The 70,293-nt window shown below is 49.5% G+C and overlaps 1 protein-coding gene across 1 annotated transcript; it reads right to left on the bottom strand.

Annotated features, from left to right (window-relative positions):
* Positions 1–42,230: 42,230 nt before the first annotated feature.
* On the bottom strand, positions 42,231–46,748 carry LOC142027158 (uncharacterized). The gene is made up of 4 exons (XM_075020844.1): positions 45,248–46,748; positions 44,412–44,639; positions 43,573–43,772; positions 42,231–42,290 (listed from the first exon to the last, which is right to left on the bottom strand). Exons 1-4 carry the CDS (start codon positions 46,746–46,748, stop codon positions 42,231–42,233), a joined length of 1,989 nt encoding a protein of 662 aa, XP_074876945.1.
* Positions 46,749–70,293: the final 23,545 nt, after the last annotated feature.

Below are 70,293 nucleotides of genomic sequence, written 5' to 3'. Positions count from 1 at the left end.
AGAGCATGGCTACCATGTCAGGTTGCTAACAGACGTTCATAAATCCTTTCATTTTCACCTTTTGATGGCTTGGGCATGTCTCTACAAATGAGAACGGGGAGCAAGGGGCAGAGCTCCTTGGACAGCAGGTCAGCAGGTGTGTTTTTTACTAGCAGGTTACGCAAAGTTCCCATGGACAGAGCTCTTGGAAATTATCCCGTCACTGAAAGCTAATGAGAGGCCTTTGGTCCTGTGGTGGACTCTCTGTCGCGTAAGCAATGGGGCGAGGCGGCCTGTCCCCGAGTGCAGTGTGGTGATTTCTCACAAGTTCTCAATGTGCTGATGCAGCCCGTTCTGAAGAGCGAGAAGGTGTGCTGTGGGGTGGTGCTGTGCATATGTAGCGTGCGTATGCAGATCCTATGTGGTATCGCCATGGCCAAAGGGGGCAGGAGATTGCATACGCTTCATTTAGAAGCTTCCTGACATCCCGTTCAGCACCTGCACTGAACTCTTGACTTGATGAACTGGGTCTAATGGCCTATGATGTAATTCTACTGCAGATTAACTATTGGCAGCCTAGAACTGTTACTCTCTGCTGACACCTTGATGAATGTTTATGGCTTGATGTGTAGAACGTGAGATGGGCTATCTTCATTAACATTACTTTGAAAGCAGAAAATAAACTCTTGCGAAGAAGATTATGGTGAACAGGATATCACTGTGAATGTTGCCACACTGTGCTAATTAGACGTGGAAACTGCGATGGTTTCTGTGACACATGTAATTAATTTGTATGCCTTTCAAAGCTTTTGTGGAACAGATATCCCGCTGAGCACAAAATACGGAACAAAATATCTTGCTCTGTTTTTCTTTTCACAGTATTGAAAGGTCATCAGGCACCTTTGCGTAGCATTGAAAAAAAGATCTCAGATGCGTTTTGCTGGATCAACCAGCAAATCCGACCCTTGGCATGAACATGTGGACTCACGGCATGAATTAGCGTTCTGTTAACTGCAGTGGTGTTAGGTAGCTGGTTATATCAATGTCAAACGCAGCCAAGGGTTCAGGGATCAACTTCCCGTAGGAGGAATGACGACGAGGAAACAAAACCACCGTGAAGTCAAGTATCTTGTCTTGAGAGCTGTTCTCCAGCTGGCAGAAAGGGGAGAAAGAAACTTTTACCTGGCTGCTCAGTTTTTCACATGTTCCTGGGAGTGTTGGAAAAGGTGTGTGATTGCTGCTTTGAAGAGAACCGCTAATGAAGTTACAGAAGGAGGGGAACATCCATGCTCTGCTCAAAGGCAGCTACCTTGATCTGGCACGAGCTGTTACCTGTGTGACCGGATCTCGTGGTTCTGGGTCAGGTGTAATAAAGAAGTCGCGCTGGAAAGCGTGAACATTTTAAAATAAGAACCACACTTTAAAATTTGTTCGGGTAACATAAGGAATACTTCACAAGTATTTTGCTCTGTGTGTGTGTGTGTGCGTGTGCGTGTGTTTTTACCAGCTTTGTGTTAGGGCCTTCCTCTGCTTTTTCCTTTTCCCTGAAATCAAGCACTTCTGTCCTCTGATTTGCAGCTTTGGCTTAGTTCATGGTGCTAGAACGCTCTGTCAAGAAGATCCAGACCATTAAGCATTAGGCTGCGTGGAGTTCTTCACAGGTGTCTACGTTTGCTCCGTAAGATAGTACCATTTTCGCATGACATCTTTTGCATTGACAAGTCTTAGTCAGATGCAATTTAAACATCTCCAAGGAAAGTAAATCTCTTTCCACAGTTGCATACAGATGCTCAGCAGCATCCATGCTTGTTTTTAACCATGCATGGATCATGTCATTGATTCACACCATATGTTCAGTTATGTAGCTTTTGGTGGTTTATTTCTTTTTTCTAAGCTGTTTCACAGAGAGAATAATTTTCTGAGATGTCAGTTAGGCAGCAGTTGCCGTGCGTCCAAAAGGGAGCCGTGCAAACCTTCGATCTGCCAGCAAGTGGCAAACACCTGCCTGTAGTTCACTGGGATGTGGTGGCCATCCAGATTTTGAGAAGTTACTTCTTGTTTCTCAGAGCTGGTGCTTTTTTAATTCCTGCAGCCCTACCTAATTTGTCACGTGCATGATTACAAACAGTTGAAAGCGGTAACAGAACTTAAGTCAATTTATGACGACGCTGCCAAATAGAAATGGTTAGCTTCATTACACCTGCCATTTACAGGAGATACTGCAATGGACAGTGACCCTAACAATCGCTTTTTGGAACGAGGGAGGCAGCTGCGCTGTCCACTCTGCTTGACATGCGGCCTCCAGGTAGGTCTTGCTGCAGCAGCTGGAGGCACGGGCTCCCACGCCAGGGCAGAGTGCATTAGAAAGTGCGTTAGAAACAGCCCACGTTTGGAAGGAGGCTGCTCTTTTCCCAGCAACCGGTATTTCTTCATTGCAACAGCATGTTGATGTTTTTCCAGGTCGGATGACACCGATATGCACTAATCTTAATCATCGCAAGCTGTCCTAGCTCCCTGAGGACAGTTCTGTGGCCGTGGGTTTGCCCTTCAGTAATGACATGCGTGACCTTTACATATTCTGTGCAACCCACAGGGTATTGCTGGAAAGTACAGTCTGCACGTGGAGACAATTTCAGTCGGTGGTTGCAACGTGCTGGTAGCTAAAAGCTTTCTAGTTCGAGGGCTGTGCATTTTTAAGTCAGTAGGCAGTGGGCTGTGCGTGTGACAGCTTTTTCTCAAGTAGAGGCCATGTAGGATGAGGATTGGTAAAACTTCGTACGTTTGCTCCATTTGAGGTGTTCCATCAGTGGCCACCATCGTTTCTTATAGTTCTATTGATGAGTCATGTCTGCCCTTGCTTCGCCCCTGCCTGCTGGCCTGAACACTTTGGGGGTGTCCCAGCAGCGGGGCCAGGCTGGCAGCCCTGGAAAAGAGCAGGAGAAAGAAGGTTTATGTGCTGCGCGGCTGGGTTTGACCAAAAGGAACAAGATCTCTTTGTGCCTGACTCTGAAATCCCAGAGGAGAGTCCCCTTGCTCTGCACGCTGCTTGAGGTGCAGCAAAGAGGAGGAATACGATCGAGCCCTGAAGGGTTTTCTGCCTGTGGGAGGCAGGGAGTGTCTTGAGAGAGTGGTGTCAATCCCATCTAATCTTTACCAAAGCTGCTGGTTTGGAGAAAGGACCATTTCTACTTCTTGCAAGTGAGGCTGGTGTTCAGGGCTGTTCATAATTGTACACCAGTTATTCCAGTGAGGCTCCACCTCAGGAAGGAGAAGTCGCCTTCACTGTGCCTGCGAGGAGCGGAGATGCAGCAGAGAGTGCGGGGGCAGAAGCTGGGAGAGCTGCATTTCGGCTCCAACTTTGGCACTGGCCTGCGGTGCCGAATCTCACTTCCACCAGTGCCTCCTTTTCCCCATCGGAAAACCTCCGAGAGTCATGTGTCCCTGAGGACTTTGGGATTTACAGAGAAAAGTGCTATGGAGGAGGTGGTTATTTCAATGCTGGTGACATTAAATGCCAACGGCCCAAAATACGCCGCTGGAAAACCCACAGAGCCAAAAAGCTGTATTTCTAAGCGTTACATTTTTAACGCTGTGTAGGTGGGGAGAGTGAGAAGGCCAAGGATAACGGGAAGCAAGTGAGGAGTAATAGCAGTTTGGGCTTGCAAGAACTAGCTAACGTTAGTGTTATTTGGTGCACATCATCATGGGCTATGAGTACTGACCCGCTCCTGCTTGTCCATCCATGCATAGTGAGCAGGAGGAGTGGACCATACTAAGTGTAATTCCCTCATGAAATATTGATGTTGAGACAAACTAGAGCATTTAATCCATTGAGATTTTCCATTTGCTGCTTTGTTAAGGAGCGCGTAAAGTAACAGAGCTGAGACAGCTTTAGGAGGCAAAGCTTGTGGGAAAAATATTCTCCTTCAAAAGATTCCCTGCCGATAGCTAGAATAAAGCATACAAGGTTACAGGTCGAGTAAGCCTGCTCTTTGCCTTTTGTGTTTGACAGAAAAAAAAGTGTAGTGTTTTATTTCTTTATTTCTTTATCTTTACGGTCATTTGGTTTAATAAAAATTATTACTTCTTGCTCCTCAGTGGCATTTTTCAACGACAAAAACGTGTACAGCTGTCACCGAAATCGGGAAATGAACTCCTTAACACCAGTGTAGTATTAAGAAGCAGGCATTCTTTATTGCAGCGCTGGATGCACAGGGGATCGTTCCGCCTATCATGCATACTGTATGGTGCATCAGTCAAAGCTTCTATTACCCTGTTCCATGCACATGCATTAAATTTCCTGGAACGCTTAGACGTGTTCAATCTATTACCTGGAACTAATTATCATGTTTACATAGTCATTATGCAGGCGGCCTGGGTCCCCGAGGGGCTTCCCCGGGGGTCTTTTAGTGGTCTCTGGTGGTCCCTGGTGGCTGTAAAAAGGGCACCTCTTGGTGCCGTGCCCGTGAGCTCTGGGTTCCTCCTTTCCATGCGTGGTCACGAGTTGGCCCATCAACCATTTGGTCTCAGATTGTTACAAAAGTTGTTAGCTTCAGCTGATTTTCCGGTGCTTATCTAGACAAAAGCATTCTTTAGTTCTTGCTATCTCTAGTTAACACAGGAGGCCTATTCAGAAGCATCCTTGAGCTATCGATGTTACTTACAGTCGTCCTTTGAATTGTGAGAGTTATTTCACAAGGCAGCCAGAACTTTTGGATCAGCTCCACATGAATCTATCTTTTTACTATTATTGGACGTTTGAATTTACAGTGTAATTTTTGATCTCTTATTTCAGAATTCTCAGCTGAAAATAGCTTTTGCTGAACTGATTTCCTGGCATGAGGGGTTACGAAGGAATTACTTCTAACGGGTGCTCTAAGCAACAAAATGCACTCTTTACTGAAACGTCGTCGTCTTATTTATGTTTTGAGAACAGTTACCTTTTTTTGAACTGCCAGTTTCATTTTATTTCTAGTTTGTGCTCATTTCAAAACATTTGGAGAAAAAAAGAAGAAAGGCATATATGCGCTAAGGAGCAGGTCTGATGAGATTGCACAGGAGACTGCTACTTCAAACTAGTGTTTTTATAGCATGACAAGTGTCTTGGGCATACGGTGAGGGGCACAAATGGACACGTTACTCATCATTTCTGAACTGAAGAAAGTAAATAACCCAGCTGAAGTCAGTGACAATGATTGGTGGATCGGCTCGAGACTTTCACAAGTTCATTGCAACCTTGTCATCCTTGTCTCTTAAAAGGGGCTTCAATCATTAAATAAACAGCAGTACCAATGCACTAGAGTCAGGAGCATGAGCAGCTAACAGAAATTGGTGCTCTTTGTGTTGGGCCAGAAAATTAACTGTGCAGATAAATTTCTCTTTTCATTCCCTCCTGTCAACATGTTGATAACACACACTCTCCGTCAGTGATCTCTGTATCATGTTTTTTTGGGGTGCACGGTAAAGGCCACACAATGAGGGCGGTGCTGTGGCTTTTGAAGAAGAGCTTTCCCTGTAGTGACTCGCCCCGGACAAACATGCCACTCATGGAGAGTAAATGACGCTGTCTCCCCCCGAGTGGGTACCGGGAGGAATATGGTTATAAAATAAACAGAGAACCTATCTACCAGAAGTTGCTTAGGTTTCAGGGTATTTAAACTCATTTGCCTTGAAATGAATTTGTAATTTAGCTCTCGGCTGAACACTGTCATGGCTGTACCATAGGATGCTGGGGCTTTTCCTGCGTCAGGGTGCATCCTCTGACATGTAAGAGCACCTGAACCAGGGAAGAGCTGGGCTTTTATCAGCTTCTTCCTGACTTCCGTCTCTGTGCAAAAGAAACCCAGGCACAAAGCCCAGACTGGCATCTTGGCGGGCGTACACTGTTAGCTAGGTTTAGAAATAGGGTATAGATTTAGGCTTACAGGCTTACCAGACTTGCATTTTCTTTGGGCTTTGTCTTTTCTTTCCAGTAGGTCTAGTTTCGAGGTGAGGCCCTAAATTTTCATGGTTTCCAGAGACCTTGTTCTGAGTAGAAGGCGGCCATGTTGACACAGGGCTGGCCTCTCACAAGAGATCAGTGCTTCATGCAGATATCTAAGCTGCTCTGGAGTTTAGAGAATGAGAAAGGAATCGTGTTACTCTGTCAGGCTCTCCCAGGAGATGATGTTCTGCTCCCTTTGCTAGAAATAGGATGCAGACATTCCAAATATGTCTGGCGTGGTCAGCTGTTCCTCACTTTCCCTGTCCCCCATCCTGGATGTATTTCCATCTGCATGGGAAGTGAGGAGGAACAGGACCCAAAGGCCAGGTAGCTGACCTGGTTGGCAGCATGCTCCAGTTAATGACCTCTCCTGAGCAGTGTATACGATACGTATGATCTCCAGCAAGCTCTCCGTGGAGTCCTGCACCTGTGGGCTCCCAGCTAGCTTGGTGTAATGCCAGAACAGTGAGCTCACACAGCCCTGTGGTCTACTAACACCTCATCAGCTTATTGCATCCTCTTCTCAGTGGGGTTAGATGAACAGGTTTTTTTATGCGGAAAGATTGAGGTCTTTGTGTTTGGTTTTATGCCTGTAGAGCCTGGGTCTCCTAGTGGATTTATAGAACGGGTTTGTTTTACTGCTTCAAACCATTGGTCCATTTAGCTGGCCTTTGGGGCCTTTAGGGTGTGAAATAGATGAAGAAGGAGGTGCATCTTCTCCAAATGGGTTGACTTGCAGAGCCAAATGAGATGCCAAGTGCTATAGAATGGAAGATCTATAGGCTTGTCTGTTTCTTTATTAACTCTTTTTGGCCTGCAGTGAAACAGTGAGATGGGACAGAAGTTTTTGTTGACCACTTTTTGTTGGTAAGGGGAACTCCCAAGTTTCTGCAGCAAAAAGCCCCAGGCTGCTTCTTACTGAGCCTTATGGAAGGCGCTTGTAACTAGCTGTGATTCTGATTCTAGAGAGAAGGATAGCACCTTCACAAACTGCAGCTGTGAAAAAGAAGGCTGGAGGACGTTTTGAGACGTCATCCAGTGAGACTCCTCACTTTCCTCCGGAAAGAGCAATCCAAGCAGACTCTCTAGGTAATTTCAGCTTATGTTTCTCCTTTATTTCTTTCCTAGACCTCCCCCTTATTCCAGTTTGAGTTCCTAATTTCTTTTCCAGTAAGCTATCCTCCTCAAGGAAGTTTGTTTCTTTCTCATCAGAAGCTGTCTTCTGCATATTGGAAGACTTGTATCTCTGGCTGTTCTCCCTCTAGACAAAACTACTACTGCTTCTTCAGCCATTCATCAAAGGCTACCTTTTGCAGGGCAGTCCTTATTCTGGATTTCTGTCCGTTGGTTTACCATCACTAGTTTGAAGTGTGTTGAACTGAATTTACCAGTATTGGATCGGAGAGAAGTTTTAGGTCTATCTCACAAGATCTCAGCCCACCCTATCCAGTTAGGTGATATGTATCAGTGACCTCAGGATCCTGCCTTGCTGACTGTAGTTATGTTTTATTCTGCTATATGCCATCTCACAGGAAAAAAAAAAATCCTTGGAACACGTAGAGTGATGAGAAGAATAAAGGACCCTCGTAGCCAGATAAGCAAAAGTATCCGATGTATCACTTGTAAGAGCTCTGCGATCTGTTTAACGGGACAATCAGTAGGCCGCAAAATGTTCATGGTAATATTCTGACTGGCAGTATAACCTTGGACTAGACTCAGGAATTCTTCTCCTCCAGCTTTTTTAAGCATGGTGGCCTCCACCTCCAAAAAGGCATATATGACAAAACCAAATTCTGCATCCAGTCACAGAAGTGTAGGTCTGGAGGGTTTCCTCTGAATAAAAAGAAATGCATTAGGATTTGCACCACCATCAGGATCGGGAGGGATCAGGATCTGTCCATCAGGGAGGTAATAGAGCAGAAAGAAAGGTACAGTGGCATAGATAAGTGGAAAATATAGATAGCGGAAAGATCTCATGGTATACGTGCAGCACTCTGTGCTGATCAGTTTGCAGTACATTCAGAACACGAGCTAAGCCATGTCCCCGTGAAACTTACAGGTAATTTTAGCCAAATTTCCCTGAAGAGCCATAGCTCTGCTAATTTCAGAATTGATTTTGATTCTATTATCTTGTAAAAGATACAAAGATTTTCCCTTCGCTTTCCCCTTTTCCTCCCTTTCCTACTCCTTACTGTTTTTCTTTCTTTTTCAGAGAAAAAAAGATGAGGAGCTTTTCTTCCAAGAGGTCAGACTAGAGAAACATATAGCTCACACTAAAATAAGAACACCAAGGGCCTACAAGAATGGATAATGCATGGCGGACTAAGAGGTATGGTCTAATAAAAAGTACTACTTCTTGCTCCTGGAGCTGTGCTGAGGGTCCCCAGGGGACAGTGGGGTCCCTGGGGGCGGGGCGGAGCGTTTAGCGAAGCCTTCCAGGACGGCGAGCGTGCGCGAGAGGATGCGTTTGCCGGGCACATCGTGTCTTTGCAGCAGGCCACGCGCCATGTGCTGTTGCGGTCCTCCTTTGCGGATCCTGGTGTGGTGAGAGGGGTCCCTCCCAGTGGCCCCTGGCGGATAAGAGGGGCTGCGTGTTGTCCTGTGAACCACAGCTTCGGGTGGCTTGCCCCTGGGGCCTGGGGTGGACCTCTTGTTAAGGGAGAAGCTGCCGCCCCAGCGTTGACACAGCAATCAAGGAGTCGCACGCGCACCACCCGAGACTTTACCGGCTAGGACCGGAGTCCCTTTGCAGCGGGCCCCTCCAGCGCGCCGATGGGTGCCCCTTTCGACTCCTCGCACACACACGCTCACCCTCGGGTGCTGCTTCTTCCCTCAGGCTCGACCCTAGGTTCCCCAAAGCAGAATCCCTTCTCCTTGTCTCCAGGCAGGTTCTTTCTCTTCCCTGGTTTTTAGGCTAGTTGTTACCTCGTCTCCTTTTCCCGGCCCAAACTGGCTCCGGGGCGTTCCGAATCGTCTTACGTCTCCGATCAGAGAATAGGTCAAAGTTAAGCGAGAGCATTGAGAAAGCTAGGAGTTCTGCTTTACCACGAACGACTCCTTCGAAGCAGCTAAACCACGCCCTCAAAGCCCTCCAGAATATAACAACAGCCTCTGTAATTTACATCCACTCCTGTGCTACCATAGCCTCAGAACCTGACCCCAGGACTGCCAGATGCTGTTTAGGTCTCATTCAGGGGCGGCCCGCGTGCTCCCGTAGCTCAGCTTTGGCGCCTTCCACAGCACTCTCCAGCCCTGTTCTGAGGGCGCAAAGCCCCTTCGGCATTGACGCCCATTCCTTCCCGGCTTCCGAGAGTTTCTGCGTGGCCAGCCGAGCGGGGCTGAGTTGAGATACGCAGGCGGGAGTGTCAGCGCAGCAGCCTGAGGTGCCCAGTGGGGCTGCCCTGCCCACGCTGGGGCCAAAGGTGGGTGGGTCCACCTCTGCGTGACACGGAGGTGGCTGCTGCGGCGGGTCCCCGCAGCCCGTTGTGACACGGCACGGTGTCACAGTGGGACACCCGCCTCAGAGCGGCAGCTCCCGCTCCCCACGGTGCCTCTGTCCACACTCCCCGGCGAGGCCTGGGCAGCGCCAGGGCTGCTCTCGCCAGGGCTGTGCTCCGCAGGAGCTGCCCTGCTGCCAGGAGGAGGCGAGGGGAGGCCGTGGGAGAGCGTTGGAGACGCCGCTTGGCGAAGTGTCGAGGAGGAAGGAGAGGAAGAGGAGGAGGAGAGGAGCAGAGGGGTTTTGGAGCAGGACAAACGCCTCTTGCCCAGCTGCCGCAGTGCAGGGGGGCAAAGATGGTGAAGTACCTGCTCTTCAAGCCCTTGGGGCCCGAGGATCTGCCAACCCTCAAGGAGCTCACCACCAGCGGTGAGGCCCCCTTGCAGGAGCGCCGTGGGAGCCAAGATGAAGTGGAGATGAGCTGTGGAAACCCTGAGGCTGGGGCTGGGGCTGGGGCTGTAGCGGGGGTCTTCTGGAGGGGACCGGCGGCTGCAAGGAGAGCCCTGCCTGATGGTGCCTTGGGGCTCGAGGGTGGCTTTGGTAGCCCAGGCCTCTAGCCGCTGCCGATGTCGGAGGGCGGGATCCCCTTCCCCAAAACACTACTGATGCCTGGGTTTTGCCCCCAGGCCTCTGCGGGGCACAGGGCGGGCTTCTCGGAGGCCGGGGGTGGTCAAGAACGCAGCTGGGCAGCCCCGGCGCTGCGAGTGTTTGCTCAGGGCGAGGGGCAGCTTGAGCGCACTCCGCTGTCGCCTCCGGGGGCGGGGGAGTGCTGGATGGTTGTCCGTTGCTGACTCAGAGCACGGCGTCCTTTCCTTTGCTTTCCAGAAATCTGCAAAGTCTGGGCTGGCGCATCTAGGTTCATCCGGAGACAGCTCTTGCAGAAGAGGGTGAGCCTTGCCTCCTGGCCGTGGCCCATCCTGCCCCTCCGGGCCTCCGGAGCAGGGCACGACGTACCATCCCCAGGGCCGCCCGCGTGAGTCGTCTGGCAGCCTTGCCGCCTCTGCGCAACCCTGCCAATGCTCCTCCTCCTTGCTTGCGTTTTCAGGCGGTGGACATCGGCATTGGGACATTTGCACTTGTCCCAGCGCGTGCCACGGTGGGAGAAGACAAGGCTTTGCCCGTTGAGAGACCCGTGTTCCGGCCGTGCAGGTTCCTGAAGACATTCTACGGGCTCAAGTGTGCAAAGACCAAAATTCCTGGTAAGAAGACGGGTGCTTCCCCTGCACAGCCCTTGCGTTCGGCTTGCTGCCGACACCTCTGTGACATGGCCGAGCAAAGGCTCTTCCGACCTGGAGAGCGCTGAGCGCGGGCACGCGTACGGCAACCCAGCAGCCTGCCCCTCCCCGGGGAGCCAGCCTCATCTCCCCAGCTCACCCTCCGCTCCAGCTGGTTGCTCGCAGCAGGAGGCAGAGCTGCTCTTTGCCTTCTCCTGTCCACCAGGTCCACTCTGGAGACGTGGCCGAAGGTGCAGGGGGAGCGCTCTCCAGCAGAGCGTTGCCCGAGGGCTGGGCGCCGATGGCACCTAGTCTCGGGGTCGGCCGAACTGCAGTGGGAGCGACTTGGTTGCTTTGCGCTTGTTTCCTAGACGAGACGCCGCTCGTTCAGCTGGACTTTGAGCAGATTGCCGCCGAGATCCACTTCCGCCGGGAAATCGTGGAGCGGTGCATACACGAGACCCTGCTCTTCTTCGCTGGCGCCCTCCGAGACGAGAAGGAGGTGGAGTTCTCCTTCAAGGGCATTGGCATCCTTGCCGTGCGAAGAAAAGTGGTCAGCATGACCTTCGTGGATGACTGCCTGCTGGAGCTGGATGGCACGGGCAACATGGCGGCAGCTCTTCTTGGGGTGAGCTTGTCGTTTCTGCGGGGCTCCTCCTCGGGGCTGTGTGGCAATGCTGTCAAGGCTCTCTCCAGCTGCTTTCTGTTGGCTGCCGTCACCTGCCTCGCCACCCGGCCTAGACATGCTCTCGATGAGCTAGGCCAAGTCTCGGTAGCGCCTCGGCCCCTTCGAGGGAGGGGCTGATGACATCAAGGGAGAAGGTGGTGCGAGGCTTCCTGAGAGGCAGCCGTTGTGTCTCTGAGCAGCGAGGCGGCTGGCCACCTTTGTGAGCAACCAGCACGTGTCCTGGGCGTCTGCTGATATGTCCCTGTCCCCTCGCAGGACTCCAAGATGATGCGTACCGTGGCCTTCGCGGGCAAAAACGATTTTAGCCGGCTCAGTCGAGACGAGGTCATCACGCTGCCAAGGTGAGCTGCTCGCTCCTCCCCGGCTTGGAGAGTGCAGACGAAGCGGCCAGTGCGCTCTCGATGTGCCCGGAGAGAGTGAGAGGCGGGAGGGTCTGCGGGGGCAGCAAGGAGGGCGCGTGCGGCGATCACCAGCTTTCTGGCGGGAAGGCAAGGGAAGCACCGGCAGAGGCTGCTGGAGACGGTGGGGCCCCTCCGGTGCCACAGAGAGCCGCGTCCTCCAGGGACTTGGCGGTGGCTCCCACAGGTGCCTGCCAGCAGCTGATGAGCGCCAGCCCCCAAGGGAGCGTGGTACCCTTTTGCCCAGCTGGTGCCTTCCTGTTTTCCAGGCTTGCGCTTGAGACCCCCCACCAACCGTCGGCCCCTGCGATTTCTCTGAAGCCCAGGAGAGAGCCGGCGCCGTGGGGCGGGGGTGCCCGCAGAGGTAAAGTCCCAGCCGAGTGCTGGCCGGGGGCTGTGGGCGCTCCTGTGGGGCCCGCAGGGTCCCAAAGACGCTGTTGTGCTGTCCTCTTGCCTCCCACTTGCAGTGAGCGTGCTGGACCCGGTGTTCCTGGCTCAGCGGAGGGTTTCTCTAGCCAGGCAGCGGGCGAAGGAATGCGAGCAGGCGAAAGCCAAGGAAGGCGAGCGGGCGAAAGCCAAGGAAGCTGGCCAGGCCAGGTGAGCCTCGCGGAGGAGCGGTGTGGCTGGGGGCGCGGGGGCACGCCGTGCCCTCGTCGTAGCGCGAGGGAGGTGTTTCCCTCGGCCGGGGGGCTGCCTGCACCGATGCCGAAAGGCCCCGGAGGCGTCGTCCTGCCGGACACGCGGTCCTCCTGCGGAACCGCCTGGCGGTGCCGGAGCCGGGCGGCAGGCTGCGAGCCCGTCCCGGAGCAAGCGGCTCAGACTGGGCTCCCACAAGCTCAGCCTGCCGTGCCTCTTCAGAGTCCTGCCAGTAATCCAGGAGAAGTCCCAGGAGGAGCTGAAGCAGCCCAGACCTCCAGCTCAGCCGCGGTTGCAGCTCCCTGCGTGCGTTCCGCAGCCCTCGGGAACGGTATGCCCTAGGGATTTGCCAGCCCTGCGTCACGTCTCGGGCTCTGGGCCAGGGCAGAAGAGGCGGCAAGAGCTGCCCACCGTCCCAGCCCTCCCGCCCTGCCCAAGCCCGAGGAGACTAACGCCGCCTGTGTGGTGTGTGCCTGGCCTCCAGGGAACGGGCTCGCTGCGCACCGAGAGGGCAGAGAAACGGCTCCGGCTGCTGATGGCATCCAAGCGCCAAGAGGTGGAAGCGGACGTGTGGCGCCAATACCATGCCAGCAGAGCGGGGCGGAACACGGAGCGAGGCCAGGTATGGCATGCACTTCCCAGCCCCCAGGAAAAGGGCATTTCCCCTCCCCGCTCCCCGGGAGGGGAGCAGGGAAGGTCTCCCGGCACGGGCACGGCAGCAGTGCTGTGGCCAGCTGGCCAGGCAGGGGCCTTCTGTCTGCCCGCTGCCCTGCACGTTGCCCTGCAAGAGGAGCTGTCCCTACGGCCCCAGGCCGAAGCGTGCGGTCGGCTGTGGCACGGGCGCTCTGTTGCGTGCCCATACCTCCCCGCGAGGGCTCAGCACCACCGCCCGGAAGACTAAGCCAAGGCTGTGCAAGTCACGCGCCTGGGCTGAAGCCTTGGGAGCAGCCCCAGCGGGTGGTGGCGGGGCTTTAGGAGAGTCTCTTCTGCCTTCGCAGAGCCCCTGCCGCCACGTCTTTGAGGATCCCTACCGCCCTCCCCACCTCCTGAGAAAGGCCTATGCCGAGAAGCTGAAGGAGGGGCTGCAGGAGAAGGAGAGATGCCAAAGCGCCGCGAGGCAGAGAGCGTCAGAGGGGCCGGCAGAGCTGCACCTCCCGGGGAGAGCGTGGGCAGTGTAAGTGTGTGCCGGCTCCTGCAGAGGCCGGGGAAAGCCTCGGGCGGCTCCCACCGCTGGAGGCGTCCGGGCTGAAGACGGAAGGCTGGCTCAGCTGGCTGGGCTCTGCCTTCCCAAAGCAGGCAGCCTGTGCTCGCCCTCCCCGCGCGGTGACTCCCGGGCACCCGGCCCTCAGCTGCGATGCCCGCTCGGTCCCGGCTCTCGGCCCTGCCCGGCTTCAGCCCCGGCCGATCTGCGCTCTCCTCGCCGCAGATGGGTTGGGGCACGAGGGCCCACGAGACGCCACGCAGAGCCGCGGGCTGGCCTCGGCAGCACCTCCCAGAACCGCTGGCCTGAGGCAGGCTTTGGGGCGTTGCGGGCCCTTCTGCCCGGCCGCAGAGCTGAGGCCCTTTCTTCTGTGTCCTTTAGCAAGGGGGAGAAGACGAGGCTGTTGGAGCGCCGTGGGAAGGCCCAGGGACTGCCAGCCACGCCACGAAGCTGAGAGCGGCCCCGCAGAGTCCAGCGGCAGGGGCCTTGGCCCTCACGGCGGCCACCCGTGTCAGCGGGAGAGCCGTCAGCGGCGGGTGGCAGGGCCTCTGCAAAGGGGAACGTGCCAAATAAAGGCTGCTGGCGCCTGTGCCCAGCCGGAGTGACCGTGCTGCTCCCTGCGCTGCCTTTCTCTGCGTCCAAGGGGACGGGAGGGGCCCTGCAGCCCCCTGGTCGGAGGGGTTTTTGGGGAGGGGGGCGGGCGGGACTGGTCCTGCCAGCCAGTGGCGACAGGCCACGCGACTGGAAGAGCGGCGTCCTTGCCAGGGCGTGGGGCACGGGGGCTGCAGAGCACAGCTTCTCTGCATCCCGACACCGCTTTGTAAGGGATAAGCAGAGCGCCAGGTCCACGCTGGCCAAAGAAAACGCCATCGGCTGTGCAACTTGCTGGAGTACCACGACAGTCGTGGTACTGCACTGATGTACTCTCAGTCTATTTTTTCAGGGCATCAGCTTTACTCTTGGGTGACTTCACTGCAAGGCTGCCTTTGTCTCCAAAGGCCGTAATCAAAATACTCTTTTGCTCGATACGGATGGACTGTCTCCAGCTCCGTTATTCATTATCCATTCAAAACTTCTATGCAGATGAATCTCTGTTTTACTTTGCGTATATGTCTGTGTTGCAGATGTAAACCTGGACCGAATTTCATTGTTTCCCAGACATCAGACTAAGGATGTACCTGTCCAAAGTTCAAGTTTAGACAAGACGGAATTTTTGCTTGCCGGAGTCTCTCTTCACTGTGGAAGTGCTGATTCTTAACACACTTCCCCCCCTCCGCCCCTGCCCCCTTGAAACGTTTGGAAAGGAAGCTTATTTTGCAAATACAAAGCGACTGGGTGATTATCTGCATGTATTCTGCACTCACACCCGTGATGGAGGCCTTTCTTTACTAGAGAGGGGGGTCAAACACTGCAACAGCCTTCCTAGAGAGGTGGTCGATGCTTCCTGCCTGTCACTGTTGAAGAGGCATTTGGACAATGCCCCTCAGAACATGCTTTAACCTGGTCAGCCCTGAAGTGGTCAGGCAGCCGGACTAGATGATTGTTCTAGGTCCCATTCCAACTGGAATGGTTCCGTTCTGGTCTGGTGTGTTCCGTTCTGTTCTGTTCTACTCTATCCTACTCTGTTCTGTTCTGTTCTGCTCTAGTCCGTTGCAACGTGTACATTGTGGAGCTCTCTCCAAGCACAGTACCTTCAGTGAACAACAGGGAAATTGAGAAATTTAAATATATTCTTTTGTTTCTGAGTTAAAAATACAACAGAGGAAACACTTTTTAAGATCACTTACATCTCGGTTTGAATTCCACCGTCTTTATCCTTACTGGCTGCTTTTAGGATGAAGAGTTAAGGCATCACTTTGTATTGCAGGCAAAATATTAATCCCACCCCTGCTTTTGTGAAATTTGTAGTATCAAATGCGTTAGTGTTTGGAAGTGGCTTCTGTTTTTTTCATCTAACAAATGAAACCTATAGGGAATCCTAATAGAGATTATTGGTTCTCTATTGGCTGATTGACTGATTGGGCAATATGACCTGTTTCCTCACGGCTTCCTCACAAGAGAAGGCCTTGTTTCCGTTCACTGAACAAATGCAAGGTGGAAAGGATTGGGGCCTTAAACATTTTCCGTGGACTTGATGAATCTTGGTAATTTACTTCCAAAGAAACACCTAGCAGAATTGCCACTCTTCATTCTAGTTAGTTGGGACACAACTACACAGCTTGGAAAGAAAGGGTACTGACGTAGCCGTCGTGTAGTCGTATGCCGTTTACGTAGAAAACTGATTTTGCATTTAACAGTGCTGCTGCTGAAAGGCAGCTTCAGACAAATTTTGTCACATGTGACAGCTAACCACATGTTTTGTAGGGAGGCTGTAGTAAACAGTATGAAATAGCAAACTATTGCCTTCCACGTGAGACAGAGAGACACTTCCTAACTACTTCACACAGCAAAGGATTTTGTTCATCAAACCACTCCTTGTGTTTCTGGAAAGAGTGAAGGAGAAACTATTTAAATGCCTCATATTTTGACATTCTAGTTGGCATATATTTAGCTTTTTCTTTTCTTTTTTTCCTTTTCTTTTGTTTTTCTTTTCTTTTCTTTTTTTGTTTTGTTTTCTTTTCTTGTCTTTTCTTTATTCTTTTCTTTTCTTCTCTTTTCTTCTCTTTTCTTTTCTTTTCTTGTCTTTCTTTTCTTTTCTTTTCTTTTCTTTTCTTCTCTTTCTTATCTTTTCTTTTCTTCTCTTTCTTTTCTTTTCTTTCTTTTCTTGTCTTGTCTTTTCTTTTCTTTCTTTTCTTTTCTTTTCTTTTCTTTTCTTTTCTTTTCTTTTCTTTTCTTTTCTTTTCTTTTCTTTTCTTTTCTTTTCTTTTCTTTTCTTCTCTTTTCTTTTCTTTTCTTTTCTTTTCTTTCTTTTCTTTTCTTTTCTTTTCTTTTCTTCTCTTTTCTTTTCTTGTCTTTCTTTTCTTTTCTTTTCTTTTCTTTTCTTCTCTTTTCTTTTCTTTTCTTTTCTTTCTTTTCTTTTCTTTTCTTTTCTTTTCTTTTCTTTTCTTTTCTTTTCTTTTCTTTTCTTCTCTTTTCTTTTCTTGTCTTTCTTTTCTTTTCTTTTCTTTTCTTTTCTTTTCTTTTCTTTTCTTTTCTTTTCTTTTCTTTTCTTTTCTTCTCTTTCTTTTCTTTTCTTTTCTTTTCTTTTCTTTTCTTTTCTTTTCTTTTCTTTTCTTTTCTTTTCTTTTCTTTTCTTTTCTTTTCTTTTCTTTTCTTTTCTTTTTCTTGTCTTGTCTTGTCTTTTCTTTTCTTTTCTTTTCTTTTCTTCTCTTTTCTTTTCTTGTCTTTCTTTTCTTTTCTTTTCTTTTCTTTTCTTCTCTTTTCTTTTCTTTTCTTTTCTTTTCTTTTCTTTTCTTTTCTTTTCTTTTCTTTTCTTTTCTTCTCTTTTCTTTTCTTTTCCTTTCTTTTCCTTTCTTTTCCTTTCTTTCATTTTCTTGGTTTTTTGACACGATAAAGTCCCATTACAAAAGGAAAACAAATCCATGTGGAAAAATCCTTGGACTTCTGAAAAGAAACTCTGAATAGGGTACCAAACTATTTTGACTCTCAAAGTCTGATTTGTTAATTGCTGGTTTTTTTCCTAAGATACAAACAGTTTTTTCACAGTAGGCATTATATTGATGTCTCGGAGACGTTTTGTAATTGATCACTTTGTTCTGTCCTCTGCTGCCATTTCTAAGTTTAGATTCCTCAACTTAGAGCAGAAATTTTTCTATGAATTATTCTACAGGTTGGTCTACTCAGTGCATTTTCTACTCCCCTGGCCCTCAAAGCCATGCAATTCTTCCTGTACTTTATTCCAAAACTGTCTTTGAGAGGGTGGACGGTCCATTGTGACATCACCGTGGGGTGGAGGGTGACATCACCTGGCGGTGCACTGTTGACGTCAGCGAGCGATGGATTGTGACCTCACGTCCCTCGCTGCTTATCTTCGGGCGCCGGCAGAACCTGGGCCAGTCTGGCTCGTGCCTGGACTCCTGCCGAGCGTGCCTGCGAGGTCCGGAGGGTCGAGCGAGGCTTCTCCTGGTGCCGGGTGGTGCTTCGGGGGCTGCCGTCGGCAGCTCTCGCTGCCCATCCCGGAGCCATCCCCTGTGTTTCCCCGGCCCTGCCAGGTTCAGGCGGCCGGGCACCGCGGGGCAAGCTTGCAGCAGCGGAGGTGAGCTGTGCGGGGAAGCGTCCCCCCGGGGTGGCCGTGGGGCGGGCGACGGGGCTCGGGGAGCCAGGAGGGTGTCCTTCTCGAGGGGCCTGGGCGTTCCTACCTCCCCTCTGCTCCTCTCCCCTCTCCTCCCCTCCCCGGGACAGCGAGCGACCATGGCCTCTCTCCCTTTTGCAGCGCGTGACACCCTTTGGCAGTGCCCGTGCCAGCGAGGGGGAGCAGCTCCTCATCCTCAGCTCTCTAGAAGCCACTGCAGAGCGCAAACATGGCCACGGAGACGGAGTGGACCTGCCCCATCTGCCACGATGCTCGAGACGTCTCTTATGCGATGCCCTGTCGCCACCAGTTCTGCCTGGGCTGCATCGTGCGTTGGACAAATGTGAATCCAGACTGCCCGCTCTGCAGAAGACCAGTAGAGAATGTCAGGTTTTCTGTGCTGGGAGAAGGCGACTATCTGGAGTTTGTCGCCGCACACACCGAAGAGTCGCCAGATGTCAGCAGCCAGGCAGGCAGCACTCCTGGCCCCCTGCCCGAAAACAGCCCCCATCACCCTGCGCCATCCCCTCCATCGTCTCTGCAGGGGATACCGTCCCCAGCTGAGCAGGGGGCTGCGGGGCCAGAGGCCGTGGGTGGCCTCCTGCCTGAGGTCTGGGCAGAACTTTTCCAAAGGCAGCAGCATCTCCTCGATCCCGTGCTGCCCTGGCTGCGCCAGGAGCTGGAGGCAATATTTGGGGGCCGGTGGTGGGAGGCAAAGAGTGCAGAGAGCAGCATCCTGTACGCTCTATGCATCCACGGTCCAAATGCGGAGGTCATGGTCCGGATGCTGCAGCCTGTCCTTGAGGAACATACAGCATCTCTGGTCCACGGCACCATCAATACCGTTGTGCGTCAGTGCAGCGAAGAGGCCCAGAGGCTGCTGCGCTCCCATGCTGCCGGGGAGGAGGACAACAGCCCTGCGGCCAGCTCCAGCTCCACCAGCTCCAGCTCCGCCAGCCCCAGCTGCAGCGGCTCCCGGGAGGGGACTCCCACCCCTCACCCGAGCTCCTCCAGCAGCCCGTCAGGGGCAGAGCAGGAGCAGCCCCAGGAGGAGCCGGGGCAGGAGGCGGCGGCAGGTCCCTCCGCTCCCGGCCGGGGCAGGGACCGCTCGCCCGGGGGGCGCCGGCGCCCCGCAAAGAGGAGGGCCCCCAGCCCCCAGGACTCTCCCCGGCCCTGCAAGAGGCCGCCTCGCCGGCGGCACTAGCAGGGCCCCAGCGACCGTGTCTTCACGGAAAAGGAAATAAATGCCTGTTTCCCTGGCACTGGGGGTCTCTGGGTGCTGCTTTCCGCCCCTTCTCCCAGTGCGTTTCCTGGCCCCCCACGCCCCTCCATCGGCCAAGGGTCCCCAGAGCCCCAGGGCCATGTTGGCATGGGAAATCCTGCTCCCACAGGAAATCCTGCTGCAGCCACAGAAATGGAAGAGGTTCTGAAAAAGCCCGAAAAGGAGGCGAAAAGGGAGAAAGGGAAGAGAAAAGGGAGGAGCCCAGAAGCGGTGAGCAACCCCGCAGAGTCCAGCGGCAGGGGCCATGGCCCCCACGGCGGCCACCCGTGTCAGCGGGAGAGCCGTCAGCGGTGGGTGGCAGGGGCGAGGAGGAGGGCCTTTGCAAAGGGGAACGTGCCAAATAAAGGCTGCTGGCGCCTGTGCCCAGCCGGAGTGACCGTGCTGCTCCCTGCACTGCCTTTCTCTGCGGCCAAGGGGACAGGTCGGAGGGGTTTTTGGGCAAAGGGGCCGTGGGGACTGGTCCTGCCAGCCAGTGGCGACAGGCAACGCGACTGGAAGAGCGGCATCCTTGCCAGGGCGCGGGGCACGGGGGCTGCAGAGCACAGCTTCTCTGCATCCCGACACCGCTTTGTAAGGGATAAGCAGAGCTCCGTGGCTGGTCACAGCACTCTCTCGGAGCAGAGTCACGCTGGCCAAAGGAAACGGTGGGCTTGGTGCTCCCTGAAGAGCTATACTCGCATGGATGGAGAAATGTGCCTCCTTGAAGACACTCCTTAGCTGAGCCCTTGGCTGACCCTCAGGAACTGTCCAGTGGCCGTCTTGGTAGAGAGTTTATTCCTTTAGGAAAGAGAGAAACTTTTGGAAGTGAAAAAGCCCCTTTTGGGCGAGGTAAACTACAGCATGAAGAAGAAAGCCCTGATCTGGCAGGGTAAAAGAGCACGAGCAGCAGCATGTGCAACCAAGCCAGACCCATGTTGCTCAAGGGTCTCTACAGGGACGACTACTACTGGGCATCTTCCTTACTGACATAGCTAGTGGGACTGAGTGCACCCTCCGCAAGTCTGCAGATGCCACCAAGCTGAGCGCTTGCTTGGAATCTGGGGGTTCTTTTGGACAGTACAGGGTGCAGCTCCTGCGGGACCTGGAAGGGTGAGATTCCCCTCTCCTTGCGTGCTGCTGGTGCTCTTCCCTCCCATAGTGTGTGTCTTGCCCTGAGCAAGGAAGGGGGAGACTTTTCCAGGCCTGTGTTGCTAACCCTAGGTACAGCCCTTAGCTGACCCTCTCTGGCCCTTTCAGATGCCCTCGCAGGACCCAAGTTTCACAAGCGAAAGATGGATTTCATGTGAACTGTCTTTGGCCTGCCCAACAGGCACATCGGCTACCTTACATACGATATTGACTTATGCCCTTCTGTTCTCAGTACAATTGTACCAGCCCTGCAGTTGATTTATAGATACACAGATACTCACACACACACACGGCTGTGTGCATAAGGTAAAGATAGACGCACAACCATCTACCGTGTGTACCTACTTCAGTATAGACCACGTCAGAACGATCTGTTCCTCAAATGCCTTCAGGCGCTAACTCAAGCGCTCCACTCCATAGTTAATACAGCTCAGCAGAGGTAGGAGCACATGCACTGAGAACTGGGAGCTCATATGGTGCCTTCATAACGACTCCAGAAGGAATTTTCACTTTCACTTGTACCTTCTGAGTCGTGCTCATTTAACCCTCTCATCTGACGTTACCTGCAGCAGTCAGTACGTGAGCACTGCTTTACCATCAGTGTTTTTAACAGGCATTTTGCGAACGGGAATCGGTACTTGCCGTCGTCAAGTTCAGCTGGGAGGAAAATAGGCAATCGGACCAAAAGAAGGAAACCAGTCCACTCTATTAAAAGACTGCTATGAATTGAATTTTCTATTATATTTCTCTTACTGTCACAATCAGCTAGAGTGTTGTCTAATTTTTTCATAGTCACTTCTTCAGACTGCAGGTTTTCAGTACAGATAAAGTGTTATCAACTGCCCACTGTTCTTCGCTTCATTGGAAGTGTATTTGGGGCAGGACGAGGAGTAGCTCTGCTAGATTTTTGGCTAACGCTTCTTTTTTTCTGCTACACCCAACTTAAATGACTTAACAACACCATGCATACCCACTATTTAGACTAGTAAAGAAATAGATACCTCCTTTTCTTAAAAAACTGTCAAGAGAAGCGCTTGCTTATTTTAAAGAAATGAAGAGATTGCTGGGATAGGTCAACTCCCCCCCGCCCCCCCTTTTTTCTTCTGACAAAGAAGTGGGCAAAACAGAAGTTTGGACAAAGTTTCGTAGCTTTCAATAATGGGGAAAAAGTTCCGGAGCAAAAACCAGAATGACTGCTAAAAAGCTATCAGGAAGAGAACAAAAACTTTAAAAATTCCAACAATGAACTACGGAAAAGAGCTTTTCACGTAGCTCCCTATGCTAAGGGGACCATGCACATAAAAAGGTCCTTCCAAAAACTTCTTTACAGCCTCCTCTGAGACCACAGAAGACCTTTGGGTAGGGAAAAGGTGCAGAGACTGGTGACATCACGTCACTGTCTCTAGACATTACCACTTTCCCAGTTTGATTCCAGGTACTCCCCCAGAAGGGCTGGCAAGGTATTGTACATCTCTCATCACAAATTCTATTTATTGATATATAGGAAGGTGTAAAGACACATCAGGAAGGTGTAAAGATAGACGAGCTCCTCCCTGTCTGGAAGTGTAGGAAAAGTTGCCTAACTCCTCAAAAGGAACACAGGCACAAAAGGGTTTGGTTTTTAACGAGGTTGTGAAGAGACAAAATTCCTCTTTCTCAAACACTATCCTTATTTAGTGAACCAGAAGAAAGGTCTTTTAAATCTACTTTTAGAAGAAGACGAAAGTAGCAAAGGTCTGATTTAACTAACAGAGGGTCAAACGCTTCCTCTGTCAGTGTGGTACAAATCTGGAGTTCTCATGAAATCAGAGCCTTAGCCTAGAAATATTATACAGCAAAGTCAGCTTATAAAGAAGCGCAGCAGAAACCATTTCTGAAGCCATGTCTGTTCACTGTTGTCACCAAGTCAATTAAGAAGATGGAGCAGTCTCACATTTAAAGAGATCCAAGGTCTGACGATTTTTCAATTGGTTGAGCCGAATACACCATTCTATTAAAACAGAAGCCCCACAGTCTGTGTTGTTTACCCCGTCTCATTAACGGGCAATTAAAAAAAAGAAAAAGAGAGAGAAAAGAAAAAAACTACAAAAAGACTCAATAAAACCAGAAGATTTTGCTTGGATTTCAGATTTCTAAGTAAAACTCTATCACAAGTGCTGTCGCCATATGCTTCCAATAGCTCGTGCCAGGCTGGACTCAGCATTAGCCACACTTGTGCGATGCACGGCCAATCCTCCAGTTGCTAAGGTCCCACAGACCTCAGCACTTGGAGAGATAAGACTGACCATAGACTACTGTTTTCCTGTGGGGCACATCCCTTCTGAGTCCAGCAGCAAAGGCAGCAACTCCTAAATAGCATGGGGAGGTTGCCATCAGGTTTTTAAACAGGCACATCAGCCTGAACTTCTGGGATGGGAAAATAGCATCTGGACTTGGGCGAGTAGGCTTAAACAAGCTATTCCAAGCGTGTGAGAGCTCTGTTCGTCTTGAGCTGCTGCAGTGAAGCCATGTGCGCTGGTGTTCCAGACGTCTTCATCTGAGCTATTAAACACCTCACACCAACTTGGTTACGCAGCTTTACATTGTATGGTTTGTTTGCCAACAAGAAGTTAACCGTTAGTTCCTCACTGTCCAGGATGGCCTCAGCGATGAATCCTGGTTCGTTTGTGTGTACCCCTGCATGTTGGGGGGTTTTTTGGACCTGCTGTGTCTTGCTCTCCACTTGTCAACTTTTAATTTTATTCACTGTCGTTGTGTTTTAACCCCAGCCGGTAAGTAAGCACCACGCAGCCAGCCGCTCACTCACTACCCCCCCGCCAGGGGGATGGGGGAGAGAATTGGGGGAAAAAAAGTAAAACTCGTGGGTTGAGATAAGAACAGTTTAACGGGACAGGAAGGAAGAAGCTAATAATGATAATAATAACAACACTAAAACGACAATAATAATAAAAGGATTGGAATATACTAAGCAAGTGATGCACAATGCAATTGCTCACCGCTCGCTGACCGATGCCCAGTTAGTTCCCGAGCAGCCATCCCCCCAGGCCAGCTCCTCCTAGTTTATATACTAGGCATGACATCACCTGGTATGGAATACCCCTTTGGTCATTTTGGGTCAGTTCCTGGCTGTGTCCCCTCCCAACTCCTTGTGCCCCTCCAGCCTTCTTGCTGGCTGGGCATGAGAAGCTGACAAATCCTTGACTTAGTCTAACCACTACTCAGCAACAACTGAAAACATCAGTGTGGCAGCAACATTCCTGGCATACTGAACCCCAAACATAACACTCTATCAGCTACTAGACAGAAAATTATTGACTCTGTCCCAGCCGAAAGCAGGACAACTGCATACCAGGCCATTTGCAGAGCAGTTCCAAAACCTTATGAAATCTGACTGCAGCTGTCTTGGGGCTCAGCATTTCCCTTTATCCATCAACACTCCATGGAAGTTATCTACATAGAAGGAAACAGCAATGGCTTCAGTTCTTGTCCCCTTCAAGACCTCTTTCAATACTTGGCCCAGCTGGAAGAGGTCCTTCAGTATTGTGCTGTCTTCTGGTTTGTGAACCGCTACCTTAGCTAGTCTTTTAACCGGGATCCTCACTCCCGAGTGTTGTGCAGAAGCTTGGCAGAAAGTGAAACTTTTCCAAATTCCTATGTTTTATGCTATTCTGTGAGCTCTTAGTCTGTCTCGGTAGTGCTAGCAGGGATGTAATTTCCTGTTTGTCTTTTATTTGAACCGATTCCTGAGGTTCTGCCTAAGCCCTACCAAAAGAAATACATTCCAAGTCACAGCAAATGGCTTTTCTAAAAGTGTTAATTATAAGTACTAGCATCTGAATTAAACTACACATATGTGTGTCTGCGGCTGAAGAGATGAATTAGACGCAGAAATGCAGAGTTTTATTTTAGGTACGTTATGAGAATAAATCCGGATTGCTGGCAGCTTATCAAGCTTAAGAGAAGAATTGTTCATTCATACATAAAGCACTGAAGTCACCCAGAAAACGGAAAGATTTTCTGCCTTTCAATCGTTCCCATGGTTTTCCCCTCCTAATAAATTCGCTGCTGGGTTGGCTTGTTTTAACCAAACAAAAAACGTGATAGAAGAACTTCTTTTGTCACAGTAGGTGTCCAGTCGGGCAAGACATACCAAAAGACACACCAAAAATACCAAAAATAACATGCAGGGGAGCTAGTTGAGCTTTTTTAGCTCGGGCTGAAGAGCGCCGTCTCTGCATTTGGTCTCACTTGCTTACTTTTCTCTTTTAGATCACAAGGTGCCTTTAAAACTGAGCGGGGAAAAGAAGTGGATGTTGCCTGGGATTAGTCTTCCGCAGGAAAGGCTGAGAAAGAAACGGTCTTTTAAAGCTCTGTGTGTGTGTGTGTGTGTGTGTGTGTGTGTGTGTGAGGTGTCTTTCTCATACAGCGTGAAGCCCAGACATTCCTTCACTCAGCAAGAGAAATCATGACTTAATTTGTTCATTGATTGTTTCCTTGATTTTCCCTGGATGTAGAATCGGTGTTCTGCCATGTGAGCTGAGGCTTTAAGGACGCCGAGGTACCCGGAGCTATGGCTCTCGGTGGCCAACAAAGTGAGCAATCAAAGAACTGGAAAGAGAGGCCTGGGAAACGTCAGTTGTTTCCAAACGCGTGGGTAAGTGATTTTGCATCAAAACCTTGTTGGGAATTCTCAGGGAAGCTGAGCTTGCACAAAAGCCTGTTTAGGAGAAAATATCTGTCTAGACAAACTCCCATCAACTGTACACACTTCTTCACCGTGGAGTTTGGTTGGGGAGATTCCCATCAGTTTTCTCAGGGGCCAAAAAATGTACAGACCATGGAAGTTCTGTAGGAAAATACAGCATTTTTTTAATAGTTTGACTTTCCTTTTTTTTTTTTTTTTTTTTTTTTTTTTGTCATGAGAACATTCAAAGCAAAAGTACCAGTTAATGGATGGTGTGTAGAGAAATCTTTCCCATGCCATTTGAAATCTTAAGTCTTGGTATAAGGGCCTGTTGCATTCTCAGGGCTGAGAAGGTTTTTAATGCGTGCTAATATATGCAAGTGGTATCCTTAGATCACTTCAGAGCAGAGGGAATTTACCATTCCTAGTGCACGTTTCTTGTAGGAAACCAAGGTTATGCTGCCTTACTGTGGCATGCTGGTTTAGGATGTTGCCAAATACAATTGTAAGTCTTTTTCCAAAGCTTCACTTGAAACTTGGTATCGGTTACATTCATTGCTAAAGTGCCTCAATTCATTCACAGTGAGATACCCGGTGGTATAGTGTATCAGTTCTATCATGAGGATATCAGTTGTATCATCAGTTGCTGAGAGTACCATAAAGACCTGCATATGAGCAAATTTCCACCCCTTCTGCAGCCTTAATTTGACTCTTGCAAGAAGAAACACTGTGTGTCTGTGGAGAGACTGAATGACTGCAAATGTGAAAGTCCTGAACCAAAGGTTCACCTCTGGGTAGCAGAAGCATTTGGGCAGTGAGTAATGGTAGAGAGGAGGGAAGAACTTCATGAAGGAGAAAAGTAGTCATATGAAGGGAAGCTCTGCTTTTTCTTTCTGCCACTTAGGTGCGGTGCGGTGCTTGTACGTAACCAATTGCTTTTAACCCTCTTTGTGATTTTAAGTTAGTTTGAGGAAATGTATGCAAAGATAGGTTTAATCATAGTGTACGTAGCAAGCCGTGTAACTCGTCTCAGGGAGAACAGAAAGCTGGAAAATAGCATACAGTCCCAATGCCATCTGGTTCTGTATGGTAGTGTTTAGCCTTAAGCTCTTCTTCAACGCTGCCAATTATTGTTTGTACATCCAGAAAGTAAACTCTGAGGGAGGTGGAGGGAAGCAGTCTCTTTACAAACGCCTTGTTAGAACCTGGAGCTGCTGGAAGTTGCCTGTGCGCTGTGGCTTTGCAGGGAAAAAGCGGCAGCTGAACAGGGTCATGTCAAAGGTAGGTGAGCTCACGGGCCTATCGCTGACCATGACCAATACCTCACACCTGGGAAAAATGGTAAGTCTGAGGGAGTATGATAGTCTTCCCCTGAATACTCTCCTGGGGGAGAGAACCTGGGGACCTGCTGTTCAGGTTGTCCCAGAGCAAGAGAGACTTTTTTTCAGCTAGCAGTGCCCTAAGGATTTTTCCTCCCAGAGATTTTCCCCAGTCCTTTTTCAGTGCATAGAATTTTAGTAGCCACAGCATCCTGTAGGAGCTGCCAACTCCTTCCATTCAGTGCCTCCAAGACTAGAAGAGGCGGCTCAGTCCTACTTTTCTCTACACGTCTCATGGTTATAGGCTTCCCATTCAACATGCAACTTCCCTCTTCCAGAGTGAAAATTCGTGTCTGCTGGCTTTTTCAGGGTAGCCTGTGTGTCCTGATGTTTGTTTACTTTAAGGTCTGCGTGAACAATTAAATTTATACACGGGTCACTTGCAGATTTTACACAGCCGAAACAAAGGAGGAGGATGCGGTTTTAGCAGTGTGAACGCAGTGACTGGAATATAAATACAGTATTAGTGGTGGTGTGGTATGGTTTATATGGTCTTTGGCAGCCCAAATGTAATACTGGTTCAGTTGCAGCATCTTTTGTGCGTAAACAAGACTTAGGAGGAGCAGGAGGAGCTGCTTCCTCTTTTCCCCTTGCGTGCCGTGGTGGTCTGTACGCTTTCCATGCACTTCAGCCCTTAGCCTAAGGTTCGCTCACATGAAGGCGTTTCTACTGTTTTTTCTGCAACTTCTTGTCTGGGGTTTTGTGGAGGTGAAAGCAAGCAAGCATGAGATTTAACGAGTGACAGTGCTGCAGTTTAGTAAGTTGAAAATAGTGGATACAGGTACGTTTTCTTGCGAGCGTGTCTTGAGCTATCCAGCTTGAGGACGAAATCAAGTTTTATCCACTGGCTCTGAAGAACAGGGTAGGGAGGTATCACTGAAAACAATTGCTAGAATGTAGAGCTAAATCAGGCATGCACCTAAATTTACACAGTTTGGGGTAGTGGAGGTGAACAACATAATATCTGCATTGAAATGTGTTGCATGTCATTTAGAAAAGAAAAGAGAAAATAAAAGAAAAGAAGAGAAAAGAAAGTCTTTCCAGAGAGGTGTCAACAATTGTTACAATACATGTAAATTTCTTCATGAATGTTTTTATGGGCTGCGCTCTTGGAATTTACGCTAACTGATGCGTAGGATCTGTACAAATTCTAGTCCCTGAGTCTTGTATATGGCGAACATCAATCTCTTGCTACTCATGGAAGGCTTAATTTCTAAGCGTGTATTAGATGGCAGGATGTTCTTAAAGAAAATTTAAAAAGTCACTATGAGACAATGGAAAATATATTGTACAGCCGATGAAAGCATGTAATAATTTTAACTGTGCAACAGGTAAAACGTATGAGTTCATCCGGATTTTGGAGTTCACAGCTACACGTGCAGATGGTCAGGTGTGTAAAGGTATCTGCTTTGGCAACATCCGTTTTGAGGACACGATGTTCTTAGCATGGGTGATTACAGGTTTTGTAACAAAGAAAATGTTATCTAATAAAATCCTGATTTAAGGTTAGGATTTTTAAATTATGATATTGCACAACCAATACAGAAAATGGAATTAACTGAAACCCCTTTGTTCTCTTCTACGTGTGTTATTTTTGTTTTGTTGTTGCTATTGCTTTTAGTAGGAACCTTAAAAAATGCCTTCAAGAATAGCCTTATGTTGAGCGTCTTGGCTGTAATAGTCAAGCAATCAAATCTGGTTGTGAGGCATGGACTTTCCTTTTTGTTTCACCCAAGGAGCATTAGAATTAGTCACACTGCAATCAAAATGGATTTCTTTCACCAAACAGAAACCACGGAGTTAAGAAATATCTTTATATTGCAATTTTCAACACAAAGAATTGTAAACCACTTTTTATCTGCTATATGGGAGAAAAATCAGTGACTTTTGAAGTGCGACGTAGCAATTTGTATGACAACAACCACAGAACAACTCAGAGGTTTAAAAGGTTTAACTGAAGTTAGGGCAGGATTCAACTATGTGAGTTATAGTTCTGAAAAGCGAAAAAAAGCCCACCCCCAAACCAAACCAAACCCGAACCAGCACAGCCCTTAATTTTTATACCAAAAATGAATACTGAAATCCTTTTTTATATATATCTATTTTAATTTGGGGTTTTATTTTTAACAGCCCCCCCACCCCACCCCACCCCTCCGGCTTTTTTTAGACTGTAGTATCTTGTGGGTAGAAAATTCCTTCTGTTCTTTGTGTGAATACGCCTAACCGAAGGGAAGCACACCTTCCTTTTTTTTGGAAATGAGGTGTCTGGGGTTTGGCGGGCTTTCGGTAGCGGGGGAGGGGGCCGCAGGGCCGGCTCCTGAGAGAAGCTGCCAGAAGCCTCCCCGGCTCCGAGTCGGGCCCGCCGCTGGCCAAGGCCGAGCCCGTCAGCGATGGCGGGAGCCCTCTGGGAGAACAGGTTGAAGAAGGGGAACCTGCAGCGGGGGAGGAGAGCGGGATGTGAGAGAAAGCCCTGTGCAGGCAGCACGGTCAGCGAGGAAGGAGGGGAGGGGAGGAGGTGCGCCGGAGGAGGTGGATGCCCCCGCAGCCCGTGGTGAGGCGGCAGGCTGTCCCCCCCCAGCCCACGGAGGGGAGCGGGGCAGCAGATGCCCGCCCGCAGCCCGGGGAGAGAGGGACGGATGCCCCCAAGATGGCGGCGGCTCCAGAGGAAAGCCGGCGCAGGGGGACGGATGCCCCCAAGATGGCGGCGGCTCCAGAGGGAAGCCTGGGACTGAAGATGGGTCGGCGGCAAGGACCCCCGCCAGGGAAGTTTGTGAGGAACTGCGGCCCGCGGAAAGGACTCTTCTGTGCCGCAGAAGCTGAGGGAGAACTGTGTCCTGTGGGAAGAACCCCACGCTGGAGCAGGGGAAGAGCAGAGCGAGGAGGAGGAGGAAGGAGCGGCAGAGACAACGGCTGGCGAGCCGCCTGTCAGCCTGTCAACCGCCGTTGCCCTGCGCCGCCGGCGGGAGGAGGTAGAGAGAAGCGGGAGTGGGGTTGAGGCGGGAAGGAGGGAGGGGTGGGGGGAAGGTGTCCCCAGGTTTGGTTTTACTTCTCAGGAGCCTTCTTTTGATCTGACTGGTAGTAAGGCGAGCGGATCGTGTTTCTCCCCCAGGTTGAGCCTGTCTTCTGCCCGTGAAGGGAAGCTTCTGAACTGCTAGGAGTATCTCGTTCTATGAAGCTCTTAAAAGCCTTATTTTTCCAGCTACTTCTGGAATGCTTCTAATGAACATGAAAATTGTTTCTCAGGCATAGTCTCAAAAAATGAGAAGATGTGTTTAAATTGAATTGCATGGTCAGGAGATGAACATTTTCCTTGGGCTAGCAGCCTGCAAGGAAATAACTGTCAGCTAGATGATAAAGAAAATACCCTTTTTCCAGGAGTGGATTTTATTTTGTGTTATGTGGAACGCTGTCTCTCTGTGAAAAATAGAAAAGGGAATCTGACTGCCTAATTAAGATTTCAAATAAAGATCTGTTAACGCGATAAGGGAGCAGTCGTTGATGTGGATGTTGCAAATTAATCCCCTTCAGTGGAAAAAAAAAACCTAAACAGGTTTGCTGATTCCATTCATGATAGGTATACTGGATTGTTTCTAAAATACTATGCTGTCTGCCATCTTTCAAAGAATACTGTCCTCTTTTTTCACGGAAAGGAATCAATAGAGATTGATTCTCTATTGGCTGTCCCTCCAGCCTTAAACTGGATTTTGCTTTCATGCTAGCAGGAAGATCAGGTATTTCAGTCCGTTAAGCCCAGAGTCTTTATATGGGAACAGGAATTCACTGCTTTGGGAAAAAAAAAAACCAACCAAAGATGAAAGGGAATTAAATTAAAGCTAAAATGTCCCCAAATGACAATGTAGCATTTTCTTGAGCTCTTCATTTGTTTCCTAGTTCTTTGTGCTCGTTAGCTGGTTACATGTTCTTTTGCTCTCAACAGGCTCGATAATCTTTTGCTTCTCTGCACACAAGCTTCTCGTTGTGTCTTACTGATAAAGGCTGCTCTCTTCTTCTCATTAGCATTTATTTCTGTTCTTTTAGCAGACTGTTCTATTATTTCCTTATTACCTATAAGGCAATTTTCTATACTGCAGTGTCCTTTGGCGATCACAGATGCTCTGACTGAATCTAACTATTTCAGAGCATTGCAGAGGATGTGTCGTTTTGGAGCACTTTTCCGTGGACAGACAGCGGTGTTCTTACCGTGGGTCTTCACAAAGGAAAGGAGAGCTCAGAAGTCAGTGTTAATCTCCCGTGTGATGATACGGATCAAATAAAGGAAAACACAGTGGACAGCTGTGGCTATGCTGCAAAACGTGTTTTTCTAAGAGCAAAGAAATTGGAAGGTAAAGGACAAAGAAATTGGAGGAAAACACTGGGAATGGCCAAACATGTAACGGGAGGCTATGACATATGGTGGCATATCAGTTCAGAGTTTTTGTGGCAGACGACTCTAGACTCATACACTGGTGCTGTCCTTAACCTAATTACTCTGTGCACTTGGCTTTGGCCCGCATGGGAAAGCTGAAGCGACCGTAGCGAGTACTGCATAGCGGAGACGCGATAGCAGGGTGCATGGACCAGAGCAGAGGCCAGTGCGTGGGGAGGAAGGGAGCGGAGGCAGCAGCACGTGGTGTACCAGAGCTCTGATACCGTTCAGGGAAATCTGTTATCTGAGTGTTCTTGGTCTGACTAGCATGCCGTTAGCTCACGATACTGGTACCGTGTCTCTGTTGGGTTTTCCTGCCTGGTCTGGGATAGGAGCAAGTTGTCACGAGCGCAGAAAATGCAGGAAAGCAGTGCAAATTTTGGAGGAGGTTAAATCCAGGTTTGGGGAAGATGGTAGGCCAAAATGTTGCTGTGTGGTAAAATGAAGATTTTCAGACTTTTTTTTTAATGTGGTACCCATGGCAAGGTTTCAGATGCCACAGGTGTCAAGCATGGGTTACGAGTATCCCTAAAAGGAGCACCAGTATCTCTCCCTGTGCTGGCTGGAGGTGGCTGGTGTGACACACGTGCCACAGTTTGGAAATGCAGCAAGCGGGATGTTAGAGCCAGGCATTAACTGTTTTTCAAAGCTTGGCGTAACTTTGCAGATGCAATAATCCTTTTCAAATCCATCTTTTTTTAAAGAAGTATTCTTCTGTGAGTAAGAGCTGAAGCCTCTTATAAACAGCTTTGAAACTTCCACATTGTCTGCCACAGCTTGCCCTGAAGCCCCAGTTCATCAGACGGAGAGTGTATTTCTCGCAGGTTCTTCAGGAGATGATACTATTTTAACTATTGCCATCTCAAGTCTTACTTCCAAGGTGTCTCTCAGTTTATGATCAAGTCGATGAATTCCAGGCAAAAAGGATGTTCCGGTTACACTGCCGTTGAAATATAACTTAAGCTATATTTTATTATCTTCTGTGATCTGCTAGTAACGATCGAGGAGAATTAGTTGCGGCATTTAAGCACCTTTACAAATTTAGCCTGAGACTTTTGCCCTTTATGAATCTTTTCCTTGAGTTGTTTGCATAGACATCCTGTGGGTGTACAGACTTAATTCTTTCTACAGAGAGAATAACATACTGCTAATCCTCCAGAAACAGTTCTTTAGCTTTTTTCAAAACTAAGGAATAACAGTAGAAGGTTTGAAATGGAGCTTTTATTCAAGAAGACAGCAATAATCTGGAAGTAAATGGTCCGGAGCCTTGGTTGCCTCCACGTGGACAGACCAAAGAAAGGTGGCTGCTCTCTGCCTTGGCTGGAGAGTTGTTTCCCTGAAGCACTGCACCTCTGTGCTGCTTCCAGCTTTCTTCACCTGCCATTCATTCATATGTGCCAGTCCCAGAGGGACAATGTGTGTTGCAGCAGGGGCCAGCTGGGACACAGCAAGGAGACCCTGAGCTGGGGCCGGACGCTGCTTGGGAAGCAGGCGCAGGCTTCTGGTCTTCCAGAAACCTGTTCCACAAGTGAAGAATTGGAGAAACATCAATATGGCATTACCATCTTTTTCCATGGGATTTCTTTCCTCTCCTCAGAGTCCTGCAGTGTGGCTACCTCTTCGTGGTAAACACCCGAGGCCATCATCCTGTGGTGAGGGTCATTTTGTGCCTGTAGAGCTTGAAAGTGGGATGGGTCATGAAGAGATCCAGCTTCAGCTTACAATGTCTGCTCAAATCAAAGGCAAAATTCCCGGTACTTCAGCAGTGGAGGACTGCACCTGTAGTAGGTGGTTTTACAACGTAGCCGCTCTCTTGGACAAAGCTAAGCATACACAGAGGTGTCCACAGGTCCCCAGCATTAAATTTAAAAAAGCACATATAGAATTTCAGGAGTAATTTTCGGTTCCATTTCTCTTCCTTATTTTTTCCCACAGGTTCACATGTGGACTTTTCGTACTCTTTTTTTGGTATGCTAAAGCTGCAGCACCATTCCCAGTTGTTTTGTTTGTGCTACTGAGAATTACTTCAACAATTTTCTTAAACAGATCTGTCTGGAAGGGTTGTTTTTTTATTTTTTTTTTACAGTCTTTTTCTTTAATAAGTACATTTTTGCACTAGCATACTTAAATGACGGTAATAACAGAGCACTTGTAATAAAACGGCGTTCTTTTATAAATTCCCATTTCCCCTTCTGAATACTTTGAACATCTGTTTGGGGTTTTATTTCTTTGGTTTCCATTCTCTGTCATCCTGTTAAGGAATAAAGCATCTACCAGATTTACTTGCATCTGAAAAGTGAGCAAGACGGTGTGGTCTCATTGACTTAACAGGACCAGAAGCCAGTGTCTGCTGCTTTCTTCTCCTCGCTTTTCAGCCGAATCACTGGACAAAATTTGCCAGTCTTTGAGTTGTACTCACCATCCAACTATTCCCGTGAATGGTAATGATACTTGGGGTGCTGGGCACATTTGAAAACTATGGTTTTCTGTTTAACGTGTGTTTAAATGAAGTCACACCATTCATTGCTTTACACCGGTGATGGGACGGGTAGGTTGTGCTTGCAGCAGGTTTTAAGCTGGATTGCTTGTGACTCTCTCCTGTATACAGTTATCCCCCCATCTTTCTTTCCTGCTTTCTGAAATGGTGGGGTTTTCTTCTATTATTTTTATGGTGTTCTGCCCCATGTTATTTTAGAGGGATTCTGATATGTTTGCAGAGAGCTCCCTTCCTCTCCAGATACCTAATCCAGATGCCACTTTTGGCTTGGACATGTCCTCTAGCTTTTCATATTGTCTCATCAGAGCGGCCATGGGATGCGTTGAATCACGTTGGCTTGGTGCTTGTGTCAGTCTCTGCAAGCTGCACTTACAACCACGTGAACTCCTTGCACGCACGGAAAACCTGTGTGTCGCCAGTAAGTAGGCATAACCCAGGTGTTATCTCCCTTTTCAATCGGATTAAAAACAAGGTATTGATGACTTGCCTTAAAGAAAGACCTGTGTGAACTGACTCCACTTACGTGAAGTTCATTTTGTACTATTAGTGTTCTCCGTATTTTTAAGACTTTTGTAGCTGTAATTTTATTACACGGGTAGCCTTGCAGAAATTCCAAAGCAGTACAGGCTCCCGTTTAAAACTATTGGATCTGAATTCCCCATACCTCGTTGCTCCTGCTGTCTCACTCCCTTACTTACATTGAATAGTATTCGCTTCCCAAGAAGTACTTTTGGAATAATCTAACAGTACACTAAAAAGGGTTGTAGAAATAGTTACAAGAACTGATTTTTCAGATCCCAAACCCATAGTCTTTACTCTCCAGAATATTGATTCAGTGGTATTTTCCATCATTCTGCTTAGCCGAGTGGTGCTGAGGAGCAGAGACTGTGGGATTCGTTTCCTATGCTCTCCTGGGCTCAAACTCACAGGGTTTGGTAAGGGGTAGAAGAAGGAAGGAATGTCGAAGGAGGTTGGAGCGGAAGCAGAACGTAGTGTACAGAACCAAGGTGATGCATCCAGAGTAACCCAAATATGTAGCAAGCACTATGTCTTGTGAGTCCCAGTCCAAAACTTCAGCTAGAAAATTAATCTTTGCATTTTCAGTGGAGCCGTAGAGACAGAGAAATTGTGATAAATAAGTTTTTGATCTGTTTTCATTACCCTCAAAGTCATCTTGGAATTTATATCAATGTTGCAGCGTATATGAATGAGATTAATGCAGTTGTAACAAAAAAGGGGGGAAAAGTTGGGGGGGGCGGGGTGTTTTGTTGTTTTTTTTTAACATGGGCTTGGTAAAACAAGTATTTTTGTTCAAGAACTTAAAAGAGATTAGAAACCCAGTGTCTTTGGGATGATGGAAGTGTGGGAATGGAGCTGCTTTTCCATCCAGAGCTGTTAAGAGGTTGCTTTTACCTGGCAGCGTGCCTTTGAGCATTTGCATAAGGCTTTGATCTAGGTGTCTGAATAGGACACAAGGGACAGTGTGCCAGGACATTATCATTAAGTGTTCTGTATTTGTTCTCTCAGCTGCTTCCTTTGCATTGTAAAGGGCTGTTGTTTTTTCATACAATTCCCAGCCCCCAGGCAGACACCGGCAGAGGTGAATCCTGCCTGCAAGTACCACTGAGCAAAGGTTTCTAAGAGCAAAACCAAGTATTTATTCACTACTTTCTATAAAACTGCATTTGCCCACTTCTTTTGCAAAACAGTTTCCTTATGCTGCCAACTCCACCAAATAAAAATGTTCCCTTTGAAATTCACCTCGTACCTTTCTCTCGAAGATTTAATTGGATAAAATGGTATCAAGAGGTCTGCACCGATCCCAGGATATGATGACAATTTTAAGTAGGGAGCTATTGTGGAAGTTTTCCTTTGGCAGCTTCCCTGAGCTCCCTGCAGGCTCTATCCCCCAGCATCTAGCGGTCTATAGACAGAAATCCGTGTTCCTTGAGAAAGTAAAAGGTAGTAGCAAATTACAGGACCACGTGCCAAGTCACAGAATTCACCATCAGTTACATTGGTGCCTCCACTTCTGAGTGCTGGGAGGCGTGTGGAGGTCTTGGTAACAAACGTGAGGCTGTTTCAAAGAGATTACTCAGAATAAAAAAGATTCAGCAGCAGAATACTTCCGAGGACAATATTTATCTACCTGATACAAGAAGTGAGATGTCCGAAATCGACACAGCAAATGATGACAAATTGAGACTCATGAGATGAGTAATGAAGTTAGTAGATTTCCTCCATTCGCTTGCCTGTTGAGGAAGGCCACACCTAAGTGAAAAATAAACTGCCAGGCTGCAGTAATGTAAAAATGTGAATGCCTGTGCCAGGGATGTGTGTCGCCTTATGCCAGATTAGATGTATGAGCAATAAGTAGGGCAGGGGCAGATGAACAGACCAGGCAGAGAAAGCAGCTCTAGATTTCCTTTTTTGACGTGGTAAAAAAAAAAAGTTGGAAGGCACATATTGCATATGATAGCAGGGAAAATTATATCGTAATACAAACAGACATGCACTGCAAAAGAGAAATCTAGCCACAGATAATGAAGTCAGTCATCTAGTTACCTTTTTTTTTTCCCTTTCATTTTTGGATGACACTTCTATGCAGTATTTTGACCTTGGAAGAAAAAAAAAAAAGAAATTGGAGTAGAGCTGAAGGGAAAAGTTGATTCTGATGTTCTGACAAGGGGGCTTTCCAAAGCCCTTAGCAGTCACGCAAGCATCCTTCTGAGGACAGCAGTGGTGGATGCTGCCTGCCCGTGAGTTATCTGTGGTGAGCAGGAGTTTGAGGATTAATCAGAAGAGTAATGTGCTGCGAAGGAGAGAGCTCTGGAAGAAAATGGCCCGTGAAAGAGAGAAGGAGAACAAACAGGAAACAATGGGAAACATGTGGGGCAGGTTGTACGCAGTTACTTTCTACCCTCAGGTCTGTGTTTTTATAAAAGCTGAAATGCTTTTGCTTCTTGGCAAAGAATGTGTGGAGAGGGCAAAAGCCTTTGCTTGGCTGCAGGTTGAGAAAATTGCCTGTGAAGGTAGTTCTAAGTATTTTAGCCGTTACTGGCCGGGCGGGTAAAGGGGAGTCCTGTGGCAAGGCTACAGCAGGAGGCAAAGGGATCTTTGTCCTCTCCTTCGATCTAGTCAAACAAGTTGCTTCAGTGTTCACCACTGCCTTACATCTCTCAGTGACTCAGTCTCTTAAAGGAGATTAATATTATCAGCCAAGAGCGGGTGAGACTTACATAGCCTTACTGTAGTACTCTCAGCCTGTGCTGGAGGAAACAACAGCATTTCAGGCTATGGCTGTCTTACCGCATTAGCTGAAGGTTTGACTTGGGGTCTCAGCTCGACCCCACTCCTTACACTTTGCTTTAGCACTAGTCTAGCAGAGGCAGCTGGCTTCAGGCCTGAGGTTTGTCTCAGGTGTGAGCTGCAGGCAGGGGGTGGAGGCATGGCTGCCGATAGTCAGCCCGAGGGCAGGTTTTCTTTTTAAATGCTCCTCTCAGAATAGTTTGGAGGAATGAGCTTCCATCAGGCCGAGTTCATTAAACCTTAGAAAGCACAGAGCGGTCTTTGAACTGGCAGAGGGTCCACTAAGCTGGCAAATGAGTGTTGTTATTTCCACACTGCTGATTGCCGAGGGTTTATGAAAAACCAGAAGTAGTGGTGGTCCTGCTTTGGAAGGGCAGAGGATGCGGGAAGGACAGGGTTGCACAGTGGCATGCCATTTTCATAGTCATTTAATGAAGAGCATGGCTACCATGTCAGGTTGCTAACAGACGTTCATAAATCCTTTCATTTTCACCTTTTGATGGCTTGGGCATGTCTCTACAGATGAGAACGGGGAGCAAGGGGCAGAGCTCCTTGGACAGCAGGTCAGCAGGTGTGTTTTTTACTAGCAGGTTACGCAAAGTTCCCATGGACAGAGCTCTTGGAAATTATCCCGTCACTGAAAGCTAATGAGAGGCCTTTGGTCCTGTGGTGGACTCTCTGTCGCGTAAGCAATGGGGCGAGGCGGCCTGTCCCCGAGTGCAGTGTGGTGATTTCTCACAAGTTCTCAATGTGCTGATGCAGCCCGTTCTGAAGAGCGAGAAGGTGTGCTGTGGGGTGGTGCTGTGCATATGTAGCGTGCGTATGCAGATCCTATGTGGTATCGCCATGGCCAAAGGGGGCAGGAGATTGCATACGCTTCATTTAGAAGCTTCCTGACATCCCGTTCAGCACCTGCACTGAACTCTTGACTTGATGAACTGGGTCTAATGGCCTATGATGTAATTCTACTGCAGATTAACTATTGGCAGCCTAGAACTGTTACTCTCTGCTGACACCTTGATGAATGTTTATGGCTTGATGTGTAGAACGTGAGATGGGCTATCTTCATTAACATTACTTTGAAAGCAGAAAATAAACTCTTGCGAAGAAGATTATGGTGAACAGGATATCACTGTGAATGTTGCCACACTGTGCTAATTAGATGTGGAAATTGCGATGGTTTCTGTGACACATGTAATTAATTTGTATGCCTTTCAAAGCTTTTGTGGAACAGATATCCCGCTGAGCACAAAATACGGAACAAAATATCTTGCTCTGTTTTTCTTTTCACAGTATTGAAAGGTCATCAGGCACCTTTGCGTAGCATTGAAAAAAAGATCTCAGATGCGTTTTGCTGGATCAACCAGCAAATCCGACCCTTGGCATGAACATGTGGACTCATGGCATGAATTAGCGTTCTGTTAACTGCAGTGGTGTTAGGTAGCTGGTTATATCAATGTCAAACGCAGCCAAGGGTTCAGGGATCAACTTCCCGTAGGAGGAATGACGACGAGGAAACAAAACCACCGTGAAGTCAAGTATCTTGTCTTGAGAGCTGTTCTCCAGCTGGCAGAAAGGGGAGAAAGAAACTTTTACCTGGCTGCTCAGTTTTTCACATGTTCCTGGGAGTGTTGGAAAAGGTGTGTGATTGCTGCTTTGAAGAGAACCGCTAATGAAGTTACAGAAGGAGGGGAACATCCATGCTCTGCTCAAAGGCAGCTACCTTGATCTGGCACGAGCTGTTACCTGTGTGACCGGATCTCGTGGTTCTGGGTCAGGTGTAATAAAGAAGTCACGCTGGAAAGCGTGAACATTTTAAAATAAGAACCACACTTTAAAATTTGTTCGGGTAACATAGGGAATACTTCACAAGTATTTTGCTCTGTGTGTGTGTGTGCGTGTGCGTGTGTTTTTACCAGCTTTGTGTTAGGGCCTTCCTCTGCTTTTTCCTTTTCCCTGTGTCGCGTCCCAAAGTTGGAGCGACTCAGGTTCGTGGATTTCCTTTGTCAGAATTAAGGTGAAACGACACCAGGGGAGTTCAAACAACAATCAACATTTATTCAACCTAGCTAGCTTTGTCCAGATACACATGAACTTGTTAATATGAACCTTGCAACATGTCATTAAGCCGCTGTTTGAGAAGAAGAGGGAAGTATAGAAAAATGAAATGGAAAAAGGAACATGAAATGTATCAGAAGGGGAGCCCTCCCGTTGAGTCACGAGGTTCAGAGCGGACCCCCTTGCTTTCTGGACTCCTTCTCAAAGAGGAGCTCAGGGGCGGCTAGATCCACTCCTAGTCTCAGACTTGGTCAACGGTTTATGTTTCAAAGGATGAGGTGTAGGGACTGTGGAAAAGAGAGAAGGGAGAGAGAGAGAGAGAATGAGAGAAAGGAGAAAGAAAGAGGAGAAGGGTTTCACCAGTCCTGGGTCCAGCGTTGGTCCAGCCAGTGTCGAGGTCCAGTTCCGGCGGGCGCGCGCTGAGGATTTGTTCTCTCCTCTTTTATAGTGTTAGTTGATGATCTTAACATGCGCAGTTCCCACACCTGGGGTTCACTGGAATCGATCAGTGAGCTTTGGCGGGGGGGGGGGGTGTGTGTTCATTGTGGCCTGCTGGCATGACCACTTAAAATAGAAGCACAGTCCCAGCTTCCATGGGGCCCTCTTCCTCCAGGGAGGCATAAATTGTGCTCCTTCTCCTGGTAATTGGGGCCTTGGCCCACCCTCCGTGGAGCCCTCTCCCTCCAGGAAGACATAAATCGTGCTTCTTCTTCTGGTCACTCAAGATAAGGAATTGGGCCTTGGAGCAGTGCATTCCCCCCCTCCATGGGGCCCTCTCCTCTGTCCACATTGTCCTGTTCACAAAACTCCAGCATTTTTACAGAGGTCATTTTGTCCACCAAAGTTCTTTTAGCGGATGTTTGAGACATTTGAATTTGTCAGACCGTCACACCACCCCGTGGCTCAAACAGTCGCTGGACTTTGATATCATCTTCGTCTGTGGTGATCTTGATATAGCGGACAGTAGGAGAAGAGAGAGAGACAGCTGAGGATAGTAAGCGGCTAATCATACATCTGACTATGGCAAGGCCTGTTATTAAACATACAATTCCGATTAATATCATAAGTCCAATATTTACAAGCCATTTTCCCCATCCCGTCAGTCCCAAGGATCCTAAAATGGAAAGTAGCCATGAGTTTGGATTCCAGCCCTCAAACCAGTCAGCTGGTTGCATTGCATGGAAGAGTTATCTCGTCTGGTCGGCAATCTCCTTCATCTTTGCCCGGGCTTCTTCAATGGAAGTCGTAGCGTTATGAATGGTAATACAACATTCAGATTCAGTCAAGTTCAACATACCACACACACCTTGTTCTTTTAACAATAACATATCTAAGGCTAGACGATTTTGTAATGTCATTTTTGATACCTGTTGCACTTGGAGATTTAGTTCCCCAAAGGCGTATCGAGTCCAATTACTTAATACATGTACTTGCCAAGTTAGGTTTTCTAGCACCCATTGGTGCCGAACGATATACCCAGATGGTGCAAAGAATGCTTCTAGCTCTAACGATACCTTCTGTCCCCAAGTATAATAATCAGGTTTTAAAATGCTTTGAATCCATTTCTGGGCGCTACTTGGGTCATTAAGTTCTCGTTTCTTCCTGTGAATAGGTGGTGTGGTATATTCAAAGATTCGCCTGGGACACATAGTAGGAATTCCCAAACCACACTGCAATCCAGCCTGTTCGATAACATTCAAGTGCGAGTATATTTTCCCATCTGAGCACCCCCAGACGGTCCCCTCAGGGGCAGCATACAAAGCGTTTTGACAAGTAGCTGCGTCTCCCCGAGGTATTTGATTATCCTCCCCCACCTTATGTCTTGGGAAGTGGTTAATGGGAATTCCACATCTTAGCCAGATACTAACATTATTGGTGATCTGATTACATTGGTTATCCCGGTTTCGGTATCCAAAATTAGGATATCCCCAACAGGTGCACATATCTCGAATTAAGGTTCTAACTTCCAAACTGATCCATGTTTCGATGGGATTGCCAGTGCCTGTGGTACAATCGACAATGTGGGTACAGTTTAACAAATGGGCATCACTGGGGTCGGGTGTGCCCACAAATTCTTTCTTTAATAAGTGAAGAGGTTGGTTTTTTAACATGTGTTTCACTGACCATCCCCAAGCAGTGTGGGCACTATCCATTGAAGGATATTGTCCCTTTCTGTCAGGTATGTGAACACACCAAGCTGAATCCCATTTTACATTATATTGTAATTCAAAAGGGGTAATTTCCGGGGAAGCAGGCCAAAAGGGCACTAGATTACAAGATATATTGTGATAGGAAGGGCAGCCTGTTATTTTCCACCAGGATGGAGAAGGTGGGAATCGTCTGGAAAAGGCTTCCTCGAATCCTGGAGGACACGGTGGGCTATGACTAGTACCAATTTCGCGACTGACCTCCAATCTCCATCGCTTACAAGTTTTGTTTATTAAGTCAGGCCACCCCGTGTCCCGAGGGATCTCATAGAAGGCTGCTTCATCTCGCCACCATCTACCAGAGGAGGTGTAATCACTTCGGTATTGATACTCAAAGGGAGCATCTACTAATCCTATAATGCCATTGGTCATATTACGTTTTCCAATATTGAGCTTCACAGGTATCAAACCGAATCTAATCCCCTGCTCGGTAGAAGTAGGAATCTGAATACAGATCCCTTGATCCGTTTTATTCCAGACATGTATGAATCCTTGTATCACTTCCCAAGCTAAATTGGAGGTTCTTTCTCCTTGTCCAGATGCTCCAAAGCTAAGAAAGGCAAGGAGGAAGGAGCTCCAAACCATCTTTCCCTGTTAAACCATAAGAATATCACAAAGAGAATCAAACAAACAATACAGATAATGACCCACTCATCAAGTGAAAACATGAGTCTTGCCGTGGGCTTCTGATAACCTGCAAAATATATAGAAAAATAAAAAATCATTAGAGGGATAGGATTGGGGGAGATGTCAAGTAGCACTGCTAGTGATTGGAATCCATCCGAGAAGCTGAGGTGTACTCTCCAAGGCGCCCATGCAGCTTCTGTAAAACAACCTTATACAGACCATGTGTAGGATGTGTTACTTATTATAGATGCATACAAACTAGCCTTAAACTTCAAGCTCTCTTGACTGGGATTGCTCTGATTAAAGCATCCGTAGATCAACAGAATGTGTTCATTGTGTGTAAAAAGGCTAATAAATTTATAGCGACCTCTTGCTCTCACGTGGCGTAGGGGTTGCTGCAAGAATTCCAACGCAGTGTGTTGTCAAGCTCTCTGTGTCCTCCCCCCAACTCAGGAATTCTGAGAAGTCAACACAGCATCACTAGTCAGAGTAACAAAAACATAAGCAAGCAATCGAGCAACTATGGTTTTAGTACTGTAACAGAGGGTTAGGTTTATATTGTGCATCTTAACTACTATGCTTGTTAGAATCCAGTTAGTGGGATACAGAAAAAAAACCATACTCTTATCAGCCATTTAACATCGGAGCAATTTTAATTCAGAACATGAAGGTCCACTTAGAAGGATGGGACAATCCATCGGGTATTGATACGATGCTCTTTCCCATGAGCATCTGTGGCCACCCAGGAATAGAGGTTAAGGGGTGTCTTTAGGGTTAGGGGCACTTGCCCCACAGTGGGTAGTTCCACTAATACTGGTTGTCCAGCATAGTGGAGCAAGTGTGCAGGGTCTTTGCCACCTTTCGTCCCTGGAACAATAGACGGAGGTGTGGGACAGAATGCTAGGAGTCGGGGGCAGCCATTTGCCCCCCACCGGCTCTTAATGCGGTATACTGCTTCTGGTACTCGCAAGGCCCACCCTGGGTCATGGGGCCTCAGAGCTCGTTTTAGAAGTCCGTTTGTTCTCTCTACAATACCATTAGCTTGAGGGTAGTAAGGGGTGTGGAAAACCCACTGTATTTCCTCACCCTTAGCCCATTCTTGCACCACTCCAGCAGTGAAATGGCTCCCATTATCAGATTGAATTGATTGAGGCTTGGGTAAGCAGCTAAACCATAGTTTAAGACTTTTCACTGTATTTTCTCCTGTTGCTCTGGATACAGCTTTAGCTTGTGCTAGTCCTGATACCACCTCTACTCCTACTAACACATACCGTTTTCCCTCTGATACCCAAAAGGGGCCAATATAGTCAATTTGCCACGTTTGCCATAAACCTTTGTTTGTTCTTAAATGTAGGGGTTGCTCTTTTAGAGGGTTATATTTTTCCAAACGAACTCGACACTGACCACATGCAGAAATAACAGTGTTACATAATTCTCGTGTAACGGCCCATCCTCTGCTAATAGCCTCTTTGTACAGGTCTTTACTCCCTGAATGGCCACGCTTCACGTGCAGCCACTCCAAAAGGTGGTCCCATTTCTCCGCTTCACCCTCGATGGCAAGACTGGCTAGTCGTGTTAAGGAATCTACCTGGTTATTTAGGAGGTGAGCTGGGTTATCTCCTGCCTGGTGTGCAGCAACCCAGCCTACCAAGAAAGATCTCTGCTTGGCGATATTCAGTATTTCTTCCCATTTGTCTCGTTGCCACACTGGCACTCGGTTTACTTCCCATTGGTTTTGCTCCCAAAATGGTAACCATTCAGTGCATCCTTTAAATACTGCATAGGAGTCAGTATAAATGTATATTGGTTCTGTTGTCTCAGCTTCCTTAACGACTACGCTCCACACAGCAACTAACTCCCCTACTTGGGCACTACCCTCTCCCTCAGTTATCACATGCTCCCCTGAATCAATATGTAATGCTACTGCTCGATACTTCCACGTCTTTCCGTCCCTTTTTGCGGAAGCATCAGTGAACCATACGTTTTGTAAATGGGGTTTGAAATCAGGAGCCACTTTGATGTACGATGGAGGGGGTTCTGTATCTGGCTGATCAGAAGGGGGGTCCTGTATTTGGAGCGTTTTGGGTGTTCCCTCCTTTATCTGTCTAGTGTGACAGTAGTGGTCTAACTGGGCATACCACTTCCTTACTGTTTCTCGTTGAGCTACTCCTATGGGGGGAGGAGTTCCAGCCAATATTGGTTTCAGGATCTTAAAGGGTCCCCGCAGGATGATGGGCTGTTGTCGTATAATTCTCTCGGCTTCCTGTAAGGCTAGGTTAACTACAAAGAGTCCCTTCTCCCAAACTGAATACCGTTTTTCAGCATCCTTAAAGCTACGCGAGAAAAATCCTATGGGACGAGTAGGACCTTCAGGTCCACGCTGCCACATATGTATAGATAACCCATGAATTGCAAAACCCCATTCTATGTGGAGTGGGTCTGTTGGATGTATCGGCCCTAGGGCCTGGTAAATCCCTGCTTCAAAAATTAACAATTTCAGAGCCTCTTCATGGACAGGTGTCCAGTCCCAAGCAGTTCTTTTACGGGTTAAATCATATAAAGGGCGAGCTATGATAGAAAAGTCGGGGATGTGTTTTCTCCAAAACACTAGCAAGCCTAGGGCATGCTGCAATTCCTTCTTATTCTCAGGCATTTTCACTTGTTCGAGGGTGGACAAGGTTTCGGGAGGTATACACACCGTCCCTCCTTTCCACCAGATACCTAAAAATTTTACTTCAGGTGATGGAAGTTGCACCTTTTCAGCAGGAATTTGGAGCCCTAAATTCTCTAAGTGATTAATGATTTCTCTCTGGGTTTGTCCCACCACAGTGGCATCTGGTCCTCCGATTAGCACATCATCAATATATTGATATACTTTTACTCCATCTTCGGGAGTGATCTGATTTAATTCCTGGGCTAATGCATAGTGAGCAATGGTTGGTGAGTGGCAATAGCCTTGGGGAAGCCGTGTAAATGTATATTGTACACCTTCCCAGGTGAAGGCAAAGCGGTCCCTATCTGCTTCCTGGAAGGGAACCATAAAGAACATGTCTTTCACATCAATGGTTGCTAAAGTCTGGTGACTCTGTTCTTGTATGGTTGCAATTAATTCTGCTATATTGGGGACTGCAGCTGTTAATGGGCCAGTATTGGCATTCAGGCGTCTATAGTCGACTGTCAGTCGCCACTTCCCATTTGGCTTGCGGACTGGCCATACTGGGGAATTATAGGGTGAGTGCGTAGGAATAACTATCCCCTGTTCCCGTAACTCAGTTATCACTGAAGTGATCCCTTCCCTTGCTCCCAAAGGCAAAGCATAAGGTTTGACATTGACTATCTTTGAAGGGGGAAGAGTTGGTGCAGACTGCAAAAGCCTCACAGAGATTGCAGGACACCCAAATTTCCATTCTCTTCCCTTAGAGTCTACCCACGACCAGCCCTTTAAGAGGTCGAGTCCTAGAATATTGGTGGGTAGAGGACCTAGTATCATAGTAACTTCAACAGGGGACGAATCCCCTGGCAGCCAGCATTTAACTTCAGCTGTTGGCTGTGGTTGGGAGCTTCCAAAAACATCTGTGACCCATATCTGCTTCTTATCTGCAATTATTCCATTGCGGTTAGCCACATCCGCCCGGAGTGCTGACATCTGAGCACCCGTATCAACTAAAAAAGTTACTGGAGTCTTAAAGGGACCAAGGGGAAAAGTAATCAACAGGTCTCCTATCTTATTCTCAGTGAGCCTCCTTAAATAAACCCACTGGCCGTCCCCCGGCTCACTTACTGGGGACGGCGTGTCTGGTTTCCCATCCTGCAAACAGTCATACTTTCCTCTGGAGCAGTAGGTGTTTGGGGAGCGGGAGTTGCCAGCGACTGCGGATTCACCCCCTTATAGTCTCGAATGTTTAACTCAGTATGGGGGGGCTCCTTGTTTTTGTCTTTCCATCCTAGGACCAATTTTTCTAGGACAGAGGTGGGCAAGCCATCCATCACATCCCGGGGAATTCCCTTTTCTATCCCTTCTGCCCACAACAAGTTCCGCTGACCCCCATATGGCTTTTTGGCGTTTACAGTCTTAGATGGGGGAGGTCGGCCAGGTCCTTCTATTCGGCGGATAGCAGGCTTAGCCCTGCTTTCTTCCCTTGTGAGACCCATTCTCCGGCCGTAGTTAATCAATTCCTGTGCCACTTCTCCCCAGGTCAGGGCCCCTCCTGCATTTCGCCTCCCTCCTCTAGGTGCTATCGCATCACGTAATCTATCCTGCAGCTGAACAGCATATAACTTCAAAGGATCTGGTAAACCCCTGATTAGACGAGTCATTCTATCAGGATTGGCATTTAACAACATCGGAGAGGGCTGTTGTGGCACTAATCGCCTATCATGCATTAATTGGAGACAAGCAGTTTTCTGTAAGCTCTCGGTTAACTGATTTATAGAAGGGGTGTCTATCCGTGTTGGTTCTCCCCATTCCATTTGGTCTATTCCCCCTGCCCAGTAAGCTGCCCGCTGCGTCAGAGACCATGGTTCCCTAGGATCATCAGTAGTTAGGAACACTCCAGGCCCCCAATATCCTTGGGCTTCATCTTCTGACAATAAAATCCGGTCACCACCAGTTAATGACACCCTCCACACATATTCTGTTTCAGTCTCCTTTGCTAGTCGGATGTACTTTTCCTGAATTTTAGATAATTCAGTGGCAGAGTATGGTATCGTCTTAATGGTCACGTGTGGTGCTCTGCCAATTTGGCCATTATCGATGGTTTCTGTTTTAATTAATGGCCTCATTGCTATCTCTTCATCCTCAGGGTAAAAAACTTTTCTGGTACATTCCAACTCTTGATTTGGGTATAAAGATTTTTGTTGTTTCACTTGAACGACCTCTAGACCTTGCAGGTCTAAGTCCGGGTCAGATCGTTCATCTGCCTCGGCTCGTAGAATTCTTTCCCGATCTAACGCATCAGACAAGGCAGCATGAAGCCGCTGTGTTGTATTACGCTCAGCAGTTAACTGCTCTTGCAGGACTTTAACTAAATCCTGCAGGGACTGAATCTTCTCCTTATCTGCCTGCTCAGCTCTCATTGTTTCCTGTCGGTCTTCCTGAGCTGCTGCGAGCGCAGCCCCTAACACTGCACACACTACAGCCTTCCCTTTTCCTGGGCGAAACCTGCCTTCTTTTGCAAGCTTTTCAATTCTTCCTACAATGGCTTTTGGATCATGCCAGTGGTTTCGTGCCCAGGCTACTCCTTGTGGGGAAGGGCGGGCTTTATATACAATTAGCTTCTCTAAAACAGGGGAACAGTCAGACACAGGTATTTCCCGGGTCACCATGCCTGCCACTGCTCGGATCTCTCCCGACTTATTGTTGAGAGATCCTTCCCAGATCCTCCCCGCCCGCTCTCCGAGTGGAGGTCCGGTATCCCGTTAGAATCTCCCTTCCAACAAGGGAAATCCCGTATAGGCAGTTAGCCTCTCTAAAAACTGGGGAACAGTCAGACACAGATTTTTCCCGGGCCTCTATGTCTGCCACTGCTCAGATCTCTCCCGACTTATTGTTGAGAGATCTTTCCCAGATCCTCCCCGCTCATTCTCCGAGTGGAGGTCCGGTATCCCATTAGAAACTCCCTTCCAACAAGGGAAATCCTGTCCGTGACGCCAATTAAGATGTCGCGTCCCAAAGTTGGAGCGACTCAGGTTCGTGGATTTCCTTTGTCAGAATTAAGGTGAAACGACACCAGGGGAGTTCAAACAACAATCAACATTTATTCAACCTAGCTAGCTTTGTCCAGATACACATGAACTTGTTAATATGAACCTTGCAACATGTCATTAAGCCGCTGTTTGAGAAGAAGAGGGAAGTATAGAAAAATGAAATGGAAAAAGGAACATGAAATGTATCAGAAGGGGAGCCCTCCCGTTGAGTCACGAGGTTCAGAGCGGACCCCCTTGCTTTCTGGACTCCTTCTCAAAGAGGAGCTCAGGGGCGGCTAGATCCACTCCTAGTCTCAGACTTGGTCAGCGGTTTATGTTTCAAAGGATGAGGTGTAGGGACTGTGGAAAAGAGAGAAGGGAGAGAGAGAGAGAGAATGAGAGAAAGGAGAAAGAAAGAGGAGAAGGGTTTCACCAGTCCTGGGTCCAGCGTTGGTCCAGCCAGTGTCGAGGTCCAGTTCCGGCGGGCGCGCGCTGAGGATTTGTTCTCTCCTCTTTTATAGTGTTAGTTGATGATCTTAACATGCGCAGTTCCCACACCTGGGGTTCACTGGAATCGATCAGTGAGCTTTGGCGGGGGGGGGGGTGTGTGTGTGTGTTCATTGTGGCCTGCTGGCATGACCACTTAAAATAGAAGCACAGTCCCAGCTTCCATGGGGCCCTCTTCCTCCAGGGAGGCATAAATTGTGCTCCTTCTCCTGGTAATTGGGGCCTTGGCCCACCCTCCGTGGAGCCCTCTCCCTCCAGGAAGACATAAATCGTGCTTCTTCTTCTGGTCACTCAAGATAAGGAATTGGGCCTTGGAGCAGTGCATTCCCCCCCTCCATGGGGCCCTCTCCTCTGTCCACATTGTCCTGTTCACAAAACTCCAGCATTTTTACAGAGGTCATTTTGTCCACCAAAGTTCTTTTAGCGGATGTTTGAGACATTTGAATTTGTCAGACCGTCACACCCTGAAATCAAGCACTTCTGTCCTCTGATTTGCAGCTTTGGCTTAGTTCATGGTGCTAGAACGCTCTGTCAAGAAGATCCAGACCATTAAGCATTAGGCTGCGTGGAGTTCTTCACAGGTGTCTACGTTTGCTCCGTAAGATAGTACCATTTTCGCATGACATCTTTTGCATTGACAAGTCTTAGTCAGATGCAATTTAAACATCTCCAAGGAAAGTAAATCTCTTCCCACAGTTGCATACAGATGCTCAGCAGCATCCATGCTTGTTTTTAACCATGCATGGATCATGTCATTGATTCACACCATATGTTCAGTTATGTAGCTTTTGGTGGTTTATTTCTTTTTTCTAAGCTGTTTCACAGAGAGAATAATTTTCTGAGATGTCAGTTAGGCAGCAGTTGCCGTGCGTCCAAAAGGGAGCCGTGCAAACCTTCGATCTGCCAGCAAGTGGCAAACACCTGCCTGTAGTTCACTGGGATGTGGTGGCCATCCAGATTTTGAGAAGTTACTTCTTGTTTCTCAGAGCTGGTGCTTTTTTAATTCCTGCAGCCCTACCTAATTTGTCACGTGCATGATTACAAACAGTTGAAAGCGGTAACAGAACTTAAGTCAATTTATGACGACGCTGCCAAATAGAAATGGTTAGCTTCATTACACCTGCCATTTACAGGAGATACTGCAATGGACAGTGACCCTAACAATCGCTTTTTGGAACGAGGGAGGCAGCTGCGCTGTCCACTCTGCTTGACATGCGGCCTCCAGGTAGGTCTTGCTGCAGCAGCTGGAGGCACGGGCTCCCACGCCAGGGCAGAGTGCATTAGAAAGTGCGTTAGAAACAGCCCACGTTTGGAAGGAGGCTGCTCTTTTCCCAGCAACCGGTATTTCTTCATTGCAACAGCATGTTGATGTTTTTCCAGGTCGGATGACACCGATATGCACTAATCTTAATCATCGCAAGCTGTCCTAGCTCCCTGAGGACAGTTCTGTGGCCGTGGGTTTGCCCTTCAGTAATGACATGCGTGACCTTTACATATTCTGTGCAACCCACAGGGTATTGCTGGAAAGTACAGTCTGCACGTGGAGACAATTTCAGTCGGTGGTTGCAACGTGCTGGTAGCTAAAAGCTTTCTAGTTCGAGGGCTGTGCATTTTTAAGTCAGTAGGCAGTGGGCTGTGCGTGTGACAGCTTTTTCTCAAGTAGAGGCCATGTAGGATGAGGATTGGTAAAACTTCGTACGTTTGCTCCATTTGAGGTGTTCCATCAGTGGCCACCATCGTTTCTTATAGTTCTATTGATGAGTCATGTCTGCCCTTGCTTCGCCCCTGCCTGCTGGCCTGAACACTTTGGGGGTGTCCCAGCAGCGGGGCCAGGCTGGCAGCCCTGGAAAAGAGCAGGAGAAAGAAGGTTTATGTGCTGCGCGGCTGGGTTTGACCAAAAGGAACAAGATCTCTTTGTGCCTGACTCTGAAATCCCAGAGGAGAGTCCCCTTGCTCTGCACGCTGCTTGAGGTGCAGCAAAGAGGAGGAATACGATCGAGCCCTGAAGGGTTTTCTGCCTGTGGGAGGCAGGGAGTGTCTTGAGAGAGTGGTGTCAATCCCATCTAATCTTTACCAAAGCTGCTGGTTTGGAGAAAGGACCATTTCTACTTCTTGCAAGTGAGGCTGGTGTTCAGGGCTGTTCATAATTTGTACACCAGTTATTCCAGTGAGGCTCCACCTCAGGAAGGAGAAGTCGCCTTCACTGTGCCTGCGAGGGGCGGAGATGCAGCAGAGAGTGCGGGGGCAGAAGCTGGGAGAGCTGCATTTCGGCTCCAACTTTGGCACTGGCCTGCGGTGCCGAATCTCACTTCCACCAGTGCCTCCTTTTCCCCATCAGAAAACCTCCGAGAGTCATGTGTCCCTGAGGACTTTGGGATTTACAGAGAAAAGTGCTATGGAGGAGGTGGTTATTTCAATGCTGGTGACATTAAATGCCAACGGCCCAAAATACGCCGCTGGAAAACCCACAGAGCCAAAAAGCTGTATTTCTAAGCGTTACATTTTTAACGCTGTGTAGGTGGGGAGAGTGAGAAGGCCAAGGATAACGGGAAGCAAGTGAGGAGTAATAGCAGTTTGGGCTTGCAAGAACTAGCTAACGTTAGTGTTATTTGGTGCACATCATCATGGGCTATGAGTACTGACCCGCTCCTGCTTGTCCATCCATGCATAGTGAGCAGGAGGAGTGGACCATACTAAGTGTAATTCCCTCATGAAATATTGATGTTGAGACAAACTAGAGCATTTAATCCATTGAGATTTTCCATTTGCTGCTTTGTTAAGGAGCGCGTAAAGTAACAGAGCTGAGACAGCTTTAGGAGGCAAAGCTTGTGGGAAAAATATTCTCCTTCAAAAGATTCCCTGCCGATAGCTAGAATAAAGCATACAAGGTTACAGGTCGAGTAAGCCTGCTCTTTGCCTTTTGTGTTTGACAGAAAAAAAAGTGTAGTGTTTTATTTCTTTATTTCTTTATCTTTACGGTCATTTGGTTTAATAAAAATTATTACTTCTTGCTCCTCAGTGGCATTTTTCAACGACAAAAACGTGTACAGCTGTCACCGAAATCGGGAAACAAACTCCTTAACACCAGTGTAGTATTAAGAAGCAGGCATTCTTTATTGCAGCGCTGGATGCACAGGGGATCGTTCCGCCTATCATGCATACTGTATGGTGCATCAGTCAAAGCTTCTATTACCCTGTTCCATGCACATGCATTAAATTTCCTGGAACGCTTAGACGTGTTCAATCTATTACCTGGAACTAATTATCATGTTTACATAGTCATTATGCAGGCGGCCTGGGTCCCCGAGGGGCTTCCCCGGGGGTCTTTTAGTGGTCTCTGGTGGTCCCTGGTGGCTGTAAAAAGGGCACCTCTTGGTGCCGTGCCCGTGAGCTCTGGGTTCCTCCTTTCCATGCGTGGTCACGAGTTGGCCCATCAACCATTTGGTCTCAGATTGTTACAAAAGTTGTTAGCTTCAGCTGATTTTCCGGTGCTTATCTAGACAAAAGCATTCTTTAGTTCTTGCTATCTCTAGTTAACACAGGAGGCCTATTCAGAAGCATCCTTGAGCTATCGATGTTACTTACAGTCGTCCTTTGAATTGTGAGAGTTATTTCACAAGGCAGCCAGAACTTTTGGATCAGCTCCACATGAATCTATCTTTTTACTATTATTGGACGTTTGAATTTACAGTGTAATTTTTGATCTCTTATTTCAGAATTCTCAGCTGAAAATAGCTTTTGCTGAACTGATTTCCTGGCATGAGGGGTTACAAAGGAATTACTTCTAACGGGTGCTCTAAGCAACAAAATGCACTCTTTACTGAAACGTCGTCGTCTTATTTATGTTTTGAGAACAGTTACCTTTTTTTGAACTGCCAGTTTCGTTTTATTTCTAATTTGTGCTCATTTCAAAACATTTGGAGAAAAAAAGAAGAAAGGCATATATGCGCTAAGGAGCAGGTCTGATGAGATTGCACAGGAGACTGCTACTTCAAACTAGTGTTTTTATAGCATGACAAGTGTCTTGGGCATACGGTGAGGGGCACAAATGGACACGTTACTCATCATTTCTGAACTGAACAAAGTAAATAACCCAGCTGAAGTCAGTGACAATGATTGGTGGATCGGCTCGAGACTTTCACAGGTTCATTGCAACCTTGTCATCCTTGTCTCTTAAAAGGGGCTTCAATCATTAAATAAACAGCAGTACCAATGCACTAGAGTCAGGAGCATGAGCAGCTAACAGAAATTGGTGCTCTTTGTGTTGGGCCAGAAAATTAACTGTGCAGATAAATTTCTCTTTTCATTCCCTCCTGTCAACATGTTGATAACACACACTCTCCGTCAGTGATCTCTGTATCATGTTTTTTTGGGGTGCACGGTAAAGGCCACACAATGAGGGCAGTGCTGTGGCTTTTGAAGAAGAGCTTTCCCTGTAGTGACTCGCCCCGGACAAACATGCCACTCATGGAGAGTAAATGACGCTGTCTCCCCCCGAGTGGGTACCGGGAGGAATATGGTTATAAAATAAACAGAGAACCTATCTACCAGAAGTTGCTTAGGTTTCAGGGTATTTAAACTCATTTGCCTTGAAATGAATTTGTAATTTAGCTCTCGGCTGAACACTGTCATGGCTGTACCATAGGATGCTGGGGCTTTTCCTGCGTCAGGGTGCATCCTCTGACATGTAAGAGCACCTGAACCAGGGAAGAGCTGGGCTTTTATCAGCTTCTTCCTGACTTCCGTCTCTGTGCAAAAGAAACCCAGGCACAAAGCCCAGACTGGCATCTTGGTGGGCGTACACTGTTAGCTAGATTTAGAAATAGGGTATAGATTTAGGCTTACAGGCTTACCAGACTTGCATTTTCTTTGGGCTTTGTCTTCTTTCCAGTAGGTCTAGTTTTGAGGTGAGGCCCTAAATTTTCATGGTTTCCAGAGACCTTGTTCTGAGTAGAAGGCGGCCATGTTGACACAGGGCTGGCCTCTCACAAGAGATCAGTGCTTCATGCAGATATCTAAGCTGCTCTGGAGTTTAGAGAATGAGAAAGGAATCGTGTTACTCTGTCAGGCTCTCCCAGGAGATGATGTTCTGCTCCCTTTGCTAGAAATAGGATGCAGACATTCCAAATATGTCTGGCGTGGTCAGCTGTTCCTCACTTTCCCTGTCCCCCATCCTGGATGTATTTCCATCTGCATGGGAAGTGAGGAGGAACAGGACCCAAAGGCCAGGTAGCTGACCTGGTTGGCAGCATGCTCCAGTTAATGACCTCTCCTGAGCAGTGTATACGATACGTATGATCTCCAGCAAGCTCTCCGTGGAGTCCTGCACCTGTGGGCTCCCAGCTAGCTTGGTGTAATGCCAGAACAGTGAGCTCACACAGCCCTGTGGTCTACTAACACCTCATCAGCTTATTGCATCCTCTTCTCAGTGGGGTTAGATGAACAGGTTTTTTTATTCGGAAAGATTGAGGTCTTTGTGTTTGGTTTTATGCCTGTAGAGCCTGGGTCTCCTAGTGGATTTATAGAACGGGTTTGTTTTACTGCTTCAAACCATTGGTCCATTTAGCTGGCCTTTGGGGCCTTTAGGGTGTGAAATAGATGAAGAAGGAGGTGCATCTTCTCCAAATGGGTTGACTTGCAGAGCCAAATGAGATGCCAAGTGCTATAGAATGGAAGATCTATAGGCTTGTCTGTTTCTTTATTAACTCTTTTTGGCCTGCAGTGAAACAGTGAGATGGGACAGAAGTTTTTGTTGACCACTTTTTGTTGGTAAGGGGAACTCCCAAGTTTCTGCAGCAAAAAGCCCCAGGCTGCTTCTTACTGAGCCTTATGGAAGGCGCTTGTAACTAGCTGTGATTCTGATTCTAGAGAGAAGGATAGCACCTTCACAAACTGCAGCTGTGAAAAAGAAGGCTGGAGGACGTTTTGAGACGTCATCCAGTGAGACTCCTCACTTTCCTCCGGAAAGAGCAATCCAAGCAGACTCTCTAGGTAATTTCAGCTTATGTTTCTCCTTTATTTCTTTCCTAGACCTCCCCCTTATTCCAGTTTGAGTTCCTAATTTCTTTTCCAGTAAGCTATCCTCCTCAAGGAAGTTTGTTTCTTTCTCATCAGAAGCTGTCTTCTGCATATTGGAAGACTTGTATCTCTGGCTGTTCTCCCTCTAGACAAAACTACTACTGCTTCTTCAGCCATTCATCAAAGGCTACCTTTTGCAGGGCAGTCCTTATTCTGGATTTCTGTCCGTTGGTTTACCATCACTAGTTTGAAGTGTGTTGAACTGAATTTACCAGTATTGGATCGGAGAGAAGTTTTAGGTCTATCTCACAAGATCTCAGCCCACCCTATCCAGTTAGGTGATATGTATCAGTGACCTCAGGATCCTGCCTTGCTGACTGTAGTTATGTTTTATTCTGCTATACGCCATCTCACAGGAAAAAAAAAAATCCTTGGAACACGTAGAGTGATGAGAAGAATAAAGGACCCTCGTAGCCAGATAAGCAAAAGTATCCGATGTATCACTTGTAAGAGCTCTGCGATCTGTTTAACAGGACAATCAATAGGCCGCAAAATGTTCACGGTAATATTCTGACTGGCAGTATAACCTTGGACTAGACTCAGGAATTCTTCTCCTCCAGCTTTTTTAAGCATGGTGGCCTCCACCTCCAAAAAGGCGTATATGACAAAACCAAATTCTGCATCCAGTCACAGAAGTGTAGGTCTGGAGGGTTTCCTCTGAATAAAAAGAAATGCATTAGGATTTGCACCACCATCAGGATCGGGAGGGATCAGGATCTGTCCATCAGGGAGGTAATAGAGCAGAAAGAAAGGTACAGTGGCATAGATAAGTGGAAAATATAGATAGCGGAAAGATCTCATGGTATACGTGCAGCACTCTGTGCTGATCAGTTTGCAGTACATTCAGAACACGAGCTAAGCCATGTCCCCGTGAAACTTACAGGTAATTTTAGCCAAATTTCCCTGAAGAGCCATAGCTCTGCTAATTTCAGAATTGATTTTGATTCTATTATCTTGTAAAAGATACAAAGATTTTCCCTTCGCTTTCCCCTTTTCCTCCCTTTCCTACTCCTTACTGTTTTTCTTTCTTTTTCAGAGAAAAAAAGATGAGGAGCTTTTCTTCCAAGAGGTCAGACTAGAGAAACATATAGCTCACACTAAAATAAGAACACCAAGGGCCTACAAGAATGGATAATGCATGGCGGACTAAGAGGTATGGTCTAATAAAAAGTACTACTTCTTGCTCCTGGAGCTGTGCTGAGGGTCCCCAGGGGACAGTGGGGTCCCTGGGGGCGGGGCGGAGCGTTTAGCGAAGCCTTCCAGGACGGCGAGCGTGCGCGAGAGGATGCGTTTGCCGGGCACATCGTGTCTTTGCAGCAGGCCACGCGCCATGTGCTGTTGCGGTCCTCCTTTGCGGATCCTGGTGTGGTGAGAGGGGTCCCTCCCAGTGGCCCCTGGCGGATAAGAGGGGCTGCGTGTTGTCCTGTGAACCACAGCTTCGGGTGGCTTGCCCCTGGGGCCTGGGGTGGACCTCTTGTTAAGGGAGAAGCTGCCGCCCCAGCGTTGACACAGCAATCAAGGAGTCGCACGCGCACCACCCGAGACTTTACCGGCTAGGACCGGAGTCCCTTCGCAGCGGGCCCCTCCAGCGCGCCGACGGGTGCCCCTTTCGACTCCTCGCACACACACGCTCACCCTCGGGTGCTGCTTCTTCCCTCAGGCTCGACCCTAGGTTCCCCAAAGCAGAATCCCTTCTCCTCGTCTCCAGGCAGGTTCTTTCTCTTCCCTGGTTTTTAGGCTAGTTGTTACCTCGTCTCCTTTTCCCGGCCCAAACTGGCTCTGGGGCGTTCCGAATCGTCTTACGTCTCCGATCAGAGAATAGGTCAAAGTTAAGCGAGAGCATTGAGAAAGCTAGGAGTTCTGCTTTACCACGAACGACTCCTTCGAAGCAGCTAAACCACGCCCTCAAAGCCCTCCAGAATATAACAACAGCCTCTGTAATTTACATCCACTCCTGTGCTACCATAGCCTCAGAACCTGACCCCAGGACTGCCAGATGCTGTTTAGGTCTCATTCAGGGGCGGCCCGCGTGCTCCCGTAGCTCAGCTTTGGCGCCTTCCACAGCACTCTCCAGCCCTGTTCTGAGGGCGCGAAGCCCCTTCGGCATTGACGCCCGTTCCTTCCCGGCTTCCGAGAGTTTCTGCGTGGCCAGCCGAGCGGGGCTGAGTTGAGATACGCAGGCGGGAGTGTCAGCGCAGCAGCCTGAGGTGCCCAGTGGGGCTGCCCTGCCCACGCTGGGGCCAAAGGTGGGTGGGTCCACCTCTGCGTGACACGGAGGTGGCTGCTGCGGCGGGTCCCCGCAGCCCGTTGTGACACGGCACGGTGTCACAGTGGGACACCCGCCTCAGAGTGGCAGCTCCCGCTCCCCACGGTGCCTCTGTCCACACTCCCCGGCGAGGCCTGGGCAGCGCCAGGGCTGCTCTCGCCAGGGCTGTGCTCCGCAGGAGCTGCCCTGCTGCCAGGAGGAGGCGAGGGGAGGCCGTGGGAGAGCGTTGGAGACGCTGCTTGGCGAAGTGTCGAGGAGGAAGGAGAGGAAGAGGAGGAGGAGAGGAGCAGAGGGGTTTTGGAGCAGGACAAACGCCTCTTGCCCAGCTGCCGCAGTGCAGGGGGGCAAAGATGGTGAAGTACCTGCTCTTCAAGCCCTTGGGGCCCGAGGATCTGCCAACCCTCAAGGAGCTCACCACCAGCGGTGAGGCCCCCTTGCAGGAGCGCCGTGGGAGCCAAGATGAAGTGGAGATGAGCTGTGGAAACCCTGAGGCTGGGGCTGGGGCTGGGGCTGGGGCTGTAGCGGGGGTCTTCTGGAGGGGACCGGCGGCTGCAAGGAGAGCCCTGCCTGATGGTGCCTTGGGGCTCGAGGGTGGCTTTGGTAGCCCAGGCCTCTAGCCGCTGCCGATGTCGGAGGGCGGGATCCCCTTCCCCAAAACACTACTGATGCCTGGGTTTTGCCCCCAGGCCTCTGCGGGGCACAGGGCGGGCTTCTCGGAGGCCGGGGGTGGTCAAGAACGCAGCTGGGCAGCCCCGGCGCTGCGAGTGTTTGCTCAGGGCGAGGGGCGGCTTGAGCGCACTCCGCTGTCGCCTCCGGGGGCGGGGGAGTGCTGGATGGTTGTCCGTTGCTGACTCAGAGCACGGCGTCCTTTCCTTTGCTTTCCAGAAATCTGCAAAGTCTGGGCTGGCGCATCTAGGTTCATCCGGAGACAGCTCTTGCAGAAGAGGGTGAGCCTTGCCTCCTGGCCGTGGCCCATCCTGCCCCTCCGGGCCTCCGGAGCAGGGCACGACGTACCGTCCCCAGGGCCGCCCGCGTGAGTCGTCTGGCAGCCTTGCCGCCTCTGCGCAACCCTGCCAATGCTCCTCCTCCTTGCTTGCGTTTTCAGGCGGTGGACATCGGCATTGGGACATTTGCACTTGTCCCAGCGCGTGCCACGGTGGGAGAGGACAAGGCTTTGCCCGTTGAGAGACCCGTGTTCCGGCCGTGCAGGTTCCTGAAGACATTCTACGGGCTCAAGTGTGCAAAGACCAAAATTCCTGGTAAGAAGACGGGTGCTTCCCCTGCACAGCCCTTGCGTTCGGCTTGCTGCCGACACCTCTGTGACATGGCCGAGCAAAGGCTCTTCCGACCTGGAGAGCGCTGAGCGCGGGCACGCGTACGGCAACCCAGCAGCCTGCCCCTCCCCGGGGAGCCAGCCTCATCTCCCCAGCTCACCCTCCGCTCCAGCTGGTTGCTCGCAGCAGGAGGCAGAGCTGCTCTTTGCCTTCTCCTGTCCACCAGGTCCACTCTGGAGACGTGGCCGAAGGTGCAGGGGGAGCGCTCTCCAGCAGAGCGTTGCCCGAGGGCTGGGCGCCGATGGCACCTAGTCTCGGGGTCGGCCGAACTGCAGTGGGAGCGACTTGGTTGCTTTGCGCTTGTTTCCTAGACGAGACGCCGCTCGTTCAGCTGGACTTTGAGCAGATTGCCGCCGAGATCCACTTCCGCCGGGAAATCGTGGAGCGGTGCATACACGAGACCCTGCTCTTCTTCGCTGGCGCCCTCCGAGACGAGAAGGAGGTGGAGTTCTCCTTCAAGGGCATTGGCATCCTTGCCGTGCGAAGAAAAGTGGTCAGCATGACCTTCGTGGATGACTGCCTGCTGGAGCTGGATGGCACGGGCAACATGGCGGCAGCTCTTCTCGGGGTGAGCTTGTCGTTTCTGCGGGGCTCCTCCTCGGGGCTGTGTGGCAATGCTGTCAAGGCTCTCTCCAGCTGCTTTCTGTTGGCTGCCGTCACCTGCCTCGCCACCCGGCCTAGACACGCTCTCGATGAGCTAGGCCAAGTCTCGGTAGCGCCTCGGCCCCTTCGAGGGAGGGGCTGATGACATCAAGGGAGAAGGTGGTGCGAGGCTTCCTGAGAGGCAGCCGTTGTGTCTCTGAGCAGCGAGGCGGCTGGCCACCTTTGTGAGCAACCAGCACGTGTCCTGGGCGTCTGCTGATATGTCCCTGTCCCCTCGCAGGACTCCAAGATGATGCGTACCGTGGCCTTCGCGGGCAAAAACGATTTTAGCCGGCTCAGTCGAGACGAGGTCATCACGCTGCCAAGGTGAGCTGCTCGCTCCTCCCCGGCTTGGAGAGTGCAGACGAAGCGGCCAGTGCGCTCTCGATGTGCCCGGAGAGAGTGAGAGGCGGGAGGGTCTGCGGGGGCAGCAAGGAGGGCGCGTGCGGCGATCACCAGCTTTCTGGCGGGAAGGCAAGGGAAGCACCGGCAGAGGCTGCTGGAGACGGTGGGGCCCCTCCGGTGCCACAGAGAGCCGCGTCCTCCAGGGACTTGGCGGTGGCTCCCACAGGTGCCTGCCAGCAGCTGATGAGCGCCAGCCCCCAAGGGAGCGTGGTACCCTTTTGCCCAGCTGGTGCCTTCCTGTTTTCCAGGCTTGCGCTTGAGACCCCCCACCAACCGTCGGCCCCTGCGATTTCTCTGAAGCCCAGGAGAGAGCCGGCGCCGTGGGGCGGGGGTGCCCGCAGAGGTAAAGTCCCAGCCGAGTGCTGGCCGGGGGCTGTGGGCGCTCCTGTGGGGCCCGCAGGGTCCCAAAGACGCTGTTGTGCTGTCCTCTTGCCTCCCACTTGCAGTGAGCGTGCTGGACCCGGTGTTCCTGGCTCAGCGGAGGGTTTCTCTAGCCAGGCAGCGGGCGAAGGAATGCGAGCAGGCGAAAGCCAAGGAAGGCGAGCGGGCGAAAGCCAAGGAAGCTGGCCAGGCCAGGTGAGCCTCGCGGAGGAGCGGTGTGGCTGGGGGCGCGGGGGCACGCCGTGCCCTCGTCGTAGCGCGAGGGAGGTGTTTCCCTCGGCCGGGGGGCTGCCTGCGCCGATGCCGAAAGGCCCCGGAGGCGTCGTCCTGCCGGACACGCGGTCCTCCTGCGGAACCGCCTGGCGGTGCCGGAGCCGGGCGGCAGGCTGCGAGCCCGTCCCGGAGCAAGCGGCTCAGACTGGGCTCCCACAAGCTCAGCCTGCCGTGCCTCTTCAGAGTCCTGCCAGTAATCCAGGAGAAGTCCCAGGAGGAGCTGAAGCAGCCCAGACCTCCAGCTCAGCCGCGGTTGCAGCTCCCTGCGTGCGTTCCGCAGCCCTCGGGAACGGTATGCCCTAGGGATTTGCCAGCCCTGCGTCACGTCTCGGGCTCTGGGCCAGGGCAGAAGAGGCGGCAAGAGCTGCCCACCGTCCCAGCCCTCCCGCCCTGCCCAAGCCCGAGGAGACTAACGCCGCCTGTGTGGTGTGTGCCTGGCCTCCAGGGAACGGGCTCGCTGCGCACCGAGAGGGCAGAGAAACGGCTCCGGCTGCTGATGGCATCCAAGCGCCAAGAGGTGGAAGCGGACGTGTGGCGCCAATACCATGCCAGCAGAGCGGGGCGGAACACGGAGCGAGGCCAGGTATGGCATGCACTTCCCAGCCCCCAGGAAAAGGGCATTTCCCCTCCCCGCTCCCCGGGAGGGGAGCAGGGAAGGTCTCCCGGCACGGGCACGGCAGCAGTGCTGTGGCCAGCTGGCCAGGCAGGGGCCTTCTGTCTGCCCGCTGCCCTGCACGTTGCCCTGCAAGAGGAGCTGTCCCTACGGCCCCAGGCCGAAGCGTGCGGTCGGCTGTGGCACGGGCGCTCTGTTGCGTGCCCATACCTCCCCGCGAGGGCTCAGCACCACCGCCCGGAAGACTAAGCCAAGGCTGTGCAAGTCACGCGCCTGGGCTGAAGCCTTGGGAGCAGCCCCAGCGGGTGGTGGCGGGGCTTTAGGAGAGTCTCTTCTGCCTTCGCAGAGCCCCTGCCGCCACGTCTTTGAGGATCCCTACCGCCCTCCCCACCTCCTGAGAAAGGCCTATGCCGAGAAGCTGAAGGAGGGGCTGCAGGAGAAGGAGAGATGCCAAAGCGCCGCGAGGCAGAGAGCGTCAGAGGGGCCGGCAGAGCTGCACCTCCCGGGGAGAGCGTGGGCAGTGTAAGTGTGTGCCGGCTCCTGCAGAGGCCGGGGAAAGCCTCGGGCGGCTCCCACCGCTGGAGGCGTCCGGGCTGAAGACGGAAGGCTGGCTCAGCTGGCTGGGCTCTGCCTTCCCAAAGCAGGCAGCCTGTGCTCGCCCTCCCCGCGCGGTGACTCCCGGGCACCCGGCCCTCAGCTGCGATGCCCGCTCGGTCCCAGCTCTCGGCCCTGCCCGGCTTCAGCCCCGGCCGATCTGCGCTCTCCTCGCCGCAGATGGGTTGGGGCACGAGGGCCCACGAGACGCCACGCAGAGCCGCGGGCTGGCCTCGGCAGCACCTCCCAGAACCGCTGGCCTGAGGCAGGCTTTGGGGCGTTGCGGGCCCTTCTGCCCGGCCGCAGAGCTGAGGCCCTTTCTTCTGTGTCCTTTAGCAAGGGGGAGAAGACGAGGCTGTTGGAGCGCCGTGGGAAGGCCCAGGGACTGCCAGCCACGCCACGAAGCTGAGAGCGGCCCCGCAGAGTCCAGCGGCAGGGGCCTTGGCCCTCACGGCGGCCACCCGTGTCAGCGGGAGAGCCGTCAGCGGCGGGTGGCAGGGCCTCTGCAAAGGGGAACGTGCCAAATAAAGGCTGCTGGCGCCTGTGCCCAGCCGGAGTGACCGTGCTGCTCCCTGCGCTGCCTTTCTCTGCGTCCAAGGGGACGGGAGGGGCCCTGCAGCCCCCTGGTCGGAGGGGTTTTTGGGGAGGGGGGCGGGCGGGACTGGTCCTGCCAGCCAGTGGCGACAGGCCACGCGACTGGAAGAGCGGCGTCCTTGCCAGGGCGTGGGGCACGGGGGCTGCAGAGCACAGCTTCTCTGCATCCCGACACCGCTTTGTAAGGGATAAGCAGAGCGCCAGGTCCACGCTGGCCAAAGAAAACGCCATCGGCTGTGCAACTTGCTGGAGTACCACGACAGTCGTGGTACTGCACTGATGTACTCTCAGTCTATTTTTTCAGGGCATCAGCTTTACTCTTGGGTGACTTCACTGCAAGGCTGCCTTTGTCTCCAAAGGCCGTAATCAAAATACTCTTTTGCTCGATACGGATGGACTGTCTCCAGCTCCGTTATTCATTATCCATTCAAAACTTCTACTTCTATGCAGATGAATCTCTGTTTTACTTTGCGTATATGTCTGTGTTGCAGATGTAAACCTGGACCGAATTTCATTGTTTCCCAGACATCAGACTAAGGATGTACCTGTCCAAAGTTCAAGTTTAGACAAGACGGAATTTTTGCTTGCCGGAGTCTCTCTTCACTGTGGAAGTGCTGATTCTTAACACACTTCCCCCCCTCCGCCCCTGCCCCCTTGAAACGTTTGGAAAGGAAGCTTATTTTGCAAATACAAAGCGACTGGGTGATTATCTGCATGTATTCTGCACTCACACCCGTGATGGAGGCCTTTCTTTACTAGAGAGGGGGGTCAAACACTGCAACAGCCTTCCTAGAGAGGTGGTCGATGCTTCCTGCCTGTCACTGTTGAAGAGGCATTTGGACAATGCCCCTCAGAACATGCTTTAACCTGGTCAGCCCTGAAGTGGTCAGGCAGCCGGACTAGATGATTGTTCTAGGTCCCATTCCAACTGGAATGGTTCCGTTCTGGTCTGGTGTGTTCCGTTCTGTTCTGTTCTACTCTATCCTACTCTGTTCTGTTCTGTTCTGCTCTAGTCCGTTGCAACGTGTACATTGTGGAGCTCTCTCCAAGCACAGTACCTTCAGTGAACAACAGGGAAATTGAGAAATTTAAATATATTCTTTTGTTTCTGAGTTAAAAATACAACAGAGGAAACACTTTTTAAGATCACTTACATCTCGGTTTGAATTCCACCGTCTTTATCCTTACTGGCTGCTTTTAGGATGAAGAGTTAAGGCATCACTTTGTATTGCAGGCAAAATATTAATCCCACCCCTGCTTTTGTGAAATTTGTAGTATCAAATGCGTTAGTGTTTGGAAGTGGCTTCTGTTTTTTTCATCTAACAAATGAAACCTATAGGGAATCCTAATAGAGATTATTGGTTCTCTATTGGCTGATTGACTGATTGGGCAATATGACCTGTTTCCTCACGGCTTCCTCACAAGAGAAGGCCTTGTTTCCGTTCACTGAACAAATGCAAGGTGGAAAGGATTGGGGCCTTAAACATTTTCCGTGGACTTGATGAATCTTGGTAATTTACTTCCAAAGAAACACCTAGCAGAATTGCCACTCTTCATTCTAGTTAGTTGGGACACAACTACACAGCTTGAAAGAAAGGGTACTGACGTAGCCGTCGTGTAGTCGTATGCCGTTTACGTAGAAAACTGATTTTGCATTTAACAGTGCTGCTGCTGAAAGGCAGCTTCAGACAAATTTTGTCACATGTAACAGCTAACCACCTGTTTTGTAGGGAGGCTGTAGTAAACAGTATGAAATAGCAAACTATTGCCTTCCACGTGAGACAGAGAGACACTTCCTAACTACTTCACACAGCAAAGGATTTTGTTCATCAAACCACTCCTTGTGTTTCTGGAAAGAGTGAAGGAGAAACTATTTAAATGCCTCATATTTTGACATTCTAGTTGGCATATATTTAGCTTTTTCTTTTCTTTTTTTCCTTTTCTTTTGTTTTTCTTTTCTTTTCTTTTTTTGTTTTGTTTTCTTGTCTTTATTCTTTTCTTTTCTTTTCTTTTCTTCTCTTTTCTTTTCTTGTCTTTCTTTTCTTTTCTTTTCTTTTCTTTTCTTTTCTTTTCTTTTCTTTTCTTTCTTTTCTTTTCTTTTCTTTTCTTTTCTTTTCTTTTCTTTTCTTTTCTTTTCTTTCTTTTCTTTTCTTGTCTTGTCTTTTCTTTTCTTTCTTTTCTTTTATTTTCTTTTCTTCTCTTTTCTTTTCTTTTCTTGTCTTTTCTTTTCTTCTCTTTTCTTTTCTTTTCTTTTCTTTTCTTTTCTTTTCTTTTCTTTTCTTTTCTTTTCTTCTCTTTTCTTCTCTTTTCTTTTCTTTTCTTTTCTTTTCTTTTCTTTTCCTTTCTTTTCCTTTCTTTTCCTTTCTTTCATTTTCTTGGTTTTTTGACACGATAAAGTCCCATTACAAAAGGAAAACAAATCCATGTGGAAAAATCCTTGGACTTCTGAAAAGAAACTCTGAATAGGGTACCAAACTATTTTGACTCTCAAAGTCTGATTTGTTAATTGCTGGTTTTTTTCCTAAGATACAAACAGTTTTTTCACAGTAGGCATTATATTGATGTCTCGGAGACGTTTTGTAATTGATCACTTTGTTCTGTCCTCTGCTGCCATTTCTAAGTTTAGATTCCTCAACTTAGAGCAGAAATTTTTCTATGAATTATTCTACAGGTTGGTCTACTCAGTGCATTTTCTACTCCCCTGGCCCTCAAAGCCATGCAATTCTTCCTGTACTTTATTCCAAAACTGTCTTTGAGAGGGTGGACGGTCCATTGTGACATCACCGTGGGGTGGAGGGTGACATCACCTGGCGGTGCACTGTTGACGTCAGCGAGCGATGGACTGTGACCTCACGTCCCTCGCTGCTTATCTTCGGGCGCCGGCAGAACCTGGGCCAGTCTGGCTCGTGCCTGGACTCCTGCCGAGCGTGCCTGCGAGGTCCGGAGGGTCGAGCAAGGCTTCTCCTGGTGCCGGGTGGTGCTTCGGGGGCTGCCGTCGGCAGCTCTCGCTGCCCATCCCGGAGCCATCCCCTGTGTTTCCCCGGCCCTGCCAGGTTCAGGCGGCCGGGCACCGCGGGGCAAGCTTGCAGCAGCGGAGGTGAGCTGTGCGGGGAAGCGTCCCCCCGGGGTGGCCGTGGGGCGGGCGACGGGGCTCGGGGAGCCAGGAGGGTGTCCTTCTCGAGGGGCCTGGGCGTTCCTACCTCCCCTCTGCTCCTCTCCCCTCTCCTCCCCTCCCCGGGACAGCGAGCGACCATGGCCTCTCTCCCTTTTGCAGCGCGTGACACCCTTTGGCAGTGCCCGTGCCAGCGAGGGGGAGCAGCTCCTCATCCTCAGCTCTCTAGAAGCCACTGCAGAGCGCAAACATGGCCACGGAGACGGAGTGGAGCTGCCCCATCTGCCGCGATGCTCGAGACGACGTCTCTTACGCGATGCCCTGTCGCCACCAGTTCTGCCTGGGCTGCCTCCTGCGTTGGACAGAGGTGAAACTAGACTGCCCGCTCTGCAGAAGACCAGTAGAGAGCATCAGGTTTTCTGTGCTGGGAGAAGGCAACTATCTGGAGTTTGTCGCCGCACACACCGAAGAGTCGCCAGATGCCAGCAGCCAGGCAGGCAGCGCTCCCGGCCCCCTGCCCGAAAACAGCCCCCATCACCCTGCGCCATCCCCTCCATCGTCTCCGCAGGGGATACCGTCCCCAGCTGAGCAGGGGGCTGCGGGGCCAGAGGCCGTGGGTGGCCTCCTGCCTGAGGTCTGGGCAGAACTTTTCCAAAGGCAGCAGCATCTCCTCGATCCCGTGCTGCCCTGGCTGCGCCAGGAGCTGGAGGCAATATTTGGGGGCCGGTGGTGGGAGGCACAGAGTGCAGAGAGCAGCATCCTGTACGCTCTATGCATCCACGGTCCGGATGCGGAGGTCATGGTCCGGATGCTGCAGCCTGTCCTTGAGGAACATACAGCATCTCTGGTCCATGGCACCATCAATACCATTGTGCATCAGTGCAGCGAAGAGGCCCAGAGGCTGCTGCGCTCCCATGCTGCCGGGGAGGAGGACAACAGCCCTGCGGCCAGCTCCAGCTCCACCAGCTCCAGCTCCGCCAGCCCCAGCTGCAGCGGCTCCCGGGAGGGGACTCCCACCCCTCACCCGAGCTCCTCCAGCAGCCCGTCAGGGGCAGAGCAGGAGCAGCCCCAGGAGGAGCCGGGGCAGGAGGCGGCGGCAGGTCCCTCCGCTCCCGGCCGGGGCAGGGACCGCTCGCCCGGGGGGCGCCGGCGCCCCGCAAAGAGGAGGGCCCCCAGCCCCCAGGACTCTCCCCGGCCCTGCAAGAGGCCGCCTCGCCGGCGGCACTAGCAGGGCCCCAGCGACCGTGTCTTCACGGAAAAGGAAATAAATGCCTGTTTCCCTGGCACTGGGGGTCTCTGGGTGCTGCTTTCCGCCCCTTCTCCCAGTGCGTTTCCTGGCCCCCCACGCCCCTCCATCGGCCAAGGGTCCCCAGAGCCCCAGGGCCATGTTGGCATGGGAAATCCTGCTCCCACAGGAAATCCTGCTGCAGCCACAGAAATGGAAGAGGTTCTGAAAAAGCCCGAAAAGGAGGCGAAAAGGGAGAAAGGGAAGAGAAAAGGGAGGAGCCCAGAAGCGGCGAGCAACCCCGCAGAGTCCAGCGGCAGGGGCCATGGCCCCCACGGCGGCCACCCGTGTCAGCGGGAGAGCCGTCAGCGGTGGGTGGCAGGGGCGAGGAGGAGGGCCTTTGCAAAGGGGAACGTGCCAAATAAAGGCTGCTGGCGCCTGTGCCCAGCCGGAGTGACCGTGCTGCTCCCTGCACTGCCTTTCTCTGCGGCCAAGGGGACAGGTCGGAGGGGTTTTTGGGCAAAGGGGCCGTGGGGACTGGTCCTGCCAGCCAGTGGCGACAGGCCACGCGACTGGAAGAGCGGCATCCTTGCCAGGGCGCGGGGCACGGGGGCTGCAGAGCACAGCTTCTCTGCATCCCGACACCGCTTTGTAAGGGATAAGCAGAGCTCCGTGGCTGGTCACAGCACTCTCTCGGAGCAGAGTCACGCTGGCCAAAGGAAACGGTGGGCTTGGTGCTCCCTGAAGAGCTATACTCGCATGGATGGAGAAATGTGCCTCCTTGAAGACACTCCTTAGCTGAGCCCTTGGCTGACCCTCAGGAACTGTCCAGTGGCCGTCTTGGTAGAGAGTTTATTCCTTTAGGAAAGAGAGAAACTTTTGGAAGTGAAAAAGCCCCTTTTGGGCGAGGTAAACTACAGCATGAAGAAGAAAGCCCTGATCTGGCAGGGTAAAAGAGCACGAGCAGCAGCATGTGCAACCAAGCCAGACCCATGTTGCTCAAGGGTCTCTACAGGGACGACTACTACTGGGCATCTTCCTTACTGACATAGCTAGTGGGACTGAGTGCACCCTCCGCAAGTCTGCAGATGCCACCAAGCTGAGCGCTTGCTTGGAATCTGGGGGTTCTTTTGGACAGTACAGGGTGCAGCTCCTGCGGGACCTGGAAGGGTGAGATTCCCCTCTCCTTGCGTGCTGCTGGTGCTCTTCCCTCCCATAGTGTGTGTCTTGCCCTGAGCAAGGAAGGGGGAGACTTTTCCAGGCCTGTGTTGCTAACCCTAGGTACAGCCCTTAGCTGACCCTCTCTGGCCCTTTCAGATGCCCTCGCAGGACCCAAGTTTCACAAGCGAAAGATGGATTTCATGTGAACTGTCTTTGGCCTGCCCAACAGGCACATCGGCTACCTTACATACGATATTGACTTATGCCCTTCTGTTCTCAGTACAGTTGTACCAGCCCTGCAGTTGATTTATATGGCTCTCGGTGGCCAACAAAGTGAGCAATCAAAGAACTGGAAAGAGAGGCCTGGGAAACGTCAGTTGTTTCCAAACGTGTGGGTAAGTAATTTCGCATCAAAACCTTGTTGGGAATTCTCAGGGAAGCTGAGCTTGCACAAAAGCCTGTTTAGGAGAAAATATCTGTCTAGACAAACTCCCATCAACTGTACACACTTCTTCACCGTGGAGTTTGGTTGGGGAGATTCCCATCCGTTTTCTCAGGGGCCAAAAAATGTACAGACCATGGAAGTTCTGTAGGAAAATACAGCATGTTTTTAATAGTTTGACTTTCCTTTTTTTTTTTTTTTTTTTTTTTTTGTCATGAGAACATTCAAAGCAAAAGTACCAGTTAATGGATGGTGTGTAGAGAAATCTTTCCCATGCCATTTGAAATCTTAAGTCTTGGTATAAGGGCCTGTTGCATTCTCAGGGCTGAGAAGGTTTTTAATGCGTGCTAATATATGCAAGTGGTATCCTTAGATCACTTCAGAGCAGAGGGAATTTACCATTCCTAGTGCACGTTTCTTGTAGGAAACCAAGGTTATGCTGCCTTACTGTGGCATGCTGGTTTAGGATGTTGCCAAATACAATTGTAAGTCTTTTTCCAAAGCTTCACTTGAAACTTGGTATCAGTTACATTCATTGCTAAAGTGCCTCAATTCATTCACAGTGAGATACCCTGTGGTATAGTGTATCAGTTCTATCATGAGGATATCAGTTGTATCATCAGTTGCTGAGAGTACCATAAAGACCTGCCTATGAGCAAATTTCCACCCCTTCTGCGGCCTTAATTTGACTCTTGCAAGAAGAAACACTGTGTGTCTGTGGAGAGACTGAATGACTGCAAATGTGAAAGTCCTGAACCAAAGGTTCACCTCTGGGTAGCAGAAGCATTCGGGCAGTGAGTAATGGTAGAGAGGAGGGAAGAACTTCATGAAGGAGAAAAGTAGTCATATGAAGGGAAGCTCTGCTTTTTCTTTCTGCCACTTAGGTGCGGTGCGGTGCTTGTACGTAACCAATTGCTTTTAACCCTCTTTGTGATTTTAAGTTAGTTTGAGGAAATGTATGCAAAGATAGGTTTAATCATAGTGTACGTAGCAAGCCGTGTAACTCGTCTCAGGGAGAACAGAAAGCTGGAAAATAGCATACAGTCCCAATGCCATCTGGTTCTGTATGGTAGTGTTTAGCCTTAAGCTCTTCTTCAACGCTGCCAATTATTGTTTGTACATCCAGAAAGTAAACTCTGAGGGAGGTGGAGGGAAGCAGTCTCTTTACAAACGCCTTGTTAGAACCTGGAGCTGCTGGAAGTTGCCTGTGCGCTGTGGCTTTGCAGGGAAAAAGCGGCAGCTGAACAGGGTCATGTCAAAGGTAGGTGAGCTCACGGGCCTATCGCTGACCATGACCAATACCTCACACCTGGGAAAAATGGTAAGTCTGAGGGAGTATGATAGTCTTCCCCTGAATACTCTCCTGGGGGAGAGAACCTGGGGACCTGCTGTTCAGGTTGTCCCAGAGCAAGAGAGACTTTTTTTCAGCTAGCAGTGCCCTAAGGATTTTTCCTCCCAGAGATTTTCCCCAGTCCTTTTTCAGTGCATAGAATTTTAGTAGCCACAGCATCCTGTAGGAGCTGCCAACTCCTTCCATTCAGTGCCTCCAAGACTAGAAGAGGCGGCTCAGTCCTACTTTTCTCTACACGTCTCATGGTTATAGGCTTCCCATTCAACATGCAACTTCCCTCTTCCAGAGTGAAAATTCGTGTCTGCTGGCTTTTTCAGGGTAGCCTGTGTGTCCTGATGTTTGTTTACTTTAAGGTCTGCGTGAACAATTAAATTTATACACGGGTCACTTGCAGATTTTACACAGCCGAAACAAAGGAGGAGGATGCGGTTTTAGCAGTGTGAACGCAGTGACTGGAATATAAATACAGTATTAGTGGTGGTGTGGTATAGTGTATATGGTCTTTGGCAGCCCAAATGTAATACTGGTTCAGTTGCAGCATCTTTTGTGCGTAAACAAGACTTAGGAGGAGCAGGAGGAGCTGCTTCCTCTTTTCCCCTTGCATGCCGTGGTGGTCTGTACGCTTTCCATGCACTTCAGCCCTTACCCTATGGTTCGTTCACATGAAGGCGTTTCTACTGTTTTTTCTGCAACTTCTTGTCTGGGGTTTTGTGGAGGTGAAAGCAAGCAAGCATGAGATTTAACGAGTGACAGTGCTGCAGTTTAGTAAGCTGAAAATAGTGGATACAGGTACGTTTTCTTGCGAGCGTGTCTTGAGCTATCCAGCTTGAGGACGAAATCAAGTTTTATCCACTGGCTCTGAAGAACAGGGTAGGGAGGTATCACTGAAAACAATTGCTAGAATGTAGAGCTAAATCAGGCATGCACCTAAATTTACACAGTTTGGGGTAGTGGAGGTGAACAACATAATATCTGCATTGAAATGTGTTGCATGTGATTTGAAAAGAAAAGAAAAAAGAAAAGAAAAGAAAAAAGAAAAGAAAAGAAAAGAAAAAAGAAAAGAAGAGAAAAGAAAAGAAAAGAAGAGAAAAGAAAGTCTTTCCAGAGAGGTGTCAACAATTGTTACAATACATGTAAATTTCTTCATGAATGTTTTTATGGGCTGCGCTCTTGGAATTTACGCTAACTGATGCGTAGGATCTGTACAAATTCTAGTCCCTGAGTCTTGTATATGGCGAACATCAATCTCTTGCTACTCATGGAAGGCTTAATTTCTAAGCGTGTATTAGATGGCAGGATGTTCTTAAAGAAAATTTAAAAAGTCACTATGAGACAATGGAAAATATATTGTACAGCCGATGAAAGCATGTAATAATTTTAACTGTGCAACGGGTAAAACGTATGAGTTCATCCGGATTTTGGAGTTCACAGCTACACGTGCAGACGGTCAGGTGTGTAAAGGTATCTGCTTTGGCAACATCCGTTTTGAGGACACGATGTTCTTAGCATGGGTGATTACAGGTTTTGTAAACAAAGAAAATGTTATCTAATAAAATCCTGATTTAAGGTTAGGATTTTTAAATTATGATATTGCACAACCAATACAGAAAATGGAATTAACTGAAACCCCTTTGTTCTCTTCTACGTGTGTTATTTTTGTTTTGTTGTTGCTATTGCTTTTAGTAGGAACCTTAAAAAATGCCTTCAAGAATAGCCTTATGTTGAGCGTCTTGGCTGTAATAGTCAAGCAATCAAATCTGGTTGTGAGGCATGGACTTTCCTTTTTGTTTCACCCAAGGAGCATTAGAATTAGTCACACTGCAATCAAAATGGATTTCTTTCACCAAACAGAAACCACGGAGTTAAGAAATATCTTTATATTGCAATTTTCAACACAAAGAATTGTAAACCACTTTTTATCTGCTATATGGGAGAAAAATCAGTGACTTTTGAAGTGCGACGTAGCAATTTGTATGACAACAACCACAGAACAACTCAGAGGTTTAAAAGGTTTAACTGAAGTTAGGGCAGGATTCAACTATGTGAGTTATAGTTCTGAAAAGCGAAAAAAAGCCCACCCCCAAACCAAACCAAACCCGAACCAGCACAGCCCTTAATTTTTATACCAAAAATGAATACTGAAATCCTTTTTTATATATATCTATTTTAATTTGGGGTTTTATTTTTAACAGCCCCCCCACCCCACC

Source organism: Buteo buteo, chromosome Z (assembly GCF_964188355.1).
Source record: "Buteo buteo chromosome Z, bButBut1.hap1.1, whole genome shotgun sequence".
In the NCBI taxonomy this organism is placed as follows: domain Eukaryota; kingdom Metazoa; phylum Chordata; class Aves; order Accipitriformes; family Accipitridae; genus Buteo; species Buteo buteo.
Note: the sequence above shows the minus strand (reverse complement) of the source record. Positions and strands in the feature narration are given on the sequence as shown.

Bases quoted from the DNA above. Each gene is read 5' to 3' on its own strand.
- LOC142027158 (XM_075020844.1), bottom strand. From the start codon at position 46,748: ATGGTGACCCGGGAAATACCTGTGTCTGACTGTTCCCCTGTTTTAGAG. The intron at 44,640-45,247 runs GTATGACTGTTT...ATAATTCCCCAG, and splicing joins ACCTACTGCTCCAGAGGAAA to TATGGCCAGTCCGCAAGCCA. The intron at 42,291-43,572 runs GTAAGGAAGTGG...CTATTGTTCCAG, and splicing joins GAGTAGCTCAACGAGAAACA to GGACGAAAGGTGGCAAAGAC.